Below are 72,089 nucleotides of genomic sequence, written 5' to 3' on the forward strand. Positions count from 1 at the left end.
ACAGGCTCCCAACGAAGTGGTTACCTGTTTCCATGGGTGGAATTGCTGTTGTGAAACTGGTTACTGTTTCTTTGTTCTTGATGGTTTTCGTGTCTGTTGTAACTACTGTTTTGGTTACCACGCCAGTTATTATTTCTTTGTCCATTATATTGTTGTGACCCCCCCATTCCTATTGTGAGTGTTTATGAGATTTTGATTGTACTATCTGTCATCATTCTGCCATGCACGGTCAATTTTGTCTACATAACGTAAAAATTCGTGAATACTGTCATCTGGTCCATATACAAGTCCCCACTGAAAACGGTGTGGTAGGCACCGTTTCAGTGCGTCGATCTGTATCAGTTCGTCCAAAGGTTTGCTCAAATGTGACAATGTCCCTAATTGCTTTTCACAAAATTCTCGCATGCTGATTGCAAGGCCTGTGTGATATTTGCTACCGTTAAGAAATTCAGATTTTATTCTTGCCTGTTTGTTTTCCGACCAAAACTTTGCCAAGAATTGGCGTTCAAAATCGGCAAAAGACGTAATATTTGTATAAATGTTTTGGTTCGTCCACGTAAGGGCTTCACCATCCAAAAAGCGTTTCGCAAATTTAACTTTAGCAGACTCTGGCATGTTAGGTTGGAAACTGTCTTTGCACTGATGCACAAAGTCAACTGGATGCAATTTCGCATCACCTGGGTAACATTTTAAACTAACATTGTTACAACTATGCACAAACAGCTGATTTGAATCAAAATTGGACATTATATTATTTTTCAGTTTTGAAACTTCAGAGCTGACTGTTTGCAGTTCTATTGTTACTCTTTCTACTTTCTCGTCAATACGAGATATCTTATCAGAAACAACTTCAGAATTTAATTTCAATCTTTCCCCTACGAACTCTTTTTCAGAAACAAAGAGTTCCTGCAACACTTTTAACTCGTCTTTTCGGTTCACTAATTCATTTAAAACGACTACTTCCGTGTTTTTGACACTCTCGTTAACTAATTCAATGTTTTTGTTTGTTTCTTTAAATTCGGAGTTTGTGAAAGCCTCCAAACAGTCAACTTTGGTTTCTACCCTTTCTGTGTCACATGCAACAATTTGTACGTTGTTATTTGTTGCATTGATTTCTTCTCTCAATGATTTAAAATTTGTGTCCAGCTTTTCTGTGACCTCTTTAATGTTGCTCCTTAATTGGTTATTTTGAGTTACCAATTATTCTGGTTTATCATTCAACAATTGAGATATCTGATCAATTAAATTTGGTTGCTGATTTGCTCCCGAAAAACCATGAAAAGGCTAACTGCTCGCTTCACTGTTTAAGTGCACATTTGGAGTAGAAGCATGAAATTGACGGCCTGACTGCGTAGTCATGCCTATTCGATTTAACTGAGTTTCGCTCATTTTGATCAAAGTGACTAAACACTAGACAAAACACTTTCCTGCCTGTCAAGTGAATTTGTCACATGCACGCAATGAAACAAAAACAGAAAATTGTAGGACACTGTCTGCGACTGAGATAAAAACAATTAAAAAGGGTACTTATCTGATTCATTTGCGATCTCATTCCAGAATTTCACTTTTGCTCCTGGCGACGTCCGTGGCGCAGTCTGCAACGTACAAGATTATGGTTCCTGCCTCTTGTACATGGAATTCTTGCGAGTCGTCCACTGCACAGTCTTCCACTTGATCCCAGCTCCTCCACCACGTTGAGATGTTTATATTTTCCCACCTCCGCGTTGCCATTGTTTTGAGTGAAATGCCCAGTCGATTTACTGCTGTTTTGACGTCAATTCTACCAACATTGAGAGTTGTTTAGTTCTCGGAGTTTTGTAAAATACCTGGATTCATGTCTCGTCACTGTGCAGCCTATGAAAAGGATTGCGGAAGACTTCCAAATAAATTCCAAAGTACAGTGCAGTTTTAATACCAATATATTTCCAGGACTCTGGTGTCTGAGCCTGGTGAACTGTACCGGTTACATCACATGTATCCAAACTTGACATCAAAACGACACAGAGTTCAGAACAATCAACAAACGAGTGTGCCTACAATACATTTGCTCGCAACCCTAGCCAAAAAACGAGTGCCCCAAGGCGCCTGCGTGACCTCTATTTATACTTTTGTTAACAATTACCTACAATGAAAATTACAATTTTATGTAAAGTCACAATTAAAAGTTAAACCGAATATGAGATACGCATTGCTAAAAATTTACAATATCAGTGCTGAACAAGGTGAACCTATTTTCAACTTAGTTACGAGTTAATATAACATTTTCTGACTAATTATGTCACAGGTAACAATTACATTTCTAAATTTGTTTATAACAAATGAACTAGTGCCTGAATATTAGTGCTAACATATATCGGAGATTCAATTAACATGCTTTATTTCTATGTTCTATTTAATTGGCTGTAGTAATTTTATACTGATACGTTTACTGGTACATCCCGACCATGTGCTACATTTCTTTCGATTAGTTACACTATTAATTTCACATTTATATTATGTTTCCCACATAAGAACAATGTTGATCAGCAAAGCATCGTTTTCGAATTATATGCATACTGAAATAGTGGTTATTTTTGTATGTAATTTGGAAACAGGTCACTTTACAATTGGACAATTGGACAATTATGACTGGTGTTTATCTTTAATGCTCTCTGAGGGGTTCTGATAGGTAGCAATGAGATACAGTATTATTTCAGTTGCAATACCATGAGTTCATTCTGCTGCCTCTCCACCCCTGTAAAATGCACCTAGCCATGCCACTCAGTCACCACTCGCTGTCAAGTGGATGAGTAGTGGCGGAGCCCATAGTCTTTGTAGAGGAGACAGGATCCAGAGGAGGGGATAGTGCTTGAAGTTCCTGGCACACAGCTCTCAGGAGCCCTTCCAACATACCCATCCGCATCAACTTCCAAGCTTACGAATGTCAACTAACTAATCCCGTGTTCGAGAAAACATACACAGAAAACTGTATTATGACTGATGGGATGTTCTACAGAACAGTAAACAAATAACTTTCAAATAAGCTGCTAATTTTATCTTAATATATGTACCTTTTAAGCTGAAAGTAATAATAATTCCCTTTAAGACCTAAGCAACTAGTATGCAAAATCTATTAAGCCAATAGAAGAATTTGGGATCAAAGTCACTGTTTTCCTGAAACGGTTTTGAGGTTATAAGTGCTAACAAGCAGGGAAATGTAATTAATTTTCTGTAAATATGCTGTATGTTGAAAAGAAAAACTAAATATAATACGATATATTAACTATAATATGTATTACAGTAATGCCGATTTACTACGAGTTATATTATGCACAACATCTACATCTACATCAGCATCCATACTCCGCAAGCCACCTGACGTTGTGTGGCGGAGTGTACTTTGAGTACCTCTATGGGCTCTCCCTTCTATTTCAGTCTCGTATTGCTCGTGGAAAGAAAGATTGTCGGTATGCTTCCTTGTGGGCCCTAATCTCTCTGATTTTATCCTCATGGTCTCTTCGCAAGATATATGTAGGAGGGAGCAATATACTGCTAGACTCCTCGGTGAAGGTATGTTCTCGAAACTTCAACAAAAGCCCGTGACGAGCTACTGAGCGTCTCTCCTTGTGACCTTCGAAAATAATCAGCAATGTACGTTTATTCGCGCTTATATAGCTTATACCGAAATTTGGAGTGAACTATCCGTTGAAAGAGGATGCTATGCTAAAACAGCTTAAAGCACAAATGTTGAATACAACTGATGCCATAGCACAAAATACGTTTTTCGCAGCACGAAACGTACGACTACACATGCACGAGTTATGGTAAAAGCAACACGAAAAACACGTTGAAATTTTAGTTCAATTTCTTAAACCTATTTTTTAAGGCAAATTTATCTGAAACACATAGCTTTACTCGGACGCAAAGGAAATACCGGAAGTCAGTTTGTACGTAAGTATAAGCAAACTAGCGAACCTGGCAATACTTCGCAATTGCTAAATATGTACAGGAATTGTAATCTTCAAGAATGGTTTGTGAAACACATCTATAAAACTTTTGAATATCGCAGAATAAAACCTACGCCTCTTTGCATCTGAGCTTGGAATCATCACCACCTAGATTTTCGACGATTGAGAAATGATTTTACAACGAGACCAGCGTGGGAAACACGAAAAGATGAGTGCCTAGTTTATTAATTATTACATGAAATGACTTTATTAACTGTGCTCTAATGACACCTGCCACATAATAACTTTGTTGTTACCCGAAAATGCTGTATTTAGCAGCGTGAGCAACACCACAATCATTATTAAATGTTGACCTTTGTTGTGGTAGGGTTGTTAGAAGTCGTTGCACCAGGAAGGAGGTACACGGCTCGTATTGTCTGTAGTTCAACCATGCCTAGACGGTCAATACCGCGGTTCGATCGCCCCGCATTGTTAGTTTGTACCAAGAAGGGCTCTCAACAATGGAAGTGTCCAGGCGTCTCGGAGTGAACCAATGCGATGTTGTTCGGACATGGAGGAGATACAGAGAGACAGGAACTGTCGATGACACGCCTCGCTCAGGCCGCCCAAGGGCTACTACTGCAATGGATGACCGGTACCTACGGATTATGGCCTGGAGGAACCCTGACAGCATCGCCAGTGCTATTTGTGCAGCCACAAGACGTTGTGCTACGACTCAAACTGTGCACAATAGGCTGCAACTTCTCTCCCGACGTCCATGGCGAGGTCCAGCTTTGCAACCACGACACCATGCAGCGCCGTACAGATGCACTCAACAACATGCCGAATTGACCGCTCAGGATTGGCATCACGTACTCTTCACCTATGAGTGTCGCATATGACTTCTACCAGACAATCGTCGGAGACGTGGTTGGAGACAATCCGGTCAGGCTGAACGCCTTAGACACACTGTCCAGCGAGTGCAGCAAGGTGGAGGTTCCCTGCTGTTTTGAGACGGCATTATGTGGGGACGACGTACGCCGCTGGTGGTCATGGAAGGCGCTGTAACGGCTGTACGATTCGTGAATGCCATCCTCCGACCGATAATGCAACCATATTGGCAGCATATTGGTGAGGCATTTGTCTTCAATGACGACAATTCGCGCCCCAAGCGTGCACGTCTTGTGATTGACTTCTTTCAGGATAACGACATCGCTCGGCTAGAATGGCCAGCATCTTCTCCAGACATGAACCCTATCGAACATGCCTGGAATAGATTGAAAATGGCTCTTTATGGACGACGTGACCCACCAATCACTCTGAGGCTTCTACGCCGAATCGTCGTTGAGCGGTGGGACGACCTTAACCAACAGTGCCTTGATGAGCTTGTGGATATTATGCCACGACGAATACAGGCATGCATGAATGCAAGAGGACGTGCTACTGGGTATTAAGGTACCGGCGTGTACAGAAATCTGGACCACCACCTCTGAAGGTCTCGCTTTCTGGTGGCACAACATGCAATGTGCGGGTTTCCTGAGCAATAAAAAGGGCAGAAATGATGTTTATATTGATCTCTATTCCAATTTTCTGTACGGGTTCCGGAACTCTCGGAACCGAGGTGATGCAAAACTTTTTTTGATGTGCGTAGTTCATCGTCCTTGACTGACCCAAAAATCCTTTCTCCAGTGAAATGCAGTAAAGGACAATCATTGTCCAAGGAGCGGTTACTGAACATAATTATGCACATGGAAGATTATCTGCAGCATATTAAAAAAAAACCAGTTATGTACAGATTTCGAATAAGTCCGCAGCCATATAAGAAGAAAAACTGCGGATATTTAAGGGAGGACAAGGCACATTTGTTACAAAATCTGTTGTTTGGGCGTTGCGAGGATGCTTGACACAATTTACAGGTTGTGCATTATAGTGATCTACTACGTTATGAACATCAAACTGATTACACTTATTTCAAGGGAAGCAGTGGATGGTTTCATAACTTCAAACAACGCTGCAGAACTGGAAGACGTAACATATTGTAATTTCCTACAAAGCGTCAAATTTACGATGCACAGCAAACTGCGGAATCGGCTCGAACATTTGTAGATGAGATAAACAAAAGTATTCCATCGTTCAGTAAGGAATTTGTTTTCAACTCCGACCAGTCGGGGATTTGAAGAGGAAATGCACAGGAAAGGAACGTTGGCTATCAGAGGCATCAAGGGCGCTATATCAAGATCAATTAACATCGAAGCCCCAACGTATGCATATGCACTTATCTCGACTGTTAATCTAGATGGTAAATTGGCTGGAAAGTTATTTATTTTGCTGCGACAAGTGTGCGTGATCTTGCTATGTCAGTAAGGTATATTTATCTCACAGCGAACAAGAATGGGAAAATGGGCGTAAGAGAACTATGCTATGACCACTGCTTTTGACAGATAGTTGGTCAAAATAACTTTCTTTTGCTTGGTTTATGGTCTGAATATAAAAGTCATAGTCATCAAGAGCAAACTACTCCTCCTGAAAAGTGTATGAAATTGCAGTTCATACCAACTGGAACCACTGGACAAATCCAGCCTCTGGATGTTTGTTTCTTCCGTGCCTATAAAACATATTATTGCACTATGTGCAACTATGCCTTAAACGATAGTCAGTTTCACAGTAAGCTCCACGATAGGCTGTTTCGCACTCGTTTGCTAACCATCACATTCTGTCAGTTCTCGTCACCCCATTACAGTAATATGATTCTACGTCCATTCTTTAAGAGTGGATACCTAGCTGAATGTCCTGCACTGTTTGTAACTCCTAAGGAGTTCACTTTCGATGTTGACGGTGCGAACCTTTGTGATCAATGTGGCGCACCATTTTTCATTCGGTTTTCACGCTGAAAGTTCAAGTAAAGTCTGGACTTACAACATCGCACTCAAGTGTTTCCTTGTTAGATTGTGTTGTTCATAAGTGTGGTCTGTCTGATTTGTTATGAAACTGTTGGCTGTAGTTGTGTGTTGCTATGTTTCCTGTCAAGGTACCATTGTTACGCAATATAAATTTCTGTACAACGTTTAAAGTTATTATCTGTGGGCCGAAATCATATTTCTTACGAACCTCTTGGAAAGTTTTATTATTTTATTACTGTGAGGCAAATGTTTGCCTTTTTATTATTTCATCTTATGTTAATTGGTTTCGAGATCGAGTGCAAGTGTTTGCCTTTTTATTTATGTATGTACTCTGGCACTGTAAATTGTTGTTAAAAAACCAAGCATTTGGTTAGGAGCCCTCGCTTAAACATCCCCCAGCCAAATACCACTCTCACTGAAAACCTGTGCAACACAGATGAATCTTTGTGTTGGAGATTGAACTCCGACGCTGAATTTCTAGCGTAGCATCCAAGGAGCCACACGCTCCTATTACACTGACTCTTATTCCAATGGGACCCCGTTTGAAAGTATTTGATGTGAACATTATAACGAAAATTTGACTACTGATCACTGTGTACCCAACCAGGATTTAAATCCGCACTAGCCGCGCGGGGTAGCCGATCGGTCTGAGGCGTCGCAGTCACGTGTATACTGGAGTGGCACAAATAATGTCAAGGTGTAACATGTCGGCAACTGCAACTAATTTTGAAGAATGTAGTATGGGAAACCTGTAAGAAGTAAGTGCGCTATAGGAATCTTCCAGCAGCACCGGAGATATTGAAGCAGAGTTTTCGTGTTAGACTATAGCCTTCAAACACAGAACTGCACCAACATCAGTTCTCCACCAGCCATATTGGCTTCATAAAGTTAACAATTCATCAGAAGTACCGAAAAAGACAAGCAGACACCCAGTGCATCATCGATCTTTCTCACATTTCACACGATTTTATATCCTTGTACCTCGCCATGAATGTACCACATTATTATTATTATTATCATCATTATTATTATTCCCATTACTCCTTTCCAAAGAAAGATGATTCGTTTTAGTGATACTAAGCGTCTGATGGAAACGAAAAAAGGCGAGGCTAACACAGTAAGGGAACACACATAACCAATTATTCTTCGAATTGCACATCTGAGGGTATACTAAGTACCTCAGGCAGATAAGCATTACAGATACTTTCAATTTTGATTCGGAATTCGTAGTATAATGTGTCTGTGTAATTTTCCCGAGGTTTGATTCTGTAAACTAGATGTCATCTTTGCCCTCCTGCTCTTGTTACACGCTTGCCGTCGGGGAAGCGTGCAGTTCGTGGAAAATGTAACGACAGTGCAGAGTGCGGGCAAATCCGGCGTTGACTGTGTACATCGTGCAGCCGATACTCCAGTAGTTCGATGAAAGTCTTGAGAATACGAGATAGTTTTTATCGATTCTAAAATGTATTGAGCTCTGAAAGGAGATAACTGAGAAGAGACGTGATCAGATCTGTTCCTGATGTCGATCAAATCTGACAGTTCCTGAAACTTTAGGATGTCGCTATAGATGATATTATTTCTGATAGAAATAAAGGACTTCCAAAGCCGAGAGTGTATACTGGAGGAATACGGCGTTTCATCAATATTGTTGGGAGTGGGTTGTGGGGCTACCGAAGAGTTTCGCTGTTGTCGAAAGCCACTACAAACGAGGTGGCACGCGAAATACGAAGAAAATAAGAGCGCAAGTAAACGCTTAAAAATAAGAAGATTATTAAATAAACAGAACTGATTCAACTGAACATGTGGATGGTAGACAGTTAGAGACAGTCGGAAAAATTGAGATTTTTCAGTTACCATAGATATGTACACTAGTGTCCAGAAGTTAAGCATAATCACGAAAAGAGGACGTGTTGTCTTAGCAGAATGTCGGAAGGATTACAGAACAAGCCACAGCTTAATCGGATGACATATATAAGAAACTAACACAGCTGGGAAATCTCTACCACAACAAAAGAAGCTGTTAATATGGGCATGGTTACCACAAAAGGCACACACGCTGCACAAAGACGAGGCTTGCTCTGTAGAAAGAATCCGGTTTGGCGGCGAAGGAGTGGGGGGGGGGGGGGAGGGGCACCAGGCACCATACTGAATGGCCGTATGGAGCTGCACATCTTCGTTGGTGTTCGGAGGGATATTGTAAACGCTTAAAAGGCACAGAGATGAGGTACTGCTACCACTCCCGGCAGTCGATTCCATTCCTCAGGAAGAGCGGCGTGGAGGTCTTGAAGTGTCCTCGACAGAGGCTGCCAGAACGCATTTCGCCTCCCTAATGCATCCCAGGCATGTTTTTTAGGATTCAGATACGGGGACGTCGCTGGCCAGTCATCAAGATACGCTGGCTACTCATCAAGATACACTGGACAATCCCGAGAGGAGGCGGCATGACCGCCATTGCAGTTGATACAGAGTGGAGAAGGAGGTGCACAGTCACCCTCATGCATATCCCTAACACAGGTGGCACATTTGGCTGGGTGTAGACATGACGTTCTAGTGAGGTTGAAACGATGTCACTGGTATCAGTGCCTTGGGTTCGGAATGTATTGCTGGACGGTGATAATTTCATAGCCTGCTTTGAGCTTGGACAGAAGCACCACTCTATCAAAGGTGAGGAAAAGAGTGCAGGTAGGCACTAAGGAGGAATCTACCTTTTTCATTACATGATGGACGGCAATGATACTCTGATCAGAGAGGTAAGATTGTATTTTGGCCTCAGTTAAACCGTCGAGCAGCCACGGAAAGAATTCAAAGTTCTATGGGCCTCAACACGAACAGGCTAACCATGGAGAAGTGAGGCAGCAAGCAGTTTTTGTGCATGAGAATCAGAAATGGTCTCCAAAAGCAAAGTGCCATTCCATGAACGAGAGCATGATTTCACAGGGCCAGCAATTGCATCAACACCTTTCTGAATAATTAACTAATTTACCATGGCGAAGGACTGACCGTCTTTAGTACGTATGACCATGACGAACCATGGTGCAGCGGAAAGGGTCTTTGAATCATTAGCCTCATTGCGTTTACGTTTTGTAGACGTTGAGTGGGAAGATGACTGACTCATTGCGAGGAAATCCCCGATGATGGCCACTGTCTCCGATGGTGCGCTCCTTCCAACTGGGGGCCCCTTCACAAGGGGGCGCACCCACCTAAGGTGATTGTTCACACCTAAGGTCACACCTCTCGAACGCCTGACAAAGGGACCAATCGGTAATTTGGGAAGGTCACAGCTCAGGCAGTCACCTCTCCCTGGGCCTGGCCTGTACCAGGGGGTACGTACGAACCCTACCTGTCGCCCCAGGGCTGGGAATTACGCGTTAACTAGTCACCTGTTACGCATCAGGGGCGCACAGGGGCGCACAGGGAGGAAGAAGAAAGAAGAGGATCCTCAAACGCCGAAGCGGAGGAACGAGAGGAGAAGGGAAACAAAGAAAGGAAAGGGGAGTGAAAAGCAAAGGTGAGACTGTTCACACGTCAGCGACAGAATGCAGAACACGATAATACCCCAGACATGTTCCCCAAGGCAGGGGAAAAAGAATAGTAAGAGGATAGACATGCAGCACGGAAGGGAAAAAATGCTCCAAAGTCTGGGACCCTGTGGTAGCCATGCAAGAACTCACCAAAGAGTGGCGAGCCCCGTTGGGGAGACCTGTCTCAGTGCTGCAGTGAGCAGTATGTACACGGCCGGACGTCTGACAAACTGATCTACTGTTATGGGCCTCCGATGCATAGTTGCTCGGGAAACAGAAACTCATGATGCAGCTGCAAGCTCTGCACCCAACTGTCTTCCAGATGTACTCCTATGTCACTGGGCAGTCAAAACCCAAGTTGTGAGGTTCTTATTCTTTGTCTAACTAGTACTGACCTACGACAGCATCTCCTGTACCTCGAAGCCACCACCACAACCTCGAAATGACACTCTGTGGCACGTCCAAAGACACTGAAACTTTGGTCTGTGTCCGGCCTACTTCCAGGCAGCCGAGTATTCTACCCAGCAAAACAGGATCCAGATGACTTATTTGTGGCATTACATTGTCAACTTCACCAAGAGGCTACACCCTGCTCACAGTGTGCAACGTGTAGTGGCCGTCACTAATCTAATTTATCTTCGGACAGCACTTTCTAACAGACGTATTATGATGCCAATGGACGAACTCAGAAGAGCAAAAGCGAGATGTTTTTCTCCGCGTCCTTGTTGTCGACAAAATTTGAAGTTTTCGCTTCCAGGTCTTAAGTGAGCAGTTTCTCATAATATTACGGCTCCTGGTGCTCCAGTTACTGTGCTAGAGGCGCTAAAACTCATTCAACAACAGCCCATCTTCAGCTGAGGCAGCCTCTGCGTTGTGCCATAATTCAGTCACACTGTCAAAATTAGTGTGGATTGAATCAAATTATCGTTTTGAAATTTTCAAATTTCACTGAAGTTAAATTTTTGTCGTGATTCAACGGTTCAAAATAGAACTATGGCGAGGCGAACCAAGCGCTGTATCAGTGGAAGAGGTACCGAGGGTGAAAGAGTGTGCCAGCGCTTACCCTAGTTCACTACTACCAGCGCCAAGTTGTCATAATGCGACTGTGCTTAAAATACAAAGAACTGCATCATTATCTACGAGTGAAATTAAAAATTAAAAAAAAAAACTTTTCTTAACTTCGTCAGTGTGTGCTTAAATATGTGATGTTAGTACTGGAAAGTGTCCGAATGATCAAATGAATATGTTAGGCAAAATATATGAGCCTAAGAAAAAATAACTGGCGTTGAATATTAGAACTACCAAGGTAAAAATTGTTCAGAGTATGAAAATGTATGACGCAATTGACATCTAAAAGTCTCAGCTTGATCAGAGCAACATTTTGTTTAAAATTGGTGTTTTCATGGAAAATTGAAGCCACTCCTCATCTAACCTTCAGCATTCTTCTGTAGCACCACTTTTCAGAAACTTCTATTTTCTTATTGTCTAAATTGTTTATAGTCCATGTGTCACTTCCTTACATGGTTACACTCCATACAATTACTTTCAGGAAAGACCTCCTCAACTTAAATTTATACTGGATGTTAACAAAGTTCTCTTAAGAAACTCTTTCCTCTCCATCGTCAATCTACATTTAATATCCTCCCTACTTCGACCATCCTCAGTTATTTTTCTGCCCAAATAGCAAAACTCATCTACTACTTTAAGTGTCTCATTTCCTAATCTAATTCTCTCAGTAGTGCCTGATTTAATTCGACTAAATTCCATTATCTTTGTTTTGCTTTTGTGACGTTCATCTTATAGCCCCCTTTCAAGATATTGCCTATTCCGTTCAACTGCTCTTCCAATTCCTTTGCTGTCTCTGACAAGTTTTTATTTCTTCCCTCTGGACTTCAATTCCTACTCCAAATTTTTCTTTTATTTCCTTTACTGCTTGCTCAATGCACAGGCCGAATAACATCAGGGATAGGCTACAGCCCTGTCTCGCTCTCTTCTCAACCAATGCTTCCCGTTCGTGCCCCTCGACTCTTATAACTATCCTCTGTCTTCTGCACAGACTGTAAATAGCCTTTTGCTCCCTGTATATTACCCCTGCCACTTTTAGAGTTTGAAAGAGAGCATTCTAGTCAACATTATCAAAAACTTTCTCTAAGTCTACAGCTCTTATAAACGTAGGTTTGTCTTCCCTTAACCTATGTCCTATGAGAAGTCGTAGGGTCGGTGTGGCCTCGCGTGTTCCTACATTTCTCCGGGATCTAAACTGATCCTCCCCGAGGCCAGCCTCCAGCAGTTTCTCCATTCTTCTGTAAAGGTTTCGTGTTAATATTTTGCATCCGTGATTTAATAAACTGATAGCTCGATAGCTTTCACACCTGTCAGCACCTGCTTTCTTTGGAATTGGGATTATTGTATTCTTCTTGTAGTCTGACGGTACTTCGATTGTCTCATAAATCTTGCTCATCAGATGAAAGAGTTTTGTCATGGCTGGCTCTCCAAGGCTATCAGTAGCTTGTCTATTCCTGGGGCCTTATTTCAACTCAAGTATTTCAGTGCTTTCTCAAATTCTTCCTGCAGTATCATATCTCCCTTCTCATCTTCCTCTACGTCGTCTTCCTTTTCTGTTGTATTGTCCTCAAGTACATCTCTATTGTACAGACCCTCTATATACTTCTTGCACCTTTGTGCTTTCCCTTCTTTGCTTACGACTAGTTTTCCATCTGAGCTCTTGATATTCACACAGGTGACTCTCTTCTCTCCAAAGGTCTCTTAATTTTCCTTTAGACGGTATGTATCTTACCCCTAATGATACATACTTCTACCTCCTTACATTTGTCCTGTTTCATTTATTGCATTTTCATATTTTTTTCCTTTCATCAATTAAATCCAATATCTCTTGTGTTATCCTAGAATTTCTACTAGTCCTCGTCTTTTTACCTACTTGATCCTTTGCTGCCTTCACCATTTCGTGTCTCAAAGCTACCCATTCTTCTTCCTTTCCCCTGTTCTTGTCAATCGTTCCCTAACGCTCCCTCTGAAACACTCTACAACCTCTGGTTCTTTCAGTTTATCCAGGTCTCATCTCCTTAAATCCAGGTCTCATCTCCTTAAATCCCTGCCTTCTTTCAGTTTCTCCATTTCGTAACCAATAAATTGTAGTCTGAGTCCACATCAGCCCCGGAAATGTCTTACAATTTAAAACCTGGTTCCTAAATCTCTGTCTTACCATTATATAATCTATCTGAAACCTTCCAGTGTCTCCAGGCCTCTTCCACGTATACAACCTTCTCTCACGATTCTTAAACCAAGTATTAGCTATGATTAAGTTGTGCTCTGTGCAAAATTCTACCAGGCGGCTTCCTCTTTCATTCCTTACCCACAGTCCATATTCACCTGCTGCTTTTCTCTCTCTTCCTTTTCCTACTGTCGAATTACAGTCTCCCACGACTATACAATTTTCGTCTCCCTTAGCTATCTGAATAATTTATTTTATCGCATCATACGTTTATTCAATCTCTTCGTTATCTGCGGAACTAATTGGCATATAGATTTTTACTACTGTGGTGGGTGTGGGCTTTGTGTCTATCTTGGCGACAACAATGCAATCACTATGCTTTTCGTTGAAGCTTATCCGCATTCCTACTTTTTTAATTCATTATTAAACCTAGTCCTGCATTACCCATATTTGATTTTGTATTTATAACCCTGTATTCACGTGACCAGAAGTCTTGCTCCTCGCGCCATCGGACTTCACTAATTCCCAATTTATTTAGCTTTAACTTACACGTTTCCCTTCTTGAATTTTCCAACCTGCCTGTCTGATTAAGGGATCTGACTTTCCACACTCCGATACGTAGTATGCCAGTTTTATTTCTCCTGGTAACGACGTCCTCCTGAGTAGTCCCCACCTGGAGATCCGAATGGGGGACTATTTTACCTCCGGTAATTTTACCCAAGAAGATGCCATCATTATTGAACCATACAGCAGAGCTGCATGCCTCAGGAAAAATTACGGCTGTAGTTTCAACTTGCTTTCAGCTGTTCGCAGACCAGCACAGCAATGCCGTTTTGGTTGTGTTACAAGGCCAGATAAGTCAGTCATTCCGACTGTGGTCCCTGCAACTACTGAAAAGGCTGTTGCCCCTCTTCAGGAACCACACATTTGTCTTTCCTCTCAGCAGATACCCATCTAGTCTGGTAGCACCCACAGTACAGCTGTCTATATTGGTGAGGTACGCAAGCCTCCCTACGAACAGCAAGGTCCATGGTTCATTGGGGCTAGCTTAAATTCTAAAATTGTTTCTAACCACCATGATCTCCAAGTCAAAGTAGAGCAAGAGCTTACTAAATAGCATAGTATTTTCAAAACAGAAATTGCTGAAGTTCGTAAAGATTTCAAAGACCCAGATGAGCTTATGGAAGAGAGGCTGTCAGAAAGAACAGATAATGATCCAAATTTTGCTCTGATTGGTTTGAGGAAGTAATTAGTAAAGCAAATGCTTGTCTGAAGGATACTAACAAAGTAAAATCTGACTGTGTGAAATTATGTGAGGATGTTGATAAAAAGTTTTCTAACAGTGTGAAGGCAGAAGAACTACAGGTAGAAGAACTAAATAATAGTATTACTAACAGAAAATAGAGTGTCATATGGTAGCTCTTATAATACTACTGTACACAATATTGCTTCAATTGATGCAGTTCGTATCGCATGTCGTCAGTTTTTACGTTTTGATCCAGACAAACAAATTCACCCATTAGAGCTATGGAATGGTTTTGAGGATGTTTTACCATATGTGTCGTCAGAATATGAATATATTGCTTTCATAGGGGGGCAAGGAAGGAGCCTCCACGTGTGCGCTATCTGAGATGAGAGACCGAGAATCATCTGTCAGATAATGCTGGCGTCCCCCGGAAACGTTCCAATAAAAGACAACGGCCAATCCTTCCAACACCGGAAAAGCGAAAAGAATGGGCCCTTCTCAGAGCCAACTCTGACGATTGCAAGCCTAAACGTAGAGGGTATCACCAAAAACAAACAACAAATCATATCACAACTTTGCCGCACGCACAAATGGGACATACTGTGTATACAAGAAATACACAAGAAAGAAGGGGCAATAAGACCAGAAATACAAGGAATGAAATTAGCCATAGAAAATCCACATCCTAAATATGGCAGCGCTGTCTTCACAAAACCTGAGATGGCCATAATATCAACTAACAGAACTACATACAATAACATAGAATTACTGACTGTCGAGTGTAGCACCTTCACCGTAACGTCAGTATACAAGCCGCCCGGAGAGAAGTTCAACTTGACTTTTCCGCCAAACTTCAGCAACCAGAAAACACAGTTCATCTTAGGAGACTTCAACTGCCACAGCACATCATGGGGCTACAAACATACAGACGAAAACGGACATAAATTAGAGTAGTGGGCGGCAATAAATGACTTATCCCTGATCCATGATCCCAAGGTACCATGCTCGTTCAGCAGCAAAATCTGGAAGCGCGAATACAACCCTGATATTTGTTTTGTAAGCGCAAACGTGGAAGACCGATGCTTAAAAACTGCATACGCAACTCTTCCTAAAACACAACACCGACCTATCAGAACCCAAATATACGCTGCATTGAGAATAACGAAAATACCATTCCGCAGACGCTTCAACTTTAAAAAAGGTAAATGGACAGAATATGCTGTGTAACTGGATGCAGAAATAAAAAATCTACACCCAATTACAGAAAATTATCAAACTTTCGTAGAGACTGTAAGTAGGCTGTTTATGTTTTCTCTATGTAAGTAGGCTGTTTATGTTTTCTTATTGGCAACGTTACTTAGCGCTCAATATGAAAATCACTGGCTGTGCTGTGTGCAGTCTGTGGCTAGTTTGCATTGTTGTCTGCCATTGTAGTGTTGGGCAGCGGCAGCTGGATGTGAACAGCGCGTAGCGTTGCGCAGTTGGAGGTGAGCCGCCAGCAGTGGTGGATGTGGGGAGAGAGATGGCGGATTTTTGAAATTTGTCATGAACTGCTATATTTATATATGATGATATCAAGGTAAATACATTGTTTGTTCTCTATTAATATCTTTCTTTTGCTAACTATCCCTATCAGTAGTTAGTGCCTTCCATAGTTTGAATCTTTTATTTAGCTGGCAGTAGTGGCGCTCGCTGTATTGCAGTAGCTTGAGCAGCGAAGATTTTTGTGAGGTAAGTGATTTGTGAAAGGTATAGTTTAATGTTAGTCAGGGCCATTCTTTTGTAGGGAATTTTGAAAGTCAGATTGCGTTGCGCTAACAAAATATTGTGTGTCAGTTTAAGCACAGTCATGTATAATTGTTTAAAGGGGACGTTTCATATGGCGACCCTGCCAGGATACCTCACTGGAATCTTCTGATTTTTTTTTCTTGTAGTTTGTGTAATTAGTGTAGCTTTTATTTATTGCTAGTGCGTAATTGTAGAGAGAATCTCCTTTGTAGTTGCAGTCTTTCATTGTTGTACAGTAAAACAGTTGTGGCATGCATGTAGATTTGCACCAAGTATTTCGCAGCTGCAATTAACTAGATATTATTTTCAGTGTTATGTTAATGTGTTCTCTTATTTTTGCTCTTCAAATTGTGCTTTTCTGTGTTATTGTGAAATATTGTGACAATAATGGCGTGTGAAAAACGTAATACTAGGCTCCAAAGTAAATTGAGAAATGACAGTGAAGTCGAAAGCAGTGTGTTAGCGCCGCAGAGTAGTGAATTAACTAATGTTCAAAGTAGTAATTTGGTAATTGTGCATAGGGAAATGGAGCGGGCGGCAAACAATGGTGTAGACAGTGAAACAATTAGAGAACAGGGAAGCATTATCGATCGATCGGTCGGCAACAGCTCGCCTCAGGAATCCGAAATGACAGGAAACAATCTCGCAAATACTGTAGATTCAGGTTTTGGATCCTCACCGTTTTCTCAAATAAGTCAAGACACATTTCCTGCTTGTCAAAATGTGAATGTTTCTGGTGCAAATTCACTGCCGAGAAGCATTGAGGAACATGTTCCAGACACCAGTGCATTGTTATTACAATTAATACAGCAAATGGGACAAACACAGTAAAAGCTTCAAAAGTTAGACACAATGGAACAAAATCTTCGAAAGTTAGATACAGTGGAACAAAATCTTAAAAAGTTAGACACCACACTTGAACAAACACGTGAAGATTTAACTACTGAGTTACATAACATTGAATCGAAATGTCAAAAAGTCTGTAATGACGTAAAAACACAAATTTGTGAGCATTTTCAACCTATTTTTTCGCGGCATGAAAATGCATTACAGAATCACGAAGCAGCCATAAAAGAACTGCAAGCCATTGTTCATGAAAATCATGAGACCTTGTGGGCTAAAATTGACTCAGTTGCACCTACCGATTTGGTTACGCAACTTGCAATAACTCAGGAAAACTTAAAGGACACAGTAGATTCGATTTCAACACAAATGGACACTCTGAAACTTGGGTCAGAAAAACACACTGAGGAAATGTGTTCACTATCGGAGAAAGTAGCCGAACTTTCGGATCAGGTCACTAACTTATCTACAAAGGTAGATGATGATCTGAATGACACAAGACCTGTAGCCTTCACTGACACAGAAGAGTATGAACAAATTAGAAAATTCAAACAGAACCAAAATCAAATCAATACACAGTACAAAAGAGAAATCCGGGAAGTACAAGATCAGCTGACACAGGTAATACAAGAATTACGTATTTCAGAGGATACTCGCACCCCAATACGGGAAGAGGGACACAGAAATACGGAACAGCCACAAAATAATAACACAGGGCATTTCGGAAGTTATGAAAGAAATTGGCAATGTGCACCGAATTTTGATATGGAACGGCCGACACGACCTAACTATGACCGATATTTAAGAATTCTGGCAACGACATTCATCCACAAGCATGGCTCCATCAATTCTCGCATTGTTTTCCTCCCAACTGGTCGTTAGAACACAGATTAGAATTTATGTGTGGCTACTTGGAGAATGAACCAGCTGTAAGAATGCGATCGGTAATTCACGATTGCCACAGTGAAGGAGAGTTTTACCATGCCTTCCTCTCAGCATATTGGTCTCAAGCCACACAAGACGGAGTAAAACATAGCATCATAATGATGAAACGTTTCGAACAATCTGAATTTTCCAGTCTTATGAAATATTTTGAAGACATGTTGCATAAGAATCAGTATCTTTCAAACCCATACAGCCCCTCAGAACTCATCCGCATTTGCTTAATCAAACTGCCTGAACATTTACGACATATTATTTTGGCAGGACGTTGCAAAGACGACATTGAAGCATTTCAGGGACTTTTACAAGAATTAGAAATTGACACTGACAATCGCGGAACGCAAAACCAGGAACACAACAATTACAGGTGACATCCGTCGCAATTCCGCGATGAAAGAAGTAATAACTTGACACAACAAGGCTATTCTCACAACACAAATCGTGACCAAAACAGACACCACCCGTATGACAACCGTTGGCAGAGTAGTAATAACTACAGGGAAAGATCACCTCTCCGTGGTAATGACTATCACAGAGACAATAAGAGAAACAGACAATATGGGAACCAAAATAAATACTATCAAGGGAGACAGAATAACTTTAGACGCAACGGACCAGCGCGCAGTTACGATTCAGGGAGAAATTCTCCACCACGTGACCGACAAGAAAGAAACTATGGAACCTACCGACATGACGACAGACGATATGATCGTAACGACAGACCTGAATTGCATCAGAACTGGCGGGATTCAAACAGAGCAGGGCCCTCTCGTCACGGTGAATTCGTAGAAGTTAGGTCTCCAAATCCCAATAACGACGCGCGCCAACAGAGAGAGAATAGGCAATGACTCACACCGCTGGCAGCAACAAAACGTACTTATGAAACTGATGACGCAGCTGCCGTAGCTAGTAATTACGTAAAAATGGAAGACATTAGGGACATCTTACTCCAGGAACACGACGTAAAACTTAACAACATTGCATATCCTGTGATTCACATTACTGTAAATGACGTAAAATTTACGGCAGTACTTGACTCTGGCAGTCCCATCTCAGTAATTAGTGAAACAGCCTTTGGCAAATGCAACAAATCGAACGATTGCCCCACACTTCCGTTACGTAAGACTAAATTACAAGGTGCAATCTTTGGAAAAAGTGTAGATGTACGCCAACAAACCAACTTAGAAGTCTTTTGTCAAAGCCACAGCTTCTCTACGAACTTTCTTATTGTTCCATTATTGTCGACGGAAATTATATTGGGAGTAGACTTTTTGAATGAATTCAAAGCAATCTTAAACTTTCACGATGCTGAAATAAGTTTAGAGAAGGAAGGTAAGTCAATAGCTTTGAAATTTGAAGATTGGCTCTCAAACCATGACGAAGAAATCAATCGGCTTTACCTTCTGTTGGACAACAGTTGGACTACGGAACTAAACACTAACAGTCACTCTGCAAGAACTGACAGGGATGATATCGACGGCATATTTGAAATTAATGAGTTAATTCAGAATAAAATTCAAACAATTGAGAACTGTAATGACACTGATAGGCAGGACCTTTTTGAGATTTTACAAGAACATTCCACAGTTTTTACTCATAAAACAGGAACAATCAAGGGATTTCAATACCAATTTCGTGTTCGTGAGCATACTAAATTTTGTGTTAGACCATACGTAATTCCAGCGCATTATAGGGACCGTGTTAGAACAGAAATACAATCTATGCTTGACGAGGGCAATATTGAGCCTGCAGTAAGCTCATACAACAATCCATTACATGTTGTTGGAAGAAAAATGGATCGATCAGGCTTGTCTTAGATTCGAGACAAATCAATACTATCATCATTCCTGAAACAAACAGGCCGCAAACGTTAGAAGAACTTCTTCAAAATTTTAATGGTGTAAAAGTGTTGTCTTCCATTGATCTCAGATCCAGCTTTTATCAGATCGAACTTCATCCAGAATGTAGAAAATACACAGCTTTCCTTTGTTTCGGCGTTTGTTATCAGTTTCGGAAACTTCCCTTTGGTTTGAACATTTCTTCAGCAGCATTCATTCGTGGGCTAAATTCCATATTACCTGAGTTCTTAAAACGTCACATCACCTTATATGTGGACGACATTCTAATAGCAGAAGCTTCATGGGAACAACATAATCGCATCCTCAACAGTTTGTTAGGTATTTTTGCAGAATCTGGAATCACAGTTAACTTGGAAAAGTCTGAATTCGGTAGGTCAAAGGTGAGGTTTTTGGGACATATTATTTCTTCTGAAGGCATTCAGCCGGATCCTGAAAAGTTAGAAGCACTCAGAGCCATTCCAGTTCCATCCACAAAAAGACAAGTCCGCAGTTTTCTAGGTCTCGTAAATTTTTACCGTCGTTTTCTGAATATGCAAATTCTTGTTACACCAAAACTTTGTTCTCTCACTGGAAAAAATACTATTTGGAACTGGGACGAACAAGCACAGTTGGAATTCAGTTCTTTGAAAGAAGCGTTACTTCACGCGCCAATCTTAGCTCATCCAGATCTGTCACAAGATTTGTGCCTTAGCACGGATTCTTCTAAAGTCGGTCTTGGTGCCCATTTATTTCAAGAAGCCATAGAAAATGACACTACCATTCAGAAAACCATTGCTTTTGCTAGCCGAGTGCTAACAAAATCTGAAAAAAATTATTCCGTTACTGAATTAGAAGCTTTAGCTATCGTTTGGGCATTTAACAAATTCCGTTTCTTTCTTTCTGGTAAGCACGTAAAAGTATACAGTGATCATCGTGCATTACAATTTCTTATGTCTTCAAAATTAAATCATGACAGGTTAAAACGTTGGGCATTGTTTCTGCAAGAATTCCGCTTCACAATAGTCTACATTCCCGGCAAGGAGAACATTGTTGCGGACGCACTGTCACGCGCACCGGCTGGGCTTGAGAAAAGTACCACAGAAGGCAACCTCGAGAAAAATTTCAGTATTCTTTACATTCAGAAATTCGCCTTTGAAAACTTCATCACCACATCTTTAAAGGACATTGCTCATGGACAAGATAAAGATCCGATTTGGAAAGACATCAAGAGCAAATGGCATGAAAAGACACACACACAGATTCATCATTATTATCTGGTTAGAAACAACATACTGTTCAAACGCTGCACTGTTGATGACAAGCTATGGGTACTTTGCATTCCTGACGATTTTGTTAATAAGCTCATTTGGTACATTCATTTCAGCTACGCACATTTTGGTCCACGAAAATGTTATCATATTCTTCGAACGACTTGTTATTTTAACAATATGGAAAAAAGAATTCGAAGAGTCTTGTCTATTTGTAAACTTTGTCAAAAGGCGAAACCATCTACTGTCTCACATCGTGCTCCGTTGTTTCCTATTATTCCTTCTAAATTAAAAGAATTTGCTGCTGTTGATCTCTTGGGACCGCTTGTTAGAACATCCAATGGATTTTCGTACGTTTTAGTCGCTGTTGACTTACTTCAAAATTTGTTTCTTTCACTCCGTTACGTAAAGCCACTGGACGATCTGTATCCAACGCCTTTGTTAAAAATTTCTTACGTGAAGTTGGCCACGTTGCTAAAGTCATTTCAGATAACGGACCGCAATTTAGATCTGCTGTTTGGTCACGCACGCTTCGGAATCATAAAATCAAACCTGTTTTTATTTCATTGTACTCACCACATTGCAACCCGTCTGAACGGATTATGAAAGAAATCAATAAGCTTTGCAGACTTTATTGTCACAGAAAGCATCAGCATTGGGACAGATATCTACAATTATTTCAAAATGTGCTGAATGAAATGCCTCATGATTCCACTGCTTTACCACCTACTCTTGTACTGAAGAATGAAGAACCACCGAACAGAATCAGAGAGCTTGTACCTTTCCCGAATACACGTAAACTTCGACACAAAGACATAATTGATTTGGCTCTTAAAAATATAAAATCTGCAGCAGACAAAAGGAGAGAACTACACGGTAAAGCAAATGCAAAGAAATTATATATTGGTCAGAAAGTTCTCATTAAAGCTCATTCGTTGTCACATAAGAAGAAACACTTGAGTCACAAATTCTTTCTAGTTTACAATGGACCTTACAGAATCCGACGTATACCACATGATAATTGCGTTGAAGTTGAAACTCTGCGTACTAGGAAGAGTAAAGGTTTACACCACATTTCACATGTAAAACCGTTTATTGAAAGATAATCTGCTTTTTAACTTTGTCATTGCCATAAAACTTTTCACTTTACATTACTAGTATGCTTGTCAGACTTAGAATCTGTTAACATGCAACAATGTTTGAAGTTAAATATACAGTCAAGAACCAAGAGAACTTATTGAAACAGAAATGACGAATGCATTGTTATAGTGAACAGACGTCACAGTGTTATTGTGTGTGTACATTCTTGCTTGTTAGTTGCACGATTATGGAACGACTATAAGGCTTACATACTTAGAACATTTACCAGTACTGCTAATGAGATTTTAATGCAACATTTTGGTTTACTTGAAAATATATTCTGGATTTTAAGTACTTTCAGTGAGATACCAGATGGCACAGTGGTTAGTTTATGTGACAGCTACACGATTTTATCACGACGCTACTAATGAGTGACAATTTACAATGTTGCTTTTGCAGTGTTTCTGTTTTATATCTGCACAGTTTTCTGTTTTATTCTGGAAAGTAAAACAGGTTTTAGTAGTAACTTTTGTGGTATAGCTACAATGAGACTGCCTTTTCCGTAGCACAACAATACGTTACAGCACAGTACTTTCCTCATCACGGCAATAAGTGTAATAACTAAGACATTTATACGCAAAGCATTTCACTTTTGTGTATTATGAGGTAAGTACATTGACTTCTGCAGAACTTAGCTTTCGGAGGGCGATAACTACGACACTTCCACACAGATTATGTTGCAACAAGACGCACATTTAGCGCTACAGTACACATATTTGAGTGATTAATTTTGTACTTGAAACATTTATTTTTAAAGATTTTTGAATTACAAAGAAAGTTTTCCGTGATACATTTCATTCCATTGCTGTAATCTGTAACACCTGACGGTATAATTACATTAATCCTCAGGGGGGTACACGCTTACTTTGTGTACCATGTGTGTGGCAACCACAAGGAACCCTAGCTAATATGGTATTTGCTTATACAACTTTACACATCGGTACCATATTTCTCTAACACACAAATTACACAGCTATCTAAACTTTTTTTTATTACATCAGTGACAGATGTTTACGCAATTACACAGTTGGATAACTTCACACTTATGAAATTGTATTTTGTCTGTACTTTGTGAAATGCTCATATTTTTTCGGAACCATTGTGATACTATGAGAGCTTTGAATGATATATTTGGTAAGGGAGCATGATTTTAAAGTACGTTTGAGGTAGATGACATTATTGAAATGAGCAGAGAATATTTTTTTAGGGTTTGAAATTATTGCAGAAAGCTACGACGTTTTTGAGATTTGACTGAGGTGTTATGATGTTATTATTATGACGACGATGTGTATTATGTTGTTGAGGAATGTTTATTATGTTACGTATTTCTCATGATGAAATATTGAAGAAGTGTCGACGAATATGTATATGTATAATGAGGTAAGGAATAATGAGTAGTGTTTAGGGACTCTGATTTGTGGAAAAGGTTGTTGGAAACCAAGAATCGTACTTTAAGAGTTATGAAATGTGCGTAAATGCGTGACTGTATCACAATGCTGACGAATATTTTATTTGGACACTTATATTTATAGGATTTTCTTTCTACAGATTTGCAACGCTAATTCTTGACCTGTGAAATATTTTTATGTGAGACTGTCACGGTAGCGGAAACTGCTGTTGTAAATATTTCCGTAAGAAAGTTAAGTGACCACCTGCACGTAATGCGTCGCGGGCACCCACCTGGGCGACAGCCGCCCGAAAAAAAAGCCATTAGCCTTTCAGCGGCACAGGTAGAAAAAAAGAAAGGGGAGGCCATTGTCCTCGCTATTGACATTTCCTTGTTGAAAGCATACTGTGGAGGTCGTAATTTATGATATTTACTGAAATGCCTAATGAAACGATGAGAAACATTTCATGGCTATTGTCTTGCTAGTTGAGAAAAATGCCATATGGCTTGCTTTATGTATTTATTTACACATTTTGTTTAATATTAAGTTTCTAGCTGCACTGCAGCATTGGTTAAAATAAAATTTAATGTATGTACTAACATAGTTATTTTATACCTACAGATCCAGTCAATAAGAAATTTATGATCTACTTCCAAGAAAACGAGGGCACATAAATATACATTTCCTTTCACAGGAATTGCATAAATAATTTCTTTACGATTTGGTAACTTATCTGCTAGTGTAAGTTCATGTGATGCATCACTCTAGTGTTAAGATGTGACATAGGTATTAGACATGGCCATTTTAGTGTAATATTTTTTCTGCTTGAGCTATGTCATGTTTAGGTATAAGTTGCTGCTGTTTGCCAGGCATAGTGTTATTGAATTTGACTTTGTATTATTCTGTTAAGCCAGTTTTACTAATGATATATTTTTATTGTTTGCTGCACATTGCCTTAGATTAGTTGTAATATTACAATTGCTTTGCTAATCTCTTAATGCTGCTTGCTTTGCAAATCTGCGTTTTTTTCATTGCTGTTTATATTAATTGTTTTATGTGATGCTGCATTGCCTCGTCCCTTGATATATATATCTGAGCTCAGTAGATTTAAGTTAGCTTAAGAGGGGGTAGCCTCTAAGAGAATGAGTTGCGATGAATTGGAAGAAATGCATTGAGAAGTTATACGAAAAAAAGTACAGAAAACAGGTTTAGGTAGGGTTTTCTTGGAAATAAATGTTGAGGTACGAAATGTGTGAACATATAAATACAGAAAGCATGCTTAGATAGAATTTTTTTGGTGGAAACAAAGGATGAAATAAGAGGAAAGATATATGAAGTTTTGGGTTGGACTGCAGTACCAAATGTTACACTGAAAACGAACCCTGTCCTTTCCTATTGGTGTTATCCCACTATATGTTTGTGTACCCTTGTGTATTTGTTTTCTTCCTGTCTCTGTGTAGTTTCATAGGATTTTTTCTTCTTCTAATACTAAGCTACATTCACTATGATGAGGAATACTGTTATCCTCAAATATAATTGGCATTAATAATATGTTATTTACCTTGCAAATATGCTTAGACATTATTTATTCTGTTTTGTTTTAATGCTCATGTGTAAAGTTGATGTTCCAAAAGTTATTCTGATCTTTTATGTATCTACTTATCTCATAATTCCTGTAACACTGATGTATATGTTTATTTCTATTCTTTTGTAAAGCCTGTGTTACTACAATTGTTATCTATATTGCTATGTTCTTTAATGATGTATTTTGTACCTTTGTAATTGTATTCTTATGTTATAAAATTGTGATTGTCACCAGTTCATGATATTATTAACTTGTTAGTTACATTTCACTGCACACATTTCTGTTGGTCATAGTATATGGACAATATGTGAGAAGTTGGGACTGTTAGTGTTTGCACGTGTGTTACTAATTCAGCAAGGGACTGGATAACAGCATTGCTGGTTCTAAGGACAATTCCAAAAACTTTGTGAATGCACAAGTGGTGGTTATGGACTTGCTATATTATTCGCAAGACTCTTCGATGGTGATTGTGCACCTGCACAGTCGCAACAGATCGCAACAGATGGCTGCTGGCCATCTCTACAAGGATTACAGTGGGTCTGCATCTTTGATGACCCACCAATACCATCATCTCTACAAGGACTACAGTGGGTCTGCATCTTTGATGACCCACCATGCCATTATTTCTACAAGGACTGCAGTGGGTCTGCACCTCTGGTGGCCCACCAATACCACAATCTCTACCAGGACTCCAGTGGGTCTGCTCTGTGATGACCTACCTACCAATATTCTTCAAAACTTCGAATGACTCTGCTGTGGGTTTGCTCCATTGTGGCCCATTACCTGTCAGCACGTCAAGAGTCAGCACTGTCTTTCCGTTGGAAGGACAACACTACTTCTTCAAGACGGCATGGAAATCCACTACTTCCGTGTGCATTGTCTTTTACTGCTCAGACTTTGAGAAAAGAAACGGCAGTTTCACTGTGATGAATGATCAGGACTGTCTTTATAGACTGTGAGAAAATTTGAGCTTTTGACCAACATAATATCAATAAGTGTGTGCATTTGATTTCTTTGTTATTGTAATTATGAAAAATTTTATCAAATCATTATTGACCACTGCCCAAAAAAAATTTGTAAAATTTTTTATGGGGAGCATGGGGGCTATGTAAGTAGGCTGTTTATGTTTTCTCTATGTAAGTAGGCTGTTTATGTTTTCTTATTGGCAACGTTACTTAGCGCTCAATATGAAAATCACTGGCTGTGCTGTGTGCAGTCTGTGGCTAGTTTGCATTGTTGTCTGCCATTGTAGTGTTGGGCAGCGGCAGCTGGATGTGAACAGCGCGTAGCGTTGCGCAGTTGGAGGTGAGCCGCCAGCAGTGGTGGATGTGGGGAGAGAGATGGCGGATTTTTGAAATTTGTCATGAACTGCTATATTTATATATGATGATATCAAGGTAAATACATTGTTTGTTCTCTATTAATATCTTTCTTTTGCTAACTATCCCTATCAGTAGTTAGTGCCTTCCATAGTTTGAATCTTTTATTTAGCTGGCAGTAGTGGCGCTCGCTGTATTGCAGTAGCTTGAGCAGCGAAGATTTTTGTGAGGTAAGTGATTTGTGAAAGGTATAGTTTAATGTTAGTCAGGGCCATTCTTTTGTAGGGAATTTTGAAAGTCAGATTGCGTTGCGCTAACAAAATATTGTGTGTCAGTTTAAGCACAGTCATGTATAATTGTTTAAAGGGGACGTTTCAAGACCCTCCAAAAGATTTCTCGAAGACACATACCCCGAGGCTGCAGAGAGCATTTCATCCCAGGTCTCTCTGACGAATCAAAGAACATCCTGAGGGAGTACGAAATGCTTTACGAACAGGACCCCTTTAGTGAAGAAGTTGTCCAATGTGGAGAAACACTAATGGAAGTGATTAGTGAATCAAGACAAAGGAAATGGGTCGAAACTCTGGAAAGAATGGATATGACCCACAGTAGCAAAGTCGCTTGGAACTTAATAAAAAAACTTAATTGTGACTTTGGGACAGCTAAACAATGCTCTTCAGTAACACCCAATCAAATTGCCCATCAGCTCCTCCTAAATGGAAAACCCAACAAGAAATGTCAGAAAATAAAAATCAGCAGAATTCAGAGTCAAGAGTCAAGCATGTTCGAAATACCATTTACCTTGAAAGATTTTAATCATGGAATGAACTCAATGAAAAACGGGAAAGCAGCGGGAGTCGACGATATATGCGTGGAACAGGTCAAACAGCTCGGACCTAGTGCCAAGCAATGGATCCTGCAGCTCTTTAATCATTGCTTAAAAACGTGTAAGATCCCAAAGATGTGGAGGAAATCAAAGGTAGTGGCGCTACTAAAACCTGGGAAAGACGCAGGTCAACCGAAGAACTACCGCCAAATAGCACTCCTGTGCCATCTGTACAAACTGTACGAACGAATAATCCTAAACCGCATAGCAAATATCGCAGACCAAAAACTCATTTCCCAACAGGCCGGATTCAGGCCCGGGAAATCATGCACCGCCGGCCAGTGTGGCCCAGCCGTTCTAGGCGCTTCAGTCTGGAACCACGCTACCGCTACGGTCGCAGGTTCGAATCCTGCCTCGGGCATGGATATGTGTGATGTCCTTAGGTTAGTTAGGTTTAAGTAGTTCTAAGTTCTAGGGGACTGATGACCTCAGATGTTAAGTCCCATAGTGCTCAGAGCCATTTGAACCATTTGAAATCATGCACCAGTCAAATCCTAGCACTCACAGAACACATAGAGGAAGGGTTTGAAAACAAACAAATAACAGGTGTAGCATTGGTGGACTTAAGTTCTGCATACGACACCGTCAACCACAGAAAGCTCATGGAAAAACTATACTATACATTTAAGGATCATCAGTTCACAAAAATCATTGAGTCTCTGCTGTAAAAAAGACAGTTCTATGCAATGCTGGACGAAAAAAAAAGCCGATGGCGTCGACAAAAGAACGGTCTCGCCCAGGGCAGCCGGCCGAAGTGGCCGTGCGGTTAAAGGCGCTGCAGTCTGGAACCGCGAGACCGCTACGGTCGCAGGTTCGAATCCTGCCTCGGGCATGGATGTTTGTGATGTCCTTAGGTTAGTTAGGTTTAACTAGTTCTAAGTTCTAGGGGACTAATGACCTCAGCAGTAGAGTCCCATAGTGCTCAGAGCCATTTGTCGCCCAGGGCAGTGTGCTGGCCCGCCTACTATTTAACCTATACACCAATGATCAACCAACACCGGAACGTACTACCCATTTCTTGTATGCCGATGATCTGGCCATTACAGTGCAAGGAAATAGCTTCGAGGAAGTAGAAGGGAAATTAGAAAGCTCGCTACACGTAATGTCTGAATACTATAAAGAGAACTCCCTCAAACCGAATCCATCTAAGACACAGGTTAGCGCTTTCCACCTCCGCACAAAACAGGCAAACAGGAAGCTGAACGTGTAACGTTCCCTGGAAAACTCACGCTATTAATGAACAAGAGTTTATTTGTACCATATACGCCGCTCTGAGCAAGTTGTATATACCGTAATTATTGAACAAAAAATATTATTGAATTTTGTGTAAAAGACATTTGTTATTATCGTAATATTTTTTGTAGTAATATTCTCTCTGTATTTAGGATAGTAATTTTTCTATATTTATTATGTGATTGTGAAATGTGTCAGTATCTGCGATAACAGAGATGTGAAATTTAGCCAGAGGAGAATAATATTGTAAAATTATAAAGAAATGTTAATAGTCAGCAGTAGTATAAAAGAACCATGTACAGCGTATTCTTTGGTCTTCTCTGTGTAGAGCTGAATGCGAGAGGAAGCTGTGTCGAAGCGATTTATGAATGGGTAGACTTCTTTTGTCTCTGTCTAGATTTAGCCGCCATTAGAGGAGGCGTTACAAATTAATGTGAGTTCAATTATTGTTTGATCTAAATATATCAGAATTTATCAAAAATGTGTATTATTAATGTAAATTAGCTTGCCCATGTCATCTATAAAATTTCTTTAAAGAATTTTCAACATTTCTAGCGGTGTTGCTGGGCTGTGCCGCGACCGATCGATTTGCAGCGGCGGCACATTTAAAAAATTGTTCCGCTAAAGGAAAAACCAACCAAACCCGTAAATCGGGAACAGATAGATAAAAATTAACAGCGAATTAAGAAATTGTTCTTCTTTTACAGTGATCCTGAGACTGATGAATTTTAAACTAATTATACGTTTGTGCATTCGTAGGCGGATAGTTAATGTTAGTTAACATTGAAATTTAACAATTTTGGTTGTTCCAAATAACTTAAATGTATAGCGAAGTAGGTTTGATCAGTGATAATTAAATGTCGGCTTGGCAATAATTAACCATTTTCTGCTAATAGAGACAATCTTGTGTTCCATAGCTAACGCCGGGATAGAATTCAGTAAATATTTAACAAAAAAAAACCCACTGCATTTAGAAAATGTGTGCCAAGGCCGAATTATGTAAAGGATTTAATTCTCAACTAAATATTCTTAATCAGTTAATATGAGTTCACGTAATTCTTAAATGTACGTAATTCTTTTGAAAGTGAATTGTTTTTATTACCACACGTAAATAAGAGAGAGGTTCTACAATAAAGTTCGTACTTACAGAAGACAGTTAATGAGAGGCAAATTAATTAACTAAAAGCAATAATTATTATACTATCTTTAACGAAAATAAAAGCAATTTCGTTAAATTGGCGCCCAACGTGGGGCTCGAATATGCAGTAGCCACTAAATGCCCATGAGATAACTAGGGAATTATTATAGTCGAACTTTGTTGGAGAACATTTAATAATTTTTCCATGTATTGTATGTATTGCATAACCAATATTGTGTGGTAATACCTGTATATGATTTTTTGCATGAGAACACTATATACCCAGAGGCAAGCTGAAGAAGAGAGCTCATTATAGCGAAAAATTAATTACCTACCACAATATCAGGGGGCAGCTGCACCCAAGATAGATCACCAAAAGGTAAAGCTACAGTGTAGTTGTCCTGTGGGTAGTAAAGTAGCCCCAGTGCGGTGTTCTCGGATCATTAGTGTTGTGCTTGTTGTTAGTGTTTTTTTTTAAAATAACAGGACATTTGAGAAGTTAGTCACTGTAGTATATAATAAGTGTGTTTTAGCAAATGACCATTTCTTGTGTGATTATGTCAGTGAAACCTGAGTGTTAGGATATTTAGTTCAGATTTTGTTTCTTTTGTTGCTATGGTTAGGTTGCGTAGTCAGAAAGATATCAACATGGATAATGAACAACAATTAGTAAGTAGTGATACCGAGTTAGAAAGTGGGAAGTACAATGTGAGAATCTGGGGGCAGAAGAGCAAGAAATGTTGCCACTGCCAGCCAGTGATTCAGTTGATAGCGGAAATACTGTGCCACCCGCAAGCACTGGACACGGACCAGAGAGTGGTGAGGTGTCAGAAGTGCAATCATTAAGAGTTATGTTCGAGCGCATGCTCAATTTCCAAGCTGAATTTGTACGTATGCAAGCAGAACGCGAAAGAGAACGTGATGCGGAACAAGCAGAGCGTGACCAGAGAATGGTAGCTGAATTTGCATGTATGCAAGCAGAACGCGATAGAGAACGTGATGCTAGACAAGCAGAGCGTGATAGAGAACGTGATGCTAAACAAGCAGAGCGTGATCGACGCCCGCATGAGAGAGACTTGCAGTTAATGCAATCTTTGGAAGCTATGCAAAGTGAGATTGTTAGTTTGAAACAAAACTATGAAACCATACCCAAAACGGTGCAAGAACTAAGCGAAAGATTAGATAGTATCCAAGTGGCGAGATTGTTAGTTTGAAACAAAACTATGAAACCATACCCAAAACGGTGCAAGAACTAAGCGAAAGAGTAGATAGTATCCAAGTGGCTAACGCCAGTATCGTAGATGAAATCAGTGTACTGACCAACAGGGTGGAACAATTAATGATTGACACAAATCAAGTAATTGAGCACAAAGTGTCCGAACAAGTGCACAAAATGGAAAGCGAATTTATAAAGGAAATAGACGAGAAAGTGCACGCCGCGATTGAAGCCAAAGATGTGGGCTCAAATGCGGATGTGCAGAACCTGAAAAAGGTGGTACACACTGACATTCCGCTGTGTAGACGAGAAAGTGCACGCCGCGATTGAAGCCAAAGATGTGGGCTCAAATGCGGAAGTGCAGAACCTGAAAAAGGTGGTACACACTGACATTCCGCTGTGGCAGCGGAATGTCAACCGTCGTCTTGCCGAAATAGAAATCAGCTTGCGGCAAATCAAGTAATTGAGCACAAAGTGTCCGAACAAGTGCACAAAATGGAAAGCGAATTTATAAAGGAAATAGACTAGAAAGTGCACGCCGCGATTGAAGCCAAAGATGTGGGCTCAAATGCGGAAGTGCAGAACCTGAAAAAGGTGGTACACACTGACATTCCGCTGTGTAGACGAGAAAGTGCACGCCGCGATTGAAGCCAAAGATGTGGGCTCAAATGCGGAAGTGCAGATCCTGAAAAAGGTGGTACACACTGACATTCCGCTGTGTAGACGAGAAAGTGCACGCCGCGATTGAAGCCAAAGATGTGGGCTCAAATGCGGAAGTGTAGAACCTGAAAAAGGTGGTACACACTGACATTCCGCTGTGTAGACGAGAAAGTGCACGCCGCGATTGAAGCCAAAGATGTGGGCTCAAATGCGGAAGTGCAGAACCTGAAAAAGGTGGTACACACTGACATTCCGCTGTGGCAGCGGAATGTCAACCGTCGTCTTGCCGAAATAGAAATCAGCTTGCGGCAAATCAAGTAATTGAGCACAAAGTGTCCGAACAAGTGCACAAAATGGAAAGCGAATTTATAAAGGAAATAGACGAGAAAGTGCACGCCGCGATTGAAGCCAAAGATGTGGGCTCAAATGCGGAAGTGCAGAACCTGAAAAAGGTGGTACACACTGACATTCCGCTGTGGCAGCGGAATGTCAACCGTCGTCTTGCCGAAATAGAAATCAGCTTGCGGCATGACGAGTGATTGAAGAAAGCCTGATTAGAAACCGACAGTTTCAGATCTTTACAACGGAGAAGAAATCTGTTCACCCTGTAGTGTTTATCAAGGGATTTAGAAACATTTTGGCTAGCGTTTGGAGTCATACACAGAAAATACAGTTCGTTATGTCTTACATACAAGGAGATGCTGCATTATGGGCAATCGAAGCAGCTGACAGTCGCGATACATATGAGCAATTTGAAAAGGCATTCTTGGCCAAATATTGGTCAACATGTATTCAGGAGAGATTACGGAAGGAGGTATATAGTCCAGAGCCGTATTCTCCACGATTAGGCAATTTGCGAAAATATTTTGAGAAGTACATTAATAAGACCCGTTATTGGGACGAGCAGATTTCATCCCGGGATTTGATCAGACTTTTGAAATCACACTTGCCGATACACGTAAAGGAAAAACTTATACACGTGCCGGAGAATGACATGGAACATTTCTTGTCTGTTCTGGACTCAATTGACCTGATTCAGGAGGACGTTAAGGCAGCCTCTGAAGAGGCTAGAAGTAACGGAAACGGTTACAGAAATGGTCGAAATAACACGCCTCCACCAAATAATGGAAACGGCGGAGGTAACAATAGGAGACAAGATTATGTACAAAACGGGAATAGAGGTAGAGACCGGAACGGCAATAGTCCGCCGGTGGATAATGACCGGAAAAGGAGGTCTGATGACCGATATGAAACAGGCCCACCAAGCAATAGTAGATGGAAAAATGCCAGGGGGCCGTGGAACACTAATACCTATAATGATGTAATCCGAACTTGGTCACAGAACCAGAGGCCCAGTACGGACCGGCCAAACAGTGAAGGATATGACAATAACCGACCGCCACCACAAAATGCGCCAATTGCGCAACCGTGGCGGCCGACGCAACACAACTTACACATAGTGGAGGTCAGTGACACAGAGCAGCCACACCCATCCACCTGTAATAATTCAACAAACTAGATTCAGCCGAGATACGCTCTCCATCGTCGGCTGAGGTTTGGAGTGAGAGCAGCCCGACACCGAACAAAACATTGGGAATCTGTATCCTCAGGTATAATGACGGGGTACAGATGGGACATGAATTGATAACTGAACCATCCACGTGCATAAAGGAGCACAAAGACAAAGTACAAGCGATAATAGAGATCAAAATTAACAATATTGATGTGCAAGCGATCGTAGATACAGGTGCTACTGTCAGTGTCATGAGTATGGACTTATTCAAAGTACTGGGGAAAGAAAGGCGTATGCTGACTTTCCCTGTGAACAACTGTAGAGTCACTGGAGCCATAAGTGCACAGCGACAAATAATTAAACTCCAAGTGCGGGTAGAGATGTATATAGGGGAAGAAGCCATAGCGTGCTCGTTCCTGGTAGTAAAGGGTTTAAGGGTAGCCTGCATTTTGGGGGTAGATTTTTTGAGAGAAAGGGACGCAGTAATCGACCTTTCTCGGGGAAAATTAAGTTCGATGAACGCTGGTAGGAGGATAGAATTGTCCATGCTCAGATCTGAAGAGGTACCTGTGCCTAATTGTAATGCTATTAACATAAAGTGTAGGAATCAGTGAATACTACATTTAGACAATCATTGTCAAGGACAATATCTCTATTATCCAGACGTACAAAGTGATCAATTAAAAGCAAATTTGGACGCACTAGTGAACAAAGTATCACAGTCCGAAAATTTGAACTCAATGCAACAGCAGGATTTGGTACAGTTATTAACTAACTATGCAGATGTATTTTCAGAACGACCAGGAATTGTTAAGGGATATCAGTACAATATCGAGGTGAAGCCTCACAAAACCTACTGTCGAGCCTCATACTCCATTCCTTGGTCCAAGAAGGAAATAGTAGCTAAAGAAATAAGAAAACTGATCGAGTGGGGAATAATAGAACCGTCTTTGTCCCCTTATAGTAGTCCTTTGGTGGCGGTAGCAAAAGCAGACGGACAGGTACGGTTAGTATTAGATGCGAGAGACATAAACGAAATTATTGTACCTGTCAGGACTCATCCGGAAAACTTAGATGAGCAAATTCAAAAATTCCATGGAGTGCAATATTTGACATCTATTGATATGAAAAGTTCATTCTGCCAAATCCTGCTCACACCCGAGTCGAGGAAATATACTGCATTTATATTTGGGGGAAGGAGCTACCAATTTAGGGTACTACCTTTCGGCTTAAATGTAAGTGCAGGAGTTTTCATAACAGCCCTCGACGCGGTTTTAGGTCCGGATTTGCTGCAAAGGGTAACAGTGTATGTAGACGATCTGGTGATTGCTACTGCCACCTGGGAGGAGCACGTGGAACTACTGAGTAGAGTCTTAGAAAGGTTTAAGCAAGTGGGAGTAACAGCGAATCTTGAGAAATCCAAATTTGGATGTAATCAGATTAAATTTCTAGGTCACATAATAACACCACAAGGCATCAAACCTGACAGCAAAAAACTTGACGCAATTCGTGGGTTTCCTAGTCCGAGAACTAAGAGACAACTCAAAGCGTTTATAGGTCTTGCATCCTTTTTTAGACGGTTTGTTCCAAACCAATTAATGAATAACGAATCTTTATTGAGCCTGTTCCGTAAAAATGCGCACTGGGTGTGGACAGAAGAATGTCAACGCGCATTTGACGCTATCAAAAACGCCTTGGTGAATGCAAACATACTGCGACACCCAGACATGACATAAGATTTTTGCATAGCGACAGATTCGTGTTCATACGGTCTGGGTGCTTGTTTATTTCAGTGGGACAGGAGCGCCGACCCCACAACAATCAATGTAATCGGATTTGCCAGCCGCACACTAAACAGCTGTGAGAGAGCATATTCCGCTACCGAATTAGAGGTTCTTGCAGTGGTTTGGGCGGTAAAGAAATTCAACTATTACATCTATGGTAAAGAAGTCAAAGTATTCAGTGACCACCAGGCTCTGAGCTATTTAATGTCTTGCAAATTATACCATACCCGCTTGCTAAGATGGAGGTTAGCATTGCAGGAATATAAAATTAAGATTATGTACCTAAAAGGACAAGATAATGTTGTAGCTGACGCCTTGTCGAGGCTCCCACTAGGGCAATCCTCAGTGTCAAAGATTTTGGAACAATCGGGGGAATATCGAATACTCTTAGTACAAGATAAGGTACATAGGAGGGACTTTTTACACATGTGTAAGAATATGTCTATATTGCAGGAAACTGATCCGATTTGGCGAGATATCATTAGCAAAATTAAAGAAGGAACCAATCTTAAAAGTGTTCAGAATTTCAAAATAGTAGATAATATTCTGTATTATAAAACAGGTGTGTCAAATGACCATGGAGTCGTGTGTATACCGCAACAGGCTATCCCAGCTGTAGTGTGGCACACGCATTTAGCATGGGGTCACGCTGGGATAGGCAAAACAATAAGGATTTTATCCAGATTCTGTTACTTTAAAGGAATAAGCCAGCAGACTCGCACCATTATCAGGACTTGTCCTCTGTGCCAAAAAGCTAAGTTTCAAAATAAGTCCACAAGGTTTGAACTGCATCCTATAGTGCCTCATCGGCCACTTCAGTTAGTATCTATAGACATAGCAGGACCCTACCCACGAGCCAGGGGTGGATTAAAGTACATTTTAGCGGTGTATGACCTTTTCTCTAAATACTTCAAAATATACTGCCTTAAATCACCCACTGCTCGTGGAATAGTTAAATGGTTAGGGAAAGAATATTTTACACAAGTGGGTAAGCCTGAAGCGATAATAGCGGATAATGCTTCCTATTTTACAGGCCATACCTGGAAAAACTATTTACATGAACAAGATATAAAGCACATACTAATATCCCGTTTTCACCCACAAGCAAGTTTAGTAGAGAGAACATTTGGAGAGTTAAATAAATTTTTCAGGTTATACATTGCATATAAGCACACAAGATGGCCAGATCTGATACCTAAGTTTTTGGAAATTCACAACGCAACCCCGCATGCTTCTACGGGGTATCCACCAAACGAGATTATAATGAATAATAATAGAGTTCTGAATGAGTGGCTGGCACCTTTGCCTAAGGTCCCAGTCATTCCTGAGCCTAAGGAAGAGAAGATAAGAAAAGCAGGGAGCAACCTTACCAGGTGCGCTCAGAAAAGGAAAGAAAAATATAATCGACATGTGACGAATAACCAAAAATTTAGTGTTGGGGACTTGGTACTCTTACGCAATCATCCTAAGTCCTCGGCATCCTTGAAACAGAATAGCAAGTGGCAATTGGTGTACAATGGACCTTTTAGAGTAGTAAGTGTGCCACATGAGTGTAGCTATCTCTTAGCAGATCCCCACTCAGGGAGAGTACGGGGACTGTATCCGCGTAAGGATGTAAAAATATTCCTACAGTAAAAGACTAATAGTCCTATGTGGACACTATTCTTTTGTAAATGAATGAACATTAATGATGTGTGATCTGTAGACATAATGTACTAGTGTAGAAGTATTTAGTTATAAGAATATGATTGACTTTCTCTTTTGTTTATGAATATTTGTGATATGTCTTCTTTTAATTAATGTTAGCTTAAACATGCTCTAAATGTCTGCACAGATAACCTGATTAGTGCAATTGTTTATAGTGTTAAATTGTGACAGAGATCAGTCAGGAGGAACATTTTAGTAATGATTAGTTTGTGTACTGCATAATATTCTATATGTGTGTCAAACTTGAAATATTTCTTGTACAATCTTTTCTATTATATGTGTATATATGTATATATGTGTAGCTGTCAGATTGACAGATTCGAACCCAGAATAATATCAATAATATGAGGCCCTGAGAACTTTATTATCTAACCAATGTTATCAGAGAGAATAATGCACCCAGTAGTGACCCGAGGGCACAATGGGAGGCAAACTTATTGCAAATTTAAGTAGCGCAAAGTTACGCACAAAGAAGCTTCAATTGAAGCATGTGCAGATTCAATCAGTAAAAAAGGAGCTAGCCTGATACAGTCCAAGTCAATTTTAGCCTACAGAGACTACACTGTAATTACGTAGGATCTTGCAAGTGAAGTAAGACATAATTTCAAAGGAGTAATTGAACAATATGTCTGAATCCGGCTGGAATGCACAAATAAAATCTACTCGAACACGAATATAGATGATTTTTGGGCAAACTAATACGAAATTTTAATATTTGTTACCATGTACGCAAATATCACACACCTTGGTAAAGAGTTACGAATGTGCTGTTACAAAAATTGCACAACGGACATTGTAAATAAAAATAAAGGAACTTAAACAAAAGTGCAGTATTGTGTGGCAGAGACAGACAGTGACTGTTAAACCTGCAGCAATACGTCACGAAGTTGTTGTGTATAAGTAATAAAAAACTGTATCATCGCCGTGTGTGCAAGTGGACAAGGAACTAGCACGACACGAACAGTGAGCCGATAACGGACGGTGGACCAAGTTAGTGTCAAACTTTAATTCTTTGTGTGTCAAGGGACGCTAGGAAAGCGCATTGACTACAGAGATACATTTTGTCCTAAGGTGAAAACTTGCTTGTGACTAATGACAAGTCATGACATGGTGAAAAATATTGTGTGCCCATAAAACGTGTTACTGTGACAACGAAACATTGTGCAAACCAGACTAGTGAAGGCCTACTGAATAATAACTGCCAATAACTGTGTGCGTTTTTTTTCCCACAGCAGGAAAAATGCCCATAAGGATAGTACACTGTTTGTGAACTTGTTGCATGTTTGCTGGAGCACTACAAGAAGACGTCACACGGGCTCGGGCGAGCTGATATACAACGCGCATCCGGCTACATCAGCCATGCAGCGGCCGCAGCAGTCCGTAGCAGACCAGACAGCCACACGCCTCTCCGCGCCGTAGCTGTCAACACCGGGGGCGGTGACCTACACGGAGCCGACGCGCCGCGCCGAGCGCCGCTCAACAATCACTCCGCACCGCTCACCAACTACAGCATTATTGACTTTTTCCAAAATATTTACATAAACTGCATAACATGTCAATGACTCCATTTTGATAAACATTGAACATTTATTATGTATGTCCGTAAACTGATAAGAGAAAATGAACACTAACAAGTGCAAGAGATGAATTTGTAACACGTAGGTAGTGGAAACATTATGAAAAGTGATCCTGTGCTAAGTGATTTTTTTAAAAAAAAAAAAAGAACTAAGTGATATATCCTAGGACAAGTGACCTTGCAGTATATCCCAAAATTAATAATAACAAGTAGTTAATCACACACACAAAAAAAAAAACTTTCGTTGGACTGTATGTGACTGTGATATTATGTAACCATTGATGACAAACTGTTAAATCAATTCAAAAGAATGACTGTTAAAGAGACAAGATTAATCATGAACCAACTGGGATGGCTGGGCTCCGGCACAGTTTTGCCCAGGTTTCCTGTCTGCCTTCGCCCAAATGTGGGAGCCATGAACATATATAACCCTGGGACTAATTAAAAGAGCCATTCCATAAAAAATACAAAATTGTAAAGAACGTTACTGGCACCATTGTGTCAAAGTATAGAAACTCTTTGCCAAATGCTGCCAGGGGGCAATGTAACGTTCCCTGGCAAACTCACGCTATTAATGAACAAGAGTTTATTTGTACCATATACGCCGCTCTGAGCAAGTTGTATATACCGTAATTATTGAACAAAAAATATTATTGAATTTTGTGTAAAAGACATTTGTTATTATCGTAATATTTTTTGTAGTAATATTCTCTCTGTATTTAGGATAGTAATTTTTCTGTATTTATTATGTGATTGTGAAATGTGTCAGTATCTGCGATAACAGAGATGTGAAATTTAGCCAGAGGAGAATAATATTGTAAAATTACAAAGAAATGTTAATAGTCAGCAGTAGTATAAAAGAACCATGTACAGCGTATTCTTTGGTCTTCTCTGTGTAGAGCTGAATGCGAGAGGAAGCTGTGTCGAAGCGATTTATGAATGGGTAGACTTCTTTTGTCTCTGTCTAGATTTAGCCGCCATTAGAGGAGGCGTTACAAATTAATGTAAGTTCAATTATTGTTTGATCTAAATATATCAGAATTTATCAAAAGTGTGTATTATTAATGTAAAGTAGCTTGCCCATGTCATCTATAAAATTTCTTTAAAGAATTTTCAGCATTTTTAGCGGTGTTGCTGGGCTGTGCCGCGACCGATCGATTTGCAGCGGCGGCACATTTAAAAAATTGTTCCGCTAAAGGAAAAATCAACCAAACCCGTAAATCGGGAACAGATAGATAAAAATTAACAGCGAATTAAGAAATTGTTCTTCTTTTACAGTGATCCTGAGACTGATGAATTTTAAACTAATTATACGTTTGTGCATTCGTAGGCGGATAGTTAATGTTAGTTAACATTGAAATTTAACAATTTTGGTTGTTCCAAATAACTTAAATGTATAGCGAAGTAGGTTTGATCAGTGATAATTAAATGTCGGCTTGGCAATAATTAACCATTTTCTGCTAATAGAGATAATCTTGTGTTCCATAGCTAACGCCGGGATAGAATTCAGTAAATATTTAACAAAAAAAAAAAACCCACTGCATTTAGAAAATGTGTGCCAAGGCCGAATTATGTAAAGGATTTAATTCTCAACTAAATATTCTTAATCAGTTAATATGAGTTCACGTAATTCTTAAATGTACGTAATTCTTTTGAAAGTGAATTTTTTTTATTACCACACGTAAATAAGAGAGAGGTTCTACAATAAAGTTCGTACTTACAGAAGACAGTTAAAGAGAGGCAAATTAATTAACTAAAAGCAATAATTATTATACTATCTTTAACGAAAATAAAAGCAATTTCGTTAAAAACGCCACCTGGAATGGCAACAAACTGGACCATACGGACAAACCAACATACCTTGGTGTCGTGCTGGATAGATCACTGACGTACAGACATCACTGTGAAAAAACCTGCCAAAAAGTTTCTGCCAGGAACAATATTTTAAGAAAACTGACGAATAGTAAATGGGGAGCTAGTCCGACTGTATTACGAACAACTGCTCAAGCACTTTGCTTCTCCACGGCAGAATATGCATGCCCTGTATGGTCTCGATCCACACATGCCAAAAAAGTCACTACAGTCCTTAATGAAACATGCAGGCTAACAACAGGATGCATGAAACCCACACCACTTGGGAAAATATACAAAGCAGCTGGTTTCTCATCTCCTGAATTCCGAAGAATTGCGCACGAACATACAGAAAAATTTAAACAGATTTTCGACGAGCGCCACCCGCTGCATGGTTGTTCATGTGGACGTAGCAGAGTTAAATCCCGCAAGAGATTTCTCACTAGTGAATTGAACGAGCCTCCGAAGGACTACCCTGCCTCACGAGAAATACCCTGCGGCAGTACATCAAACTGGAAGATTTGGAGAACACTGAACCGCACCAGAACAGGCGTAGCACCAGTTAAAGCAAACCTAGTCAAATGGGGCTTCAAGAACGAAGGAGACAACAAATGCGAATGTGGTGAAGTTCAGGATATGGGACACCTTCTACAGTGTTCCATCTGCCCCACAAGGTGTACCCTTGACGAACTATGGCTTGAGAAGAGAGAAACGTTGGACTTGGTCCGACATTGGGCTGAAAGCCTTTGAAACAAATCTCCGGACACGAAAAAGTAAAGTAAAGTAAGTGCTTTTATAAGAAGCCATTCGTCATAAGATGCTTTGCGATCGTCAGGATACAAAACTCTCACTGTAGTTAAAACTGCATTTCTTAATGAATAATGGTCTCACAACAAACAAAACGATGTATTAAGAAAATTTTGGAGTCTTATAAAGTTTACTCCAGGTCGTTAATCAGTTAAAAGGTCCTCTAGAAAGTGAGTTTCACGGCTGTCACATCTGCCGGAAAAGATGAAACTGGAAATGATGATCATGGGACTAGAAGTTAAGCTCCCTTGATACTGGGAGAAAAGATGAATACTAGCCTATGATGGCTGCAGTTCTCCGCCTGCCAAACGATAAAAAGGGGTGACCACCACACCCAAGAAGTGACACGTTTATCAATAGTGCAAGGAAATCTGACGTTTGTTAAATAGTCACCCCTACGTGCCTCACCTAATGAGTTGACTAACTTGACATAAAATTAATTTAATTCCTTCAAACATACAACAAAATAAATGACATCGTAAGGAATGAGAATGGAATAGTGGCAACTATTCATTTACAGCTCATACAACATAGATACGTGATTCAAAGTTTTACTGACCTTCAAAGTAGTCACCAGCATTGTGTATAACCTGTTGCCATCGATGTGGACGTCGTCGGATACTCTTGGCTGTGCCAGTTGTATTGACAGTTCGAGCGGCGCTGTCAAGTGCCCGACGAATTTGTAGCAGTTCTGAAGCGAATGCCGTGAAGTGTTTCCTTCTGTTTAGAAATCGAGTTGAACTCACGAGGGCTTAAGTTAGGGGAGTGCAGTAGGTGGTATAACACTTAGCAACTCCATCAGTCAAACAAATCAGTAACAGCTTGCAGTGTACATGCCTGAGCATTGTCCTCCAAAATGATGGTCAGGTCTTGCAGAAAGTGTCATCACTTCTGTCTCTAAGCTGTTCATTTGTGGAACACAACCTACGACCATCTCAGAGACAGAAGTGATGACACTTTCTGCAGGACTTATCCATTATTTTTCTGGACAATGCTCAAGCATGTACAGCGCAAGCTGTTACTTATTTGTTTGACTGATGGGGCTGCTAAGTGCTATACCACCTACTGCACTCCCCTGACTTAAGCCCACGTGAGTTCAACTCGATTTCTAAACTGAGGGAAACACTTCACGGCATTCGCTTCAGAACTGCTACGAATTCGTCGGGCAATTGATCGCGCCACTCGGTCAACACAACTGGCACTGCTAAGAGTGTCCTACGACTGCCAAATCGCTGGCAACGGGCTATACACAATGATGGTGACTACTTTGACGGTCAGTAAAACTTTGAAACAGGTATCTGTATTGTATGAGCTATAAATAAACAGTTGCCACTATTAAAGTTCCATCCCTCGTATAAACATAAACCTCAGCTGTATAACATTTCATTAACACCAACTCAGGTTGGTTGGCAACAGACTTGAGGAACCTAACTGGAATTTACGTGTAGATGAGACAGGCTACTGTGAATGAAACGATGCCAATCTAGACAAGTACACTCTGCTGTATAATTCCACTGATTGGTCTCTCACGTCAAAATATAATTAAGCATGCAGTAAACACTGGGAGTGACTACTACGAGTACAAGGCTGCTATGAAAAAAGATGGCCATGAAAATGATTGAAAGGCTTTGAACTTGCCAAAGCTGTTACTGACATAGCCCGTGAATGAGGAGATGCTGTCGTGTGCATGCGGGCGCTGCCAAAGCTGCCAGGTTCAGTGGTGCGTCGTACAGTGGGAGATGACCCCACATCCACTGATGACTATCTCACCTCTGAAAAATATGAAGTTTCGCCCGGGTGTCTGGACGTGTTTACAACCAACTGCACTCTCCCTAGAAACAGAATAGCTCTAGCGACTGTACTCCGAAATGGTCGAGAAACAAGTCCTAGCCTCTACCGCTGCTCAAAACCTTCCAAAAAACAGCCATTTCCCCCAATGTTTTTGAATGAAGCTATCGTGGCCCATCAGTGGTTACGGTGCCAATCATGTTTTCTAGCAAGGAGACCCGATCCTCCTCAACCAATCACTGCAGTGCAGTACACATTCTGCTGTCTGAAAAAAACTACACACAATGCCTGGAGGTCCTGCAGACAAACTCCTGGCGCATTTCACAAGATTAGGGAAGCTTCCTAGTGAAAACAAGCTCCGTCTCGTCCATAAAACGATTTAGTAGGCCCCCGTATTGGCGAGGCGAAGCGACATCTAAGAAATGCGACATCCGGAGAAATTTGTCATCCCGTCTCACAAGGTACGCTGTTCTTGTAAGAAACACATTACTTGGATCTGCACACATGATAAGGAGACCCCACTCCCACACAACGTGAACCTGCTAATGAAGTAGTTAGGCCAGCGCCAAGATGCCCAGTGCAGTCAGTTTCTAAAGAAGCGTTATTTCGCAGTAGCCACAGCATTCCCACCCTATTGCTTCAGCTACTAGCGGAACAAGACCGACTGCCAGTATGGCGGCCCATGAACCACTGCCTTGCAAGTCCCACGGCCAGTTTTGATGACTACAAAGGAAGGCTAGCAATGAGAAGGTTCCGCGAACTCGCTTGCTGCTCGGGGAAAGTTCTGAACCTGCCCCTGATGCAATGGTCACTTCCAGCGTCAAAAACTCTGTCTCTATTGCCGTGTTTAGTTCTACTACTGCTATTCGAGTCATACAAGTACTGTGAGATCAGTGGTTTACACTAACCCTAATCAGATAAATATCAACCAGGGAAAACTTACATACACCAAAGGCGAAAGGAATTGTATGGCAATCACCAGGGGGAAGTGCCTGACAGGTATTACCACGGCAGTGGCCTTCCCGGAGGGCGCCGCCGTCCTTCATTACTCGCCACTCACAACAGATCATTTTTCTCCATTTGTGGTTCACTTAAGGCAAGTGACACAACACAAGGAAAATAGCTCAATTAAAGCATGATAAGAGCCACTAGCCGCGGTGAAGCAAGAAAGGGCACAGATCATAGAGGCGAATATTGCCAACCTCTCAGCGAATTTTACTCTCATACCTCAGGTGACGCTTATTCATTCACAAGGATACCCACGTGTACACACACATCCTCTCCTCCAGTTGCAAGAAAGTTGAGCACTGCTGGGTGCTGCCATTGTCAATTCCATGGACCAAATCGTCCGGAAAACATCTACCCTTAATTCGTTAACAATACATCATTAAATTGTGCCCAGTGCAAACAAACACATTGACTAGAAGAAGGAAAGGGGAAATCCGTACAAAGGATATTCCTCCTTATGTGAAAAATGACCATATATATTCAGTCTCCCTGAGCAAAGAAAGGAGACAGCCATAACGACGTGACCTAATGTCCTTTGCACTTATTCATTCATGAAACGTGACTATTGTGCCACTTCCATTCACCTTTCATTAAAACATGGACACACTTGTGTAGCTGGATTTACAAAACATGTGTCACAATTTGTACATGAAAAATGTGTTGTATTACAAGGCTAACAGTAAGTGAAAAACTGGTGAGGATACATACGAAAATAAATTATCCAGGGTACACGGAAGAAAAAAAAACAAACAAAAAAAAAACAAATGAAATCTGATAGTAATATTACACGAAATCACAAAACTAGGAATGTTTATAGCAGGGAGTGACCGATAGTGGCCACTTGTGGTTTAGTGGTGCATGGGGGCTTAATTAAATATGATTGAAAATATTTTTAGTTTTTAGTAGCTGTATGTCCGATTACTCTGTGTCTCGTAATCGGTTGGCCCTGACTAGTATTATTACGCTATCTGACTGCAAAGAACAACAACAAGAATGAAATGAAATTTTTCGTTAACACAATTAATTAATTAAGTCTCCAGCAACTATAAAACCTACAAAACCCAAGCACAAATGTAATTGTTCTGTGTGTGGGAGTGTGACTCAACGTACACATCTGGCACGGTTCTTCTTCAACAAGACAAGAATTTTTAAATACCAATTATACTGACGTGATAAAAGAAAATTAGAAAGACGATAATTGCGTAAGGAAAGCAGAATTACGCTCAAATACAAGAACACACGCCAGATGCTTTGTTGACTGAACCTGTAATGACGCATTATTTAGGACACTGAAATAAAAACAAACGGAGTTAGTTACCTCATTTATATTGATGAAAATCATTCTAATCCTTACATTACATCTCAACCAGAACTCTCCAATATCACATCTCAGCAAGCACTGCCTAATAGCACATCTCAACAAACACTCTCTGCTACAACATCTCAGCACAGACTACCCCGAGTCCTCGACAGGCACTGACTACCACGAGCTCTTGACAAGCACTGACTGCTACGAGCTCTCCCCAAGCACTGACTTCTACGAGCTCTCGACAAGCACCGTGGAGGCGGCTTAATAATACTCTTTGGCGCAATCTCTGGTGCAGTGGCTCAGTGTAGCCACCTTTCATATGCCCCTCCTCCACAGGCCAGAATTTGATGGCATTTTTGCCAGCATTGGTGGTGAAAATACCACCAAATTCGTCCAGAAAAATACAGACAAAAATAAAAGATAATATTAATACCTAAATATCACATAATTAGTTAAAATTTTGGCTTTGCACTGACCTTTCAATAACCTAATATATAAAATACAGTAGGCAATACAAATTCTTTTCATACATGTGGCTTTACATAATAGTTTACACAATACATAAAAAAATCAGTTTATACAAATGTTCACATAAAATTCTTTTAATTATTAAAAAAAAAAAACAAATAGTTGATAATTCCAGCCCAGCAATGGTCAACAGGTGCAAACACCAACAAGTGACATCATTTCAGCAGAAGCAGTCCATCAGTTGCACCCAGCAATGTTGAGCAGGTGCAGACACCAACAAGTGACATCATTTCAGTAGAAGCAGTCCATCAGTTGCACCCAGCAATGTTGAGCAGGTGCAGACACCGACAAGTGACATCATTTCAGTAGAAGCAGTCCATCAGTTGCTCCCAGCAATGTTGAGCAGGTGCAGACACCAACAAGTGACATCATTTCAGTAGAAGCAGTTCCATCTGTGACACCCAGTAAAGTTGAGCAGGTGCAGACACCAACAAGTGACATCATTTCATTAGAAGCATTTCCATCTGTGGCACCCAGTAAAGTTGAAGAGGTACACACAGCAACAAGTCACATTAGTTCAGTAGAAGCAGTCCATCAGTGGCACCCAGCAATGTTGAGTAGGTGCAGACAGCAATAAGCGACTTTATTTCAGTAGAAGCAGTTCTAACAATGGCACCCAGCAATGTTGAGGAGGTGCAGACACCAACAAGTGACATCATTTCAATAGAAGCAGTCCATCAGTGGCACCCAGCAATGTTGAGCAGGTGCAGACACCAACAAGTGACATTATCTCAGTAGAAACAGTTCCATTTGTTGCACCTAGTAGTGTTGAGCAGGTACACACAGCAACAAGTGACATTATTTCAGTAGAAGCAGTTCATCAGTGGCACCCAGTAAAGTTGGGCAGGTGCAGACAGCAACAAGTGACTTCATTTCCATACAAGTAGTCCATCAGTTGCACCTAGCAATGATGAGCAGGTCCAGAGAACAGTCCATGATATTCACTATCACCGATCACACTGTTCATCAGAGTATATAAACACAAATTAAACATGTCCTAGTGGCACCAATCATGTAGAAAAAGTACAAGTAACAGTCCATAATATTCACTATCACTGATCACACAGCTCAAGCATGAACAATAGTTTGAATACACATACTAATCACACTGTTCATCAGCAGAAATTAAACATGTCCTAGTGGCACCAATCATGTAGAAAAAGTACAAGTAACAGTCCATAATATTCACTATCACTGATCACACAGTTCATCAGCAGAAATTAATCATTCCTAAGTGTCACACATTATATTGAAAAAGTGCAGGTAACAGTTCACAATATTTACCTTCACTAATCAGACAGTTCAGGCATGAACAATAGTTTGAATGCACATACAAATTCTTTTACACTAAACATACAAATCATAACAAACACACAAATGATGTCAGATAATTTTCATATTAACTATTACAAATACTCAAATACTAGGGTTATTCCAAAAGTAAGGTCCGATTGATTGCCAAATTGAAACCACAGTGAACATCAGAAATGTTTTACTTGTAACAATTAGCTACACCTTTCAGCTACTTCTCTACGTAGTCGCCGTTCTGACTTAGTCTTTTGTCATAGCGTTGTACCAACTTTTCAATTCTCCACGCTGGCCTACACCTCGTTGTCTGTGTCAAAATGTTGTCTTCAAAGACAGCGGTTCATGTGACCAGAGATGAAACTCAGGGGGAGACAATTGCGGACTGTATTGTGGGTAATCTAACATTTCCATTTGAAAACGATGCAGGAGCATCTTCATTGCCCCTTCAGAATGCGGCTGAGAATTGTCGTGAAGACGAAACAGCACGACAGTTATGTAATGTTGGCTGCATAGCTTCAGGCGAAATTTCTCACCAGGCCCTCGTACTTGGCGGCAGACACTATTTTCTAGACATCTTTACGCACTCACTGCGAGCTCAGAAATGAGAAGAGCGACGTGATGCTAACTGGGGTTATACTAGAGACACTACCCAACACATCTGTGCAAAGCTTTATCGGATTTTCATAGTCGTTTCCATTTCGCGACCGATCGGACCTTACTTTTGGAATAACCCTCGTATCAGTAAACCTATAATATTTATGGGTGTCAGTGCAAGCCACTACAAACAAATAAAATAATATTTACGAGATAGGTGGGTAGGATTAGGAAAGGAAAACACACAAAACACACTCACTCATCTTTCATCCACATTAAGTACTACTGTGTAATTGAATAGTGTTAACTGTGTAAATGCAATTCTGTCAAAATCTGATGTTCATCATGTGTATCAAGTAGTAGTGGCAGCAATGTATAACAGTCAATAATAGTTAAGTCAACGTCATAGTCATCATGTCAAGACCAATGTTTGCCACGCCAGATCAAATGTACTGTTGTTGAACAACTGTCAGTGAGCCAAGATATGCGAATACTTCCTCTCTTCAAAAAAAAGTATATACTGCTTAGTGATTTAACAAAGTGTGTGCATAGACTATCTTCCTTCTACTTTAGTGTTCTAGTCTGCTATCTTCATCCTTCTTGTTTCATAAGACCAACAAAAAAAATATGCATCTCACTTACTTTACCTCTTATCCACCAAAACTCCAATAATCATCAACTTCACACAATCTCAATAATACCTCAATAATACCTCTTCAATGCGTCGATACATATAAACCTTATTACCAATATATGCTCCTCACTTACTTTACCTCTTATCCACCAAAACTCTAATAATCATCAACTTCACACAATCTCAATAATACCTCAATAATACCTCTTCAATGCGTCGATACATATAAACCTTATTACCAATATCATTTTACTTCCATAACAACTCTTTCCTCTAGTCAGTCTCCTCGAACAAGTACAGATAAAATCCTAATGCAAACCTCATCATCCCATACAATCCGAAGACACATTGTCAACACACAACCTCTGTGTAATCCATCTGAGCCAAATCTTCTACTCATTATGAATTATAAACAAAAGAAATGCATACATGTCCTCTAACAGACTTAGTTCGAATAACTCTCAGTAATTAAGTACGATAACGGAGTGTGAATGATCATAATATTTCACAGTGTGTACATCACATCAAGAATTACGGCAGAAGCAAACATGTGGAGTATTTCTTGTGTCAAGTGTCACTTCCTATTTCAATTGCTCGCGAAAAATGCAGTGTAATAACTGTCAATGGTCTAAACCTAGTAATGGTATGTCATGTCGTTAGCTTCCTTCCTATTAGCATAAAGTTATACAGCTTCCATAAAACCTCAGCTCATGTGACTTCTATGAAGTTTCTTGTACTAATGTCGTTCGTCGAATTATAGCAGTTCATTTTCTTATCTTAAAAATATAAGGCACTGAGCGTAAGCAAAACAAGCAATAGCGAGTAAATATACCAGTAGAGAACAGAATGTCAACAAGTGTATGCAGCACAATTCTTACAACGAGGCTCTGCCAAGCAAACAATCTATAATTAATACAATCGTCGAATTATAGCAGTTCATTTTCTTATCTCAAAAATATAAGGCACTGAGCGTAAGCAAAACAAGCAATAGCGAGTAAATATACCAGTAGAGAACAGAATGTCAACAAGTGTATGCAGCACAATTCTTACAACGAGGCTCTGCCAAGCAAACAATCTATAATTAATACAATAGTGTGACCTAAACTCTATGTTCATACACAGTATATCAGCATTTCTATACACCAAATTAAAGAGTAGTTATGACAACAAACAGAAATGTATAAATATGCAATCCATACGCATAGCAGCAAACAGGTCATTAGCATCATATCAGCATAAGCAAATAAATATTCATATGTCATCTTAATAAGTAAACATGAAGGCGCAAGCAGATAAATCACAAAGTATAACCTACATACATAACCACAGTCAGCACAATAAATCAGGTTACAATTATAATTTAAATAAATAAGCACAGCAGGCACATAATTAAAAAATATATGACATCAGTGAAAAAGCAGTGCAGCCAAGCGATGCATAATATACACAAGTTACAACCCAGTTCATTAATAATCATTGTCAAAATCAGTTAACGTACGCAAGCACGTCGCTTCACACGTAAATTCATAGAACATGAAATTAGCACAAAGTATGAATCACGTAATCGCGAGCAGCAAATTACGTCTAAAGTACGTACCTAAGTGGAAATATGTTACCTGAAAAATGAGCTCAATTAATAGTTACCTTTTTAGTTTATTAGTTTCTTCTTGGAAATTACATTCTTTCTGAAAATTTCTCGATAGCAAGTCCTCTTAACGTCGGAGACACACAGAATTTACCTGAAGTTCTTAAATATTTTATAGAACCGTATCCTGAAAAATACTGAATGTTAATAACATAATTCATCAAGTCACTATAGCTTTATACTGAATTTAGTCGGAGAAATTAAACTGTGTATTTGTGTACGGCTGTCAGTGCATTCGCACTGAGCGCTCGATCAGCTGTAGGCGCGTGACGTAGGAAGCAATTGTTCGCGGTCAACGACTGCCTTGTGCGGCGCGCAGACTTGACTGTTGCTCTGAGTATGTGCCGCCGCCAAAACACAGCGCGGTATCCTTGTACTCTCCGCATGTTTACATGTAGCTGTTAGTTTCTCACAAGTACGGCATTCTACCAAAAATTTTTTTTTTAATAGTATATCATTCCACAAAAATTTTTACGTTAGATATATGATGTATTCCTTTAGAGCATCGAGATTTAAGAGTTTCTACTTCGACAGTGTTATCATGAATAATTTTACGAATTCTATATGGACCGTTATAAAGCAGAAAAAATTTGCGACACAAGCCTTTTCCTTTGTGAGATAAACGATGAGACTTAATTAACACCTTCTGACCAACTGACAAGATTTTTAATCGACCAGGATGTTTAGCTAATCTTTCTCTTCTAGCAGCCGCAGATGCAATATTTCGCAGAGCCAGGTTGACAACTTCAGAATGCCGCAGTTTCCGTGAAGGCGGAAAAGGAACGATTTCAGATATGCGATTTGTCGGTGCTTTGTTTTTTAATATCATTATAGGCGGTAAAGAAGTTAAATCATTAGAGAGTTCATTCAGAATGTTTTGAAAAATATGAAGATACTGATCCCACGTTCTGTGATTCTGATGACAATAAAGTCGACACAATTTATTGATTTCCTTCATCCATCTCTCTGAAGCGTTAGATTGAGGGTGAAAAAGTGAAATGAAGATTGGTTTAATTTTACGACGCTGTAGAGTATGAAGCCAAATTTTAGAACGAAACTGTGATCCATTATCTGATATAACCTTATCAACATGACCAACTTCTTTAAGAAAATGTTTGATAAAAGCGTTAGATACTGAACGAGCTGTTGCTTTGCGTAAAGGTGTAAGACACACATATTTTGACGACAACTCCACTGCTACGAAAATGTACGCAAAACCATTAGTAGAACGAACCACTGGACCGAACAAATCGACTGCAGCCATCTCCTTTAATTTCGCTGGAATGACAGGAAACAACGGTGCTCTGTGAGAAACCGTTGGCGGCTTAGCCTTTTGACATAATTTGCATTTGGCAAGAACAGATCGAATACGTTTTTCCATATTACTGAAGTAGCAATTTTCTCGTAATTTATGAAAGCATTTTCTAGGACCAAAGTGTGCATAACTGAAATGCGTATACCAAATCAATTTATTGACCCACTCATCAGGAATACAAGCTAACCAGAGTTGTCGACCGGTTTTCGTTTAAAAAGAATGTCATTGCGAACTAAATAATGCTGTCTAATCGCTACGCTTTCCTTTCTCCTCCACTTCTCCTTAATGTCCTTCCAGATTGGATCCTTATTTTGCTCCTTAGCGATGTCCTGGAGCGAAGACGAAATAAAGTTCTCAAACGCAACACCTCGAATATACATCAAACAATAATTGTTTTCTATGCAGTCCTCTTCAGCACTTTGTTTCAAACCCATAGGTGCACGCGATAAAGCATCAGCAACAATATTTGAAGAACCCTGTATGTAAACAATACTAAAATCAAATTCCTGTAGGTACAACGGCCATCGTGACAATCTGCCATGAGTTAATTTTGTCGACATAAGAAATTCCAGAGCTCGATGATCGGTATAAACCTTAGTATGTCTGCCAAACAAAAATGTCCGAAATTTTGTAAAAGCCCATACAACAGCCAAAGCTTCAAGTTCCGTAATCGAATAATTCTTTTCGGATTTAGAGAGAACGCGACTTCCAAATGCAATAGTCTTCTGTACTACAACGCCGTCTTCTTCTATCTCTTGAAATAAGTGTGCCCCTAGGCCCTTGTATGATGAGTCCGTCGCCAAACAAAATTCTGTAGATAAATCCGGATGTGAAAGAAGTGGAGCAGCAACTAAAGCATCACGAAGCTGTTCAAATTCTGACTGAGCTTCCTCATCCCAACACCAATTAGATTTCTTTCCAGATAGTTCACATAAACGAGGTGTGGCCAAATCGTCCAATTTAACAAAGCGTCTAAGAAAATTACAGACACCAAGGAAACTACGAACATCACGTTTTGTGGTAGGAACAGCATAGTTACGAATAGCGTCTAATTTCTCTGGATCAGGAAGAATATCTTCTGTAGAAATAATGTGACCGAGAAATTTCACCTGAGAACGACCAAATTCAGATTTTTCTAAGTTCACTGTAATGCCAACTCGTGCAAAAATACCTAATAATGAATCCAAAATTTTGTTGTGCTCACTCCAAGAATGTTTAGCAATAAGAATATCGTCAACATATGAAGTAATATTGTCACGAAGATAAACAGGTAAAATTCCATTTAAGCTACGAATGAATGCTGCAGAAGATACAGTAAGTCCAAACGGTAATTTCCGAAATTGGTAACAGTTACCAAAGGCTAAAAAGGCAGTATATTTTCTACAATCAGGGTGGTGTTCTATTTACCAAAAACTTGCGCGCATGTCAATCGTGGATAAAACTTTAATTCCATGAAAATGTTGAAGAAGTTCATCTAAATTTTGTGGACGGTCAGTTTCAGGAACGATGATATTATTTATCTGTCTGGAATCCAGAACCAAACGAATTGACCCATCCTTTTTAAGAACAACGTGTAATGGGCTGGTATAAGGACTGACTGCAGGCTCAATAATGCCCTGATCTAACATGTACTGAAGTTCATTCTTAACCTTGTCTCTTAAGCCAAAGGAATAGCGTACGTTTTCCCGCGAAATGGTGTGTGTTCTTTTACTTTAAATAAATATTGTAAGCCTTGTATAGTTCCTGTGTGATGACTAAATACTGTAGCATGTGAAGTCAAAATGTGGTGCAGCTCTTCTCTTGCTACGTCATCTGGCACTTCAGCTTTCTTAACCTTTTCATTAATTAATTCTTCGCTATTAATTATATCATCCATCGCGTTTCTGTATCTATTGTCATTATCATGAATAAACACACTGTCGTCATAATGCTCAACGAAAACATCAGAAGCAAGAAACCTTAAACATTTTGTATCTGACTCAGATCTTGTTAAACACTCGAAAAATTTCAAACATTTCGGCATTCCGGCAACAGTCAAATTCACACTTCCTTCTTTAAAGTTCAAAATTGCCTTATGTGCGTTAAGAAACTCCATACCTAATATAATTTGTGTACTGAGTAATGGAACAATAATAAAATTAGCAGAAAATTCGTATCCTTGACAAATGAAATTTAAGTTGGTCTGTTGTTTGACTTCCCCACTTTTTCCAGAAATCGCTCCTCGAATTGTAGTTTTAGAAATAGGTAACACAGGACAGGCAATAGTTCTTTCACATATACGAAAAACTGATTCACTAATGACATTCAATGGGCTCCCAGAATCTAAAACTGCAGTGAACTTATTCTTACCCACATATAGTTCAATAACAGGATGTAAAAATGCGTCTACATTATTTTCCTTTTCGTCTAACAAAATGTCTCTCATGTCTTCCAGGCGTACGTAGTGTAAAGTCGTAGTGTCATTACTTTCTGAACCGTCTATATTGCTGCCAGAAGTCGAAGCTACAAGTCATTGTCGATTGTTTGCGTCACGTCTTTGATTATTCGCGTCATTTCGCGGATCAATTTCAACGATTTGCACTTGTCTCTCAGAAGTTCTGTCACGTGGAGGATGCCAATTAGGTCCCTCCTGTCTGTTAGATGCAAATTCTTGGTTGTATCTGTTATTAAAATTTCTGTTTTCCTGTCTGTCTGCATAACTACTTCTTGTGTAATTGCGACTGTCACTTCTGAAATTATTGTTGTATCTACTACCCTGATTATTTCTGTAGTAAGAATTTCTATTACTGTATGAATAATTTCTGTCCTGATGATACCGATTACTGTTTCCGTATGATTGATCATTCCGGTACGAATTACCGTTATTATAATTGTCTGTGTAATTTCTGTTAGAACGTCTGTTATTGTCATAAGGCTGGTATCTATTGTCCTGTCTGTTACGTCTGTCATTCTCAACATTACCCATATAACGCCCGTTCCGATCACTATCCCTTTTCTCTGAAAATCTATTGTAATTACTGTTACTGAAAAAGTTACAAGAAGTCCCGTCGTCATTGTCATACTCGAGTTCTTGTAGCAAAGTCTTAAAAGTCTCAATGTCGTCTTTACATCTTCCGGCTAAAGCAATTTGTCTTATGGATTGTGGCAGCTTAGTTAAACAAATGCGAATTAATTCAGTCGGGCTGTAAGGGTTGGAAAGGAACTGATTCTTTCGAATCATGTCTTCAAAATATTCTGCTGGCGTGAGGAACTCAGACTGTTTGAAATTACGCTGCATAATAAGACTGTGTTTGACTCTTTTTTGCGTGTTTTCGGACCAATATGCCGATAGAAATGCATGATAAAAATCATTTAGATTATTACAATCTCTAATGAGTGCGCGCATCCGCGTCGCCGGTTCGTTTTCTAAATATCCACACATAAATTCCAGTTTGTGACTTAGTGGCCAATTTGGTGGAAGTGCGTACATAAATTGATGTAACCATGAACATGGATGTATGTCATTCTTAGAATTGCGGAAGATCTTAAATTTCCGAACAGTCAAAAAGTGTTTATAGTCAAAGTTTTCGCCTCGTGGCGACAAAGACCTACCGCGTCTGTCCCAGTCCGAATGTCGATTATTATCAAGTTCGCGCGCCTGGCGCTCTCTTGTTGCTTCTCGTAAATGAAATAAATTACTTTCTTCATACCCCTCTGCTATCTGTGATTCTAAGTTTCTTCTACTGTCTTTTCCTACAATTTCGCCTTCTATTTGTTTGACTTGCTTTTTTAAAGCCTCAAATTCCCTTTTCACGCGTTCATCAAATTTTCCCTGATTTTCAACATGTTTATTTATGTTCTGATACTCTTCGGTTTCTGCAAATGGCAATGGTGCTGTATCATCCGAATCTTTGTCCCCATGTAAACTAATATTTGTCAGTTTATCTGAAATTTCCTCAACTCTTTCCGATAAATCACCTATTTGTGCTTACTGTTTATTTACGTCTTCCGTAAGTGTCGCGACTCGGGTTTCAGTATTAACACATTTAGTAGTTAACTGTTCATACTGTTGTGTTAGGTTATTTAATCTGTCATTTGGTACGGATTCCTCGATTCTCTCAAATATTTCTTCCTTATCTTTTGCACGTTGTAAATTTAACTCTGAAAATTTCTGTACTATCACGCGATCTCTTTCTTCCTGTTCTCTATCCTGTTCCCTTTGTCTGATTTCTACTGCAATTAATCTATTATTGTGAGCATTCAAAATTGGTTGTACTTCTTCTCTGATTTCTTTCTTTAATTCATCTTTCATATTTTTGAAACATGTCCCTATTCGTGAATCTATCCGTGTTTCCAAAGTTTCCATCTCTGTTTTAAATTCAGATCCTAACCGAGTTTCCATTGTTCCCATCCGTGTTTCCATTGTTCCTATATCAGTTTTTAATTCAGATCGTAAAGTTCCCATCTCTGTTTTAATTGTTCCTATCTCTGTTTTAAATTCAGATCGAAACTGCTCCATTGTTCCCCTATCTGTTTTTAATTCAGATCGTAACTGCTCCATTGTTCCCCTATCTGTTTTTAGTTCAGATCGTAACTGTGATCCCAAATTTAATATTGCGCTCATCAACTGCTCCGTATGAGCTAGTTCAAAAATCCTTTCGCCCCTAACATTTCCCACAAAACCAGCTTCCTTCGTCATAGCTGTAAGGCCATCTGTGTTCAATACTATTACAGAATCTTCTGTCGTTAATCTCGTATTCTGTGAATATTCTGATTGAGAAAAATTTTGAAATGGTTCCGGACTATTTTCCCGACTTATTAAATTGTTTTCCACTTCATTATCCATCATACTGTTTTCCCCTGTTGGCGAGTTCGCCATGTTAACAATTTCATCATTTTCACTATTCATCATTTTTGCCTTTTTCATCGATCGCGTAATCATTTACAAAACATACAAAAAATTCGTCACTGTACGAAAATTACACACAATGACACTTTATCTCCAACAATACCATTCACATGAAATGTTTCCCTCAAACACGATTAACAAACAATTGACATAATTGCACTAGATTGTCAAACGCGTAAACAAGACAACAAATCAAATTCTGAGAAAAAAATACCATTAGAAGAATGACAATTACTAAATCTACACATGCAAAATAGACTACAATTACTAAACTACAAATTACCACAACAATACTACTGTCTACTATTTTTACAATCAGAAGAATTCCAAGGGACGATCCGAAGCAGCGGTCGCCACGTGCATGGGGGCTTAATTAAATATGATTGTAAATACTTTTTGTTTTTAGTAGCTGTATGTCCGATTACGCTGTGTCTCGTAATCGGTTGGCCCTGACTAGTATTATTACGCTGTCTGACTGCAAAGAACAACAACAAGAACGAAATGAAATTTTTCGTTAACACAATTAATTAATTAAGTCCCTAGCAACTATAAAACCTACAAAACCCAAGCACAAATGTAATTGTTCTGTGTGTGGGAGTGTGACTCAACGTACACATCTGGCACGGTTCTTCTTCAACAAGACAAGAATTTTTAAATACCAATTATTTGACGTGATAAAAGAAAATTAGAAAGACGATAATTGCGTAAGGAAAGCAGAATTACGCTCTAATACAAGAACACACGCCAGATGCTTTGTTGACTGAACCTGTAATGACGCATTATTTAGGACACTGAAATAAAAACAAACGGAGTTAGTTACCTCATTTATATTGATGAAAATCATTCTAATCCTTACATTACATCTCAACCAGAACTCTCCAATATCACATCTCAGCAAGCACTGCCTAATAGCACATCTCAACAAACACTCTCTGCTAGAACATCTCAGCACAGACTACCCCGAGTCCTCGACAGGCACTGACTACCACGAGCTCTCGACAAGCACTGACTGCTACGAGCTCTCCCCAAGCACTGACTTCTACGAGCTCTCGACAAGCACCGTGGAGGCGGCTTAATAATACTCTTTGGCGCAATCTCTGGCGCAGTGGCTCAGTGTAGCCACCTTTCAGTGGTTACCAAAACAAAAATGAGACCTACTTCAATATATAGCAAGGAAGCAAACAGACAATTATAGTGTGTAATGTTTATCAGTGAAATAGTGATGACAAGAAACTGTCACTAAACATTTGTACATACAACAACAATGCAATACATTATTTTCTTTGGTTTATGAATTAAATTGTGGATGGTAGCGTCCTTGGGCTCGGCCTATCTGGTGTAGGTGTCGACAGAATTGTTTCACACAACACTCTACATAACACAGGCTGACAGCACAGTAGTCTTGGTGCGAGTTGCGGGTGGTCTTACAGACCAGGTCCACTTGTGAGTCGGTGGCTGTAGGCATTGGTGGCTGTGACACAAGATGCTAGACGCACATCACTCCCAGGCGCGCCATGGGGAGGACAAGGTGACACCTCCCGTAGAGCTGCGAGGTGCCAGCTGCCAGAACAGACTGCGGGCTGTCACGTGGACCACACTCTCATGTGGACAAACTGTCTGGCAGCATGTACGAGGCGTCGTTCACAGGTAGCCGTGTTGACAGCGGCGTGGCCCGGGCGCCCCTCCTTCCAGCTTACGCAGCTCGTCAGGCCGGACCACCAGCTGGCATCGGCTCGTCCCACAGTGAGTGAAGGGGCACGCTGGAAGACAGCGATCTACGCTCAGGGATCCCTCAAGGTCACTTCTCTCACATCACCTGTCGGTGAGAGCGAGCACGGCGCGTGGCAGCCAATGTTACCTCTGTCAGCAGGGGTAGCCCTATCTTCTGCCTGTTGCAGCATTGCCCGCTTCTCTTCAATGGCCTTAGCCTCATCCTATTGTGGCTAGTTTATCATCCAACCTTCCCGTACTTCCATGAACAGTGCCTGTACAGACCTCAGTGAAACCCTATTGGTACACTACCCACACCGCCGTCCGGGGTGGTCGAGCGGTTCTAGGCACTACAGTCTGGAGCCGCGCGACCGCTACGGTCGCAGGTTCGAATCCTGCCTCGGGCATGGATCTGTGTGATGTCCTTAGGTCAGTTAGGTTTAAGTAGTTCTAAGTTCTAGGGGACTGATGACCTTAGAAGTTAAGTCCCATAGTGCTCAGAGCCATTTGAACCATTTGAACTACCCACACCTTTTACAAAATCTTGTACATAGTTACAATAGTGCGTTGGATTCTGACTCACAAAAAGCTAACATATTTATAATCTAGATGATACTAAAAATACTAAAAAGATTAAAATATTTATTCACGGATTACTACCGTATATGTGAATGAAACAAAATACAGCAACACAGCAAATGGCAACAGATATGAAAAATCACAAAAGTTACTCTAATATCCAACAGTTGACAGGGGTACAACCTGCATGAAGGGAAATAAAATTTCGATACTTATGTGTCCATCTGGCTCGACCTGTGACAACTGCCGAGATATTAATGATTCCACGGCAGTTCTTTTCCGATTCTCCCGGCTTCTATGTTTGTGATTAGGTATTCCTGTAACCTCGAGGACGAAATGCGTAGCAGACTCTGAAACTCCACAAGGAAAGCCGGACAAATGTCCAGACGTGTGCGGTTATACCAAGAGCTAAGAAACACAAGCAATAAAACGCAACTATCGCTACAATGAGACGTAACTGATATGAATGAGAAAAATGCAGTCCAGTCCCGTGTCCCAGTTTTGTTGTTGGGGTGCGAATCACTATTCCCCTCTTTGCTCCATGATGAGGTTGCACACACATACACGTATTTCGACGTGGAGGTGACTGAAACCTCTCACAACACGAAAGTATGACCCAACGCAAAGCGGCGAGAGCGGGCTCGGAAGTCTCCTTAGCATTTCACGGATCCGAATTCAGCACACGCAACTCAGGTGTGGCTAAGCACACTCGAAAAAACACCACAAAAAACTGGCGCAACGCTCAAGGGCGTGCCCAAACGCATTGGAAACTGATCAGGAGATAGGCGCAAAGCAACGAGTGCGTGCCCCACTCACTGTCATAAGCATTTGTAAGAGCGGTAAGCACCCCACAACACCACCAGAGACACAAGACTGGCCCAGGTTTCACACATGCCAGAAGATGACTCCCCCATCGAGGACGCAGAGGCCGATATCACCCATGTAGCAATCATGACCCCAGAAAGAGAATGCATTCGCCCAAACACCGATAAGTACCACGTATAATTATGGTGTTTACATTCCTGATCAGTGCTCCATGAGAAAAGCAGTCACGGAACAAAAAGCAAACAAAAATACACAACTTTAAGGTGGAAGTGACGCTGAAATCTGACAAAGATAGAATGCAGTAGTCAGACACAAATGCCTATTAGAACTTTGTTTTCACTCAACGCATATAAACAATAAACCCTATATATCACCTAATGTTTATACAATTACATTTACAGCACATAAAAAAACAATACATAAAACTTACACTACTAAACAGATGTGTGATAAATTACGAAGACCCTATTCCATGAAGTGCTTCACATGAGAAACTTGGTGAAGGCCGATCGACCTTTCCGTCTTCAATGATTCCAATTCCAGGGCGTTCTCGTGAGCGATTCTGTGCATTCATGAAGGCCCGTTATACACCGTGAAGAACTTGTGGCACTGCTGTTTCATCTTATTATACAGCTGGAAGGATTCATCAAGACTGTCTCCAATGTGGAACTGTCGCACTCGTGCAGTTTTGTCAGCCTGAATTTTCCTACTGCTTGCGGCTGCCTGAATTCTACAGAGCACTTCCAGCACCACCCTCTTACATTGTTCCCGTGTCCTTGCAGGCTAATCAACATTGGTTCTAATCAGATCCTTTCGCTGCCGGCTGCCTATTCCTCAATACTGTCATGGATGCGAGTTGTGTCACGCCATGAGGCACCTCATTGAGTAGCTCCTGAAATTCATGCAGGAAAACATCCCACGTCCTATGTTGCTTACTGCGGTATATCCTGCAGAGATTACCCAAATCCTTTATCATGCGTTCCTCGGGTTCGAACTTGGATGGTAGGAGGAGATAAATGCAGGTTCAGTTTTGTGTTTCTTCAACACCACCTTCCATTCTCCGATTGAAACTGTGTGCTGTTGTCCAAGATTATGATCTCGTGCCCCACGTGCTGCAGCAAATCATTGGTTAGAGCCCACTACACCATCCTTACTGTCACCTCTTAAGAGGTGTCAGCGTTACGAATTTCGAGGTAAGCTCTACGAAGACGAGGATGTAACATTACCCTCTTTTGGTGCGAGGTAAAGGACCCGTGACGTCAGTCGCCACTAGATGTTCAAGTTTACGAGGTACAATGGGGAAGAGGGGGGGAGGGGGCTGCACGTTTTTGCTGGTGTGCTTTGCCTTTTGGCATGATTTGCACACCAACAGGATGCGGCGGATTCTCCTCTCCATATTGTTGAAGAGCGCAAGGGTTCGCAACTTCAAGTAACACTTTCGAGCTCCAATGTGCTCGTAACTATAATGAGAGTGCCAGACAACTTTCTCTGTAAGGTGCTCCGTTAGGCACAGACGCCTTAGGGAATCCTCTGTGTCTCCCTTGTGAAAAAAATATTCCCTTTCTAAGAAGATAAAACTGCCAGATCACAGTCTCTCTCTGGTCCTTCCACTTCTCCTTAAGTTTCAGGAGCCCTGAATCTTTGTCCTGCTCCTCCCTGATACGTTGCATTGTGTGTATTGCGTATTGAACCAGGGACCTAGAAGCGACGGAGAGGCTTCGTCCTGCCATAGCCCTCAGAGGTTCACAACCCCACAACAGGCCACAGCAGTCCACCCACCTTACTGCTGCCCCACACCAAAGCCAGGGTTATAGTGCGGTACGGCCACTAGTGGACGCCCCTCCCCCCTCCCCCCCCCTCTTCCCCCAGGAATGTCTCATACTAGTCGAATGTAACCCCAAATGTTTGCATGGGAGTGTAATGATGGTTTACACATATATGGAGACAGTGTTTGTGCAGCAATCACAGACATAGGATATGTTGCGTACTTTTAATGATATTCTCTTCAAATGCGAGTTTCTGTATGTAATAAATGTAATAGTGGTCTCCCTATAGCTCATTATCGTTGGCTTCCTCAAAGCCAGTGGGTGACATAGACAGAGCGTCAGCTACTACATTCTTGCTACCTTTAGTGTGGATAATCTCGAAATCATACACCTGAGGCAGGAGAACCCACCTGGTGAGACGTTTATGAGAGTTCCACTATGAGCAGGAATTCCTCAGACTTGTGGTCTATGTAGACCTTGGTTCTGTGTCCAAACAGAAACCCACACCACGGCGAGCGATTCTAACTCCGTCACTGAGTAGTTCTTTTCGCTTTTTGTGAGCACTCGGCTAGCAAACGCTATAGTTTTCCATACGAGGTTGCCTCCTTCCATACGTTCTGTCCATCACCATGCAGAAGTCCTCTACTAGGTTCGGGTGTGACAGTACTGGTGACTGAAGTAGGGCCAACTTCAGTACCTGAAATTGTTTTTCTTCTTTGTCCCATACCAACAGTGTTTTCTTGCCAGTGAGTTCAGTTAGATGATGGTTACTCAACAGACAAAATGCTGATAGGAATTTATGACACTAAGAAAACCGTGTAGTTGTCATTTGGTTGTTGGACGTGGGAACTTTGCTACTGGTGTTTTGTCTGGGTCAAGTGATGTCCCGTCTGTAATAATGATATGTCCCAGTATTTTGACACTGATGGCCCTAAAACACAATTTCTCGATGTTAACTGTGACCCCGTGATCACTGAATGTTTTAAGGACTTCTCTGAGACCTACCTTGTGGTCTCGCTATGTTTTCTCTGCTACCAGTAGGTCGTCAACGTATGTGGTGACACATTCCTTAAGGAAGTCACTCATGATCCCGTGCGTACTGCTAATGAAGGCCGCAGACGAGATGTTCAGGCTGAATGAGGGTCTTTGGAACCGATAACGTCTACCGAATGCGAGGAACGCAGTGTGCTTTTGACATTCAGGCTGTATCTGCCAAAATTTACTTCACAGATCTATGGATGAAAACACGGTAACACTGTGGACATTCTGGAACAGCTCTTCCAGACTCTCTGGTCGGTCTGTTTCTGTCTCGATTATTGTATTTACACTATGAGATCAAAAGAATCCCGACAGCTGGTTGAAAATGACTTACAAGTTCATGGTGTCCTCCATCGGTAATGCTGGAACTCAATATGGTGTTGGCCCACCCTTAGCTTTGATGAAAGCTTCCACTCTCGCAGGCATACATTCAATCAGGTGCTCAAAGGTTTCTTGGAGAATGGCAGCCCATTCTTCACGGAGTGCTGCACTGAGGAGAAGTATCGATGTCGGTCAGTGAGGCCTGGCTTGAAGTTGGGGTTCCAAAACATCACAAAGGTGTTCCATAGGATTCAGGCCAGGACTCTGTGTAGGCCAGTCCATTACAGGGATGTTAGTGTCATGTAACCACTTCACCACAGGCCATGCTTTATCAACAGGTGCTCGATCATGTTGAAAGATGCAATCGCCATCCCCGAATTGCTCTTCAAAAGTTGGAGCAAGAAGGTGCTTAAAACATCAATGTAGGTCTGTGCTGTGATAGTGCCATGCAAAACAACGAGGAGTGCAAGCTCCTTCCATGAAAAACACGACCACATCATAACACCACTGCCTTCGAATTCTACTGTTGGCACTACACACGCTGGCGGATGATGTTCACTGGGCGTTCATCACATCTTTCCATCAGATCACCACATTATGTACCGTGATCCGTCATTCCACAGAACGTTTTTCCACTGTTCAGTCGTCCGGTGTTTATGCTCCATACACCAAGCAAGGCATCGTTTGGCAATTACCGGCTTGATGAGTGGTTTATGAGCAGGTGCTCGACCATGAAACCCAAGTTTTCTCACCTCCCGCCTAACTGTCACAGTACTTACATTGGATCCTGATGCAGCTTTGAATGCCTGTGTGATGGTCTGAATAGATGTCTGCCTATTACACATTACAACCCTCTTCAACTGTCGGCGGTCTCTGTCAGTCAACTTACGAGGTCGATGTGTACGTTTTGTGCTGTACACGTGCCTTCACGTTTCCACTTCGCTATCACATCGGAAAGAGTGGATCTAGGGATGTTTAGGAGTGTGGAAATCTTGTGTACAGACGTACGATACAAGTGACACCCAATCACCTGACCACATTTGAGGTCCGTGAGTTCGGCGGAGCGCCCCGTTCTGCTCTCTCACGATGTCTAATGACTACTGAGGTCGCTGATGTGGCGTATCTGGCAGTAGGTGGCAGCGTAATGCACCTAATATGAAAATTATTAGTTTTTGGGAGTGTCTGAATACTTTTGATCACATAATGTATCTGCTGAGAGTCAGAGATGAGGCAAATCATCCTGTCTTTCTTCTTTACAACACGGACTGGGCTATCGTAGATCGGCCTCGTGGTCTCACTAACACCGTCTGTGAACATTCGGGAAATCTCTGCTGCTACCCGTTCCCGATACCCATTCTGTAGAGGGTACAGAGGCACAAAGAATTTTGTGTGCTCTTTTACTTTGAACTTGTAGCAGAAGTTCTTTATAGGTCCAGATTTCGGCGAGAAAACACCTGTGTTTGCCATTAACGTATTCCTGCGCTCTTCCCATTCTGTCGGTTCTATATGTTGAATTGAGTCCACCTTTGCGTCAATTGTCTCCTCAGTCTCCCGCATCACTTCGTCTTCCTTTCGTCCGCAGTTGTCGCTATTATTGTCTCCCACCTTATGAGGCAGTCACTAGTCATCATGGATGTTACAAAGTTTGAGACTTTTTGCCAGTATTTGTGCTCAGATCACGTTCTCATCGAACTGGGTATGGACCTCATTTCCCTTGATGAAACAGATCTCGCCTCTTTCCAGGTCGAGTACTGCCTGATACTCATTGAGAAAATTCATACCAATAATCAGATCTATGGCCATGTTTGGTAGCACTATAAACTTAGTATGCAGGCGATGTCCCTGACATTTAACTCAATCCTATCCTGAAGACTGATCATGGTCCCTTTTCCTGCTATTGCCCCCTTAATTCGCATCTAGGTCATGGCAAGTGTGTGCCAATTTCGTTGCTCCGAACAACGCCGGAATGCATGTTACGAAATGGCCGCTATGTTCCTACCACTGTCCACAATACCTTTACTTATTACATCTGCTTTCGTTACTGACATTACCGAATGGAGATCACCATGATGTGACTACATCTTTTTCCTCCATTAATACCTCCAGTAGGTCTTCGTAACCGACCTTGTGCATATGGTTTTGTCCAAGTTTGACAGCGAAGAGATTGCGAACATCTTTCGCGCTCCCCTGGCGTGAATTTTGCGGAGGCCTACCGTTATGTGTGTTGTGAGAGGAATTGGGTGGACGAATCTGAACCACCTCTCCTATCCGCTGATTCCTCTCTGGACTGCGCCAACCTCCAGAAATTTGCTTTTCCTGTTCCCGCTCCCACCAGTTGCAATCGTAGTGTCGCACATTTTCCCCTGCTTGAGTCTGATACCCGTAATTTCTGCGGTCGGGTTGGGCTGCTTTTCCTCTGTCCCTCCTCTTGGACCGTGGCTCTCAGTACGCCAATCCTTGTTCTTACGGAGTTGCTGGTTGTCGCTGTCACTGTTTCTGCGTTTATCCCTTACATTCTGCCTCTCGTAGATAAATTCCAGCTCGCTGAGTAGACATTTGAAAGTTTCAATGTTGTCTCCGCACCTACTGACGAGTGCCTGTTGGTACTGCATGGAGAGCTTTGAGAAACAAGCGAATAATTTCCGACGGGCTGCAGGGTGCGTCCAAGAACTGGTTCTTCTTTAATAACGTCTCGAACATTTTTAACTGTCCTTTGTATCCCAAACAGAGTTCAGGCCACATCATAATCTCCTGTTTGCTCTATCCTACATTTCTAGTGACCTATAGGTAGCGAGAAATGCTTCCCTGAACTCTTCGAAAGTGCTGCACTTTGCTGCAACGTCTCGCATTTTTTCGGTGGCCGTTCCCTCAATATGTGAGCAGAAAAATTCCAGCTTCGCACTGAGGGGCCATGAAGATGGTAACGAACGGGCGAATTTTCCAATCCATTTTCCTTAAAATTTTGAAATTTTAGTATGGACGCAAAATGCTTCTGGTCGAATATAGATTCGATCCTCGCACACGAGAATCTGTCAGATTCCGTAACGCGGATTTGATCCAGATGATGGGACACCTCGTGTCCTCTATGGCCGTCACATCTACCAAAATTCTCCGGGAACGTGTCCGACGTATTCCTACCCATCGGCTCAGAGGTATCGCGTGAATGCACACAGCACTAAGCAGAAGACGTGGTTTGTGTCGCACTGCTGTGTGAACCACCCAGCGACATCTCTAATGCCGTTCAAGTTTCACTGCTACGTAACTGTTCCGCCGCACAAGGTCTCAAAGTCTTTGTATGTAGCTTCTCCTCTACTTGAGATAGACAATCGTTTACTTTCGCAATATTCTCGGTGTTGATCACTACTTTACGTCCCTACGCCAAGGCTTTCGAACTTTTGTTAGCCATGGAGCTCGCTCGGTTTGTTCGGACGTCAGCAGCAAGAGCAATTTTCTTCACGCCTGCTGCCTCTGTTCGGGTAAGGCGAGCGTCTTTCTTCGCCTCCATGCCGAGTTTGCATACATCAGAAAGTTATGGCCCAAACTCGTCCATGCGTTAGCTAATCTGCTCCTTTAATGGGATCGCCTCACGGTCTCTTTTTTGTTCCAATTCTTCTGCCTCCTCCCTTTGTTTCATTTCTAATTCTTCTGTCTGTTCTTTCTAATTCTTCTGCCTCCTGCTTTCGTTCTCTTTCTGATTCTTCTACCTCCTATCTCCGTTTCCTTTCAGGATCATTTAATTGTTTCTTAAGCTCACCTAGGAGAGGGATGACTGCCACTGGCGAAGCAACCCGTGATTCAAGAGCATTGCTGCATTGGCGTCGCACGTGTGTCTACCTTCTATCTCCCTTTCCGAATTTCTACTCGTGACTAATGGATCTGAATGCCCACGGTCGTCTCCATCATCAAACTCGTCACCTCTGTTAATTCCCTGTTCCGATCCCGCATCATGGACCTGACTGCTCCATGGGAAACTCGTCCAACACTTCACCAGAAGCTTTGACGTCACTGCTATTGGCGTGTTCCATCGTATTTTCCGAGTCTACTAGTCTTTGGAGATGAAATAGCTTCGCTTTACTCCTCGACAACATTCACTACAATAAAGGAAAAAAAAGAAATTATTTTGTATGACCCGAAAAGAGAACAAAAAAATGGAACACAAAACAAAATTTATGCATATGTAAGAACACCTAATAATAGCTGACTCTTAACTGTAGTAAACAGAAACACACAATTACTCCACCAAAAAAGAATTTTGGCAACGCAGGTAGCAACGCTGAGCGACCATATTCGTGAATGTGGTACAGAACCCACAAAACCAAAACATGAACACAAATAAATATGTCATGTAACAAAAGATAATTTTTTCACATTCGTGCCAGCTTTAAGTACTACCATGGAACTAAAAAAAGCATTGAAAACAAAAAGAACAAAACGAAAGTAATTATGTACTGATTAATTCCCTCAAACCCACAACAAAATAAATGACACCATACTGAATGAGAATGGGAGACGTTGAAAAATTAATAACAAGGACCTACGGTACCACAAAGAGATTATTAACTAATATCAAGGTCAAGAGAGAACAAGCATACAAATAGAAACTTCTGCTGTATAACATTTCATTAACACGAACTCAGGTTTGTTGGGAATCCTAATTGGAATTTATGTGTAGATGAGACGGGCTACTGTGAGTGAAAGGATGTCAGTCTAGGCAAGTACACTCTGCTGTGTCATTCCACTGATTGGTCTCTCACATCAAAATATAATTAAGCATGCAATGGACACTGGGAGTGACTACTGCGAGTACAAGGCTGCTATGAAAAAAGATGGCCATGAAAATGATTGACAGGCTTCTGATTTTGCCAAAGCTGCGAAATTTTACCTATATAGCCGGTGAAAGACGAGATGCTGCCGTCTGCGTGCGGGCACTGCAATGCTGCTAGGATCGGTGGTGCGTCGAACAGTGGGAGATGACCCCACATCAATGGTGACTATCTCACATCTGCGAAAATATAAAGCTTCGTCCGGGTGTCTGGGCGTCTTTACAACTAACTGCCCTTTCCGTAAAAACAGAATAGATTTAGCGACTGTTCTCCGAAATGGTCGAGAAGCAAGTCCTAGCCTCTACTGTTGCTCAAAACCTCCAAAAAAGAGCCATTCCCTCCAATGTTCTTGAATAAACCTATCATGGACTAGCAATGGTTACCGTGTCAATCATGTTTTCTAGCAACGACACCCGTTCTTCATCAATCAGTCACTGCAGTACAGTACACATTCTGTTCTCTGAAAAAAAAAAAAAAAACAGCACACCGTACCTGGAGGTCCTGCAGCCAAACCCATGGCGCATTTCACAAGAAGAGGGAAGCTTCATAATGAAAACAAGCTCCGTCTCGTCCATAGAACGATTTAGTGGGCGCCGATTTGCCGATGCGCAGTGACATCTAAGAAATGCGACATCCGGAGAAATTTGCCATCCTCTCTCACAAGGTACACTGTTCTTGTAAGATACACATTAGCCGGGCGCCAGCCCAAAGCCACTTTACGTGAATCCGCACACGAGATAAGGAGACAAGACTCCCATACTACGTCTACTCGCTAATAGAGCAGTTAGGCCGGCGCCAGAACGCCCGGCACCGCCAGTTTCTGGAGAAGTGTCTTTTCGCATTCAGCCATTGAGTTCCCACCCTCGTGCTTCGGCTGCTAGCGGAAAAAGACTGACCGCCAGAGTGGCAGCCCATAAACCACTACCCTGCACTGTCTACGGCCAGTTTCGGTGACTGCAAAGGAAGGCTAGCTTGCTTGTTGCTTGGGGAAAGTTCTATGGCTGTCCCTAATGAAATGGTCACCTCCAGCATCCAAAAATCTGTCTCTATAGTCGAGTTTATTTCTACTACTGTTACTCAAACTTTGAAACCAATCTATGGTTTACCCTAACCCTAATAGTCCATCAGATTAATATCAGTCAGGGAAAACTTAGATACACCAAGGGCGAATGATATTGTAGGAAGATCACCGAAACAAAATAAAAGGGGAAGTGCCCAATCCTGCCCGGAAGGCGCCACAGTCTTCTAAAGAATCATTTCCGCACCTAGAAGTAATGTGGATAAGTGCACTGAGTATCAGCAGCGAGTGGAAAGAGTAGTTGCCGTTGAGTTCAAATGGCTCTGAGCACTATGAGACTTAACAGCTGTGGTCATCAGTCCCCTAGAACTTAGAACTACTTGAACCTAACTAACCTAAAGGCATCACACACATCCATGCCCGAGGCAGGATTCGAACCTGCGACCGTAGCAGTCGCGCGGTTCCGGACTGCGCGCCTAGAACCGCGAGACCACCGCGGCCGGCTAGTTGCTGTTGAGGAGTAGGTACGGAATAATAGCAGGCACTTTAACAGTCATATAAACAACCTCAATAATGACATTGGGAACGTGAAATTTAGACGTTTCGAAATTCATAATACGCCATGTAATTATCGTGGTCAAGGTCGTGGTAGGAGAAGGGGAGGTAGACAGCCCCCGATCTTTCGCAATAATTAGTATGACGAAGGCAGAAATATAAATAATGTAATGTTGAGATAAGACGGAGAGCAGAACGCTACCTGTTCTGATTCTAGATTGAATGAATACAATATTACCCGTGTGAGAAATTACTGGAGCTCACAAGGCGGAAGCACTAATGCAGCCAGTAACAAAAACACAGACCACAGTCAGTCAGCACACGAAAACAGATAACAGGGATGATGAAATAGGAACAGACAGTACCAGTGTTATGCTAAACCACTCTAATTATCTAGCTGAATTATATAGCTGACATCATTATGGACCCATTAGAAAAATAGAACTAGAAGGAAAAAGAAAACGCTACAGATAATAGGGAAGAACAAATTAACTGGTTTGAATTAGACGAGGAAGAAATTAAAGTAAAGGTTTACATCTTCAACACTGATGACAATCTGAAGACTTACGTGTCGGTAGAGGAAGCAGAGTCAGTTTGCAAGGTCTTGAGAAGGAGGAGTTGTTAGATGCACGGGGTAGCAATAATAATGAGAACAGGGAACCTATTAGCTGTATTGAGTTGCCACAACCGTAAAAGCAGACGACAGTATTATAGATAGCAATGTTGCTCAGAGACGCAGTAGCTCAGTGATAGACAGTAGTTTAGCTGATTAGCATCAAACGAAAGTAGGGGAAGTCGTCAGGCGCTTTGATTTAAAATTGGTGGAGAGGTTGGAAAAGGCAGCTGCGGATGGATAGGTTGGTGACTCCATGAATCTAAGATAAATATACTTGCAAGTGGACAAAATTACTTTAACTGAAGACAGACAGAAAAAGATTTATTAGATGACTTCCATGAGGAAGAAGTTCAGACTAGAATAACTCACTCTGTTATAAAAAGAAACATCTTAGGAATAACAATGCGTTGTCTCCTTGACAGTGGCAGCGAAACAAATGCTTTATCCCAAGCATTCTTTGATTCTATTCCTAATAAGGAAGTAAGTTGTTTAATAATAATAGGTGCTACTGGAAATGGTTCTAGATCAGTACTGAACGAAGCTTTGATACCAATTGGTGTAGGTAAGATAATAATAGGTCATCCTCGTTTAATCGTGTTCGGATTAAATGTCGAAACGTTAACGGTACAGACCTTTTAACTAAATATCAAGGAAAAATTGGCTTTGATCGGAGCCACTTACTGCTAATTTTACCAGATTCTGGAGCGATTACGGAGCCTTTCAGTGGAACTTTTGTGGGCAGTAATAATGAAGTATGGGAACTGCCTGTTAAGAGTTATGAGGAATAAGAGATACATGCAGGAAGATACTGAATTCGAGAATAATTTACAAGATGCTAATGCGAAAAAGAACTGCCGGAAGAAACAGAGACTAAGGTAAAGTCAACAGATCAAATTTCTGGTAAACAAAGGACAGAATTGAGGGAAGTATTAACCACCCATCACAATGTGTTGTCAAATACACCTCGTGAAGTTAAAGGGTATGAATGCCTTTTGAATATAAAGCCAGAGCAGGTACTTTTCAAGAAACCTTATCAGATACATGTTGTGGGAAAGGAAACTGTTACAGAAATTCAACGGTTGTTGGTATGGGGTATCATTGTTGTTGTGCCTAAGCGTGACGGAAGCGTCAGATTAGTACTGGACGCACGCTGACTGAATGAAATTGTCTTAAGAGAGAGTGACCGTCCTCAAAACATGGACAAACTGATACAAAATTCCCGGGGAGTTATGTATCTTACAACAGTCGACATAACATGAGGATGCTGGATTTTGCTACTGGCACAAGAATCACATAACTATACAGCTTTTTTATACGAAGGAGTGTGCCACCGATCTAGAGTGGTACCATTTGTATTAAATATTTCAATGTGTGCCTTTGTAAGAGTGATGGCTAATGCATTGGGGGCAGGAATTGTTAGATCAGCTGACTATTTGTATAGAAGATATACTGTTGGCAACTCTCACATGGGAAGAACATATTGGTTTACTAGACAGGGTGTTAGAAGCAATAGAAAAATGAGGTAAGAAATTAAAGTTAGGGAAAAATGAATGTGTTAGAGAAAAAATAAAATTTTTTGGCTATGAAATTAACAGGAAAGGTATATTACCTGATGCTTTCAAATTATCAGTCATTGAATAGTTTGAAGTGCCCAGGAATAAAAAGCAGCTCAGGCCAATGTCCGGTTTACTCGGATTCTACCGCTGTTTTGTAATAGATCACTTGTTTAGTGCACCTTGTCTACTCCAACTGTTGAAGAAGAATATCCCATGGGTTCGGACGCAAGAATGTCAGTCTACTTTCGAAGAATTAAGAAGCTGTTTGATGAGTAGTCTGCTATTACACCATCCAGATTTTTGAAAACGGTTTTGCATGTCAGCTGATGCAAGTGGTTATGGGACTGCAGTATAGGTGTTTGAGATGCAAACAGGGAATTAGAGGCTCTAGCAATGGTGTTTGGTGTGCATAATTTTGAGTATTGTTTGTTAGGTCATAAGGTAACATAACGTGCAGACTGAGACATTCCAGACTAACAAGGTGAAATATGTACCTTCGGTAGTTCAATCTTGGTATTAAATACATTCAGGGGAAGAACAATCTGGTAGAAGATGGGTTTTCAAGAACTGCTGTATTATGCAGGGCATGAGAAATTCCGTTAGCATATAAGAAAGAGGCGCGCATGTTGGCCATATATGAAGTCAAGGAGGAAAGTGCCTTGAAGATAGTACATAAAAACTTAAGAAGGGAGTAAAATGATGACCAGTTGAGGTTAATCAAAAGCGATTTAGGGATCCATAAGTATCCTAAAATAGTGCAGTACTGTTGTCTCCACAAAGGAATTTTATTCCGAAGAAGAAAGTTATATTCAGTAGAATAGAAGATACGTTTTCCATCCCAACATGAGGATCTGCTGTTAAAGTACTTGAGTCTACGATATGGGCATTATGGAGCCAAGAAATGCATTGCTAAATTATATGAAAAGGTGGTCTTGGACAACATGTATCGTAGAGTAGC

The sequence above is a fragment of the Schistocerca piceifrons genome, chromosome 5 (genome assembly GCF_021461385.2).
Source record: "Schistocerca piceifrons isolate TAMUIC-IGC-003096 chromosome 5, iqSchPice1.1, whole genome shotgun sequence".
NCBI classification, from domain to species: Eukaryota; Metazoa; Arthropoda; class Insecta; order Orthoptera; family Acrididae; genus Schistocerca; species Schistocerca piceifrons.